We start from the raw sequence: 72,089 nt of genomic DNA on the forward strand, positions 1-72,089 counted from the left end.
CAGGACAGCCATTTGATGTACTCTCCCCTTACCTTGGAGGTACAACCACGTAACATGGATTAATACTAAGGATAATATCATTAATAATCTTAACTGAATGACATATGGCATATTAGGTTTTTGGATGGTCAATTTCTATCGGATAGTGTTAATGTGTTGTATTTTCAATATTTCAATATTTCACTCATAATACTATAACTAATCATATCACAATTATCAATATACCAGTTGGATAAGCATTGTCCTGTTCTTACTGTCCTGTATAAAGATGAACCATAAAAAGTGTTCCTGATTTGGACCCACCTCCTTGTTGAGCAGACAGTGCACGATGAAGAGGAAGGTGCCCTGCTGGGAGTTGAGCAGGATGAAGAGCACCTGGAAGAAGAGGTTGGCCTGGTACAGACCCAGGACCCAAGTGCAGCCCAGGATGACAGACTGGGCCAGGATCTTGAACACAATCAACCTGCAGAGACGTTCAAGAGAGGCTCAGCAAAGCGGAAGGGGCGCCCCCTCTGGACCAACCACGTTGCTGCACCCTCATTGGCTGGAATAGTTCGAGATAATGTAATGACAGACAGACGGACAGACAGAGGGAACTGAGTCTGATTGAACCTGGTGTCCTTGGACTGCGACACGTCACTCTTCATGCTGGCCAGGGTGGGCCTCAGGCACACCAGGGTGGCACAGAACAGCCCCAAGTTCATCTTCAACGACACAAAGGCACATTTTAGAGGAGCCCACATGTTAGCCTACAGCATTATCTTTAGGGGATCCTGATATGGGCACAGAGAAGCAGAGGACCTCTCATGCTGGCTCAGCGCCCCACCAAAAACACTTTAGAATGTTGGCCAACGTCTATTAACATGTTGGCCAAACCTTCACCTGACAACTACTTAGAAAAAATAAAGTAAAATCATGCTTTGCTGGGTACAGCAGTACAGAATACCAAGTCACTGGTTGCTAATGCCACGCGTCGATTAATGTCCCATCTCACAGTGTGACAAAAAATACAAATACAAATGAAGCCAATGTACTCACACCAAGGAGAGCGACCACAGGCCCAGTCAGAGCCCAGTTGAAGCTGCGTTCTGTGGATAGCCAGCACCTACACAGTTATAAGAACAAAGTGTGTGTTTGTCATATATGTACATATAGATACACATGGTCATATGTCTGTGGGTCACTGGAAGTGCTACTCACGCCTGTGAGTCTGTAGCACCATATCCATCAGAGAACACCGCTGCAGACACACCCAGAATCACAAACGGTGCACCATAGCCAATCAGGTACAGCACTGGAGTGGGGAGGCCGTCCCTCTGGATGACCTGGACCTTGGAAAGCCTCCGGACCAGCAGGAAGAGCTGCAGGGCCTCCAGGAGCATCCAGGAGAAACTGGCCAGAATCAGGAAGTGGAGCACGCCGGCCATGACTTTACAAGCCACCTACAGAAACGATGAGGTTCAAGGTATTTAACCGACCCTCCTCTATGCTCTACATCCTCAGTACAACCTCATATGGCCTACCTTCCTATGACCTCATATTCAAGGGCGTTCATTCCCATTACTTTTCCTTATATGGCTGACCGTCTACAGCCTTGTAATTGGTTACAGAAGTTACAAACTCTAGATTTCAATGTCAACAGATAAAGAGGTCGACCATGTCTCGACCCTGTCTTGCTTTTGTGGCTATGAAACTTTAGGTCAAGCCCATTGTAAAATATGAAGCTAATAAGGCAATACCTCAAAAGATAAGGTTGCCCTCCTTCCCATTCAACACTAAGAATGCCTTCCCTCTTATTCAACACTAAGAATGCTCTCAGGGTATCATGAGGAGAGCATAAATCCTCCCAGGTGGTGGATCTGTTCCCCTACTGTGTGAACAAACACCTTATTGCCAATGTATCGGTCCATCCAGAGCATCAGGAAGTGGGAGGAGGCGAGGCTGATGCAGAGGTGCAGACGGGCCGTGTTGTTGATCTTGGCGTTCCAGCTGCACAGGAGGAAGGTCACGATGGCCAGTGCAAAGAAGAAGAGGCCGATGGTCACACACACTCTGTTCAGCCACTCCAGGAAGGGGTCCTCTGGAGGAGGCTGGAGACAAACAAGAGAAGAAAACGTGAAGCTAGTGAAAATATCGGGAATGTCATATCTGCTGAACGTTTGGTCTGGAGGGATCTAAGGGCGAAAGTGGGATTGGTTTGGATTGTTTTCATTCACTCTTTTTACCAAAGTATTTCTGACAGAAATCTCTCTCTCTTGCCGGTGTGGCAGGGCTGGGAGGGGTTGTTGGCAGAAGTGGTGATGTGGTTCATCTGTGCAGGTGTGGCCTACAGGCTGGGCTTTGACCAACTTTCTCTCTGACTTCAGAGATTGAGATCTCTACTGTAAAACCGATTTTTTATTAGCGACCTGTATTGTAGTGGTATGTGTCACAACGTTGGAGCAGTTTCTGCATCAAACAAGGCAGGCATGGACCCCTGTCTTTCCTGCTCCTTTGGCTCTCTTGTAGAAAAGACACATCTGTCAGCTAGAGGAGGAAAATACGGCGTCCACAGAGAACACAGACGACACATCAAGCAGTCGAACCGCCTCAGGGTGGGCTGCTTGGTAGGTACCTCTCCGATCTGCAGGATGAGAGCGAAGGTGGAGAGGTGGGAACAGCTGCAAATGGTGTAGTTCTCATTGGAGTACGCCACCCAACAGCCATTTACCGACCAGCGGCTGGCCTCCCCCTCCTCGCCCGTGGAGGCATCCAACTTCACGGCCGTCTGGTCTTTCCCCTCCCAGTACACACAGGTCACCAGGCCAGCCTCCGATTTCTGAGGATGCAAAAAAACAAAAAAGCAAACAGTAAAGAACTGATATCGCTTCAGGGATGATGGATGGAGATATAATATTTTGGTGGATATATAGATGGAAGGGTGTATCACTTAGGTGTGGATACATGGATGTAGGTACAGATGGATGGCTGGATGGTGGATGAGTTGACGACCATGGCGCATTCTGTCAGATGGTTCACCTTCTTGTGCTGGATGGTGAAGTTGACGGGTTGGGAGAAGTTAGAGTGCTTGGTTTTGGGTAGGAAGGCAGTGATGATGTCAGAGTACATCTCAGTCTGGTTCTCGGTCTTTAAGAAGCGGGGAATGAGAAGCCTCTCCATGTCGCGGAGGGTGAGGACTGCAGCTGCTGCCGATCCTGCAAGAAAAGGAAAAAACATTTTTCTTGGTTCAGATTTACTTCATTATAAAGTTGCTAAGATTGAATATTTATGCGTTTTGGCCGTAGTATACTGCAACACGGCCATTGAATTCCCTCCATGAATGTGCCAAATATAAACATTTTGCTAGTAAGGTCTGAATCTCCATTAAACGTTATGAGCAGGGTTATTTTTGTACACATCTATACTTTTTTTGCTTTTTTTAATAGACTTAAACATACAGAGTATCCATAAATATTAACACAAAGTCATGATTCAAGTATTTTGATGTTCTTCACACTTTGTACGTTCACGACTACCAATCAAAGAACAATATTTGGAAACTATTGTGGAAATTGCATTGAATGAAGGATACAATTTCGCACGTTGAGCACACAGTTGTGTGACTCGTTTATTTCGTTAGAGAAAACAGGAATCCAAAACGTGCTGCAAGTGAACATATCCCGCATCGGGCTCCGCGTCATGAGATGCTCGTAATCCTTAAAGGGACAGCGATCCCTGAAACACTGAGACAGTAAACGACATACCTAACACAGTGTAAAGAACAACACATAACAAAATACTGTAGGTGAATTATGTAACACTCACTACACTATGACAATTTAATTATTATTTTTCCCTACATTTTATTTCCCCACTACAATGCATTTTGATCAAATTTCATGGTCCTCAAATATACCAGAAGTTTGCCCCACCAAACAACCCAAGATGGCCACCAGGTAAATAAGGTTGATGGTCACATTCAGTTCTTCCACCCAGCCAGCTGAGGGGGTCGATATTCCTCACCATTGTTGTCCTGAGCCAGAGCCTCGAGGTTGAGCTCCATGCGGATTCCTTTGACCGAAAGGACATTACTCTCTCCATTACTGCTTCCAAGACTGAAGGTCTGTATACTCAAATCTAGAGAGAAATTTACAGAGACAAAAGGATATGAACGAATTGATTGTGATCCAGCAAGCCTTACCATAGTTCCTATAGCCTCATTGCTAGTACCTAGATCCAACAACCTAGGGACTAGGGACTAGTTCTAATGCCTTGGTGGCATGTTTCCTACCTACTACTGCAGTCTGGAGCGTCTTGTTGGTTCCGTTCTGGCTGGGTTCTACGAGGGAAGAAACCAGACCCTCAGAGATGTCCAGGATCACACTGCCTGTATCTGCATCACCATCACTGCTCACCGCCTTGGGCGACTTAGAGTTAGCACCTGACACTTCCTGGGGCAGAAGGAAAGCGTTGCTATAGTTGGGTGACAATTCTTGAAGGGAATTAACAGATTTAACAGAGATAATATTTTAACGTACCATTGATGCAGAAAAGCCATTTTTGACCGTCTGAGAAAAAAAGCAAAGAAACAAACTGCCGATGTCATTAGACTGTTTATAGTGTATAAACCTGTTTTATTATTTGAAACCCCAATCAGGTCATCTGTTTGAGAACTAAGTAGTCTCTGAAGACTGATGAGTAGCCCCAGCCAGTGTCTGCCAAATTCTACGTAAATTTCCTAGAAAAGGTGTTCATGAAAATATATCGTCCTGGAAACATAACCGAGGCATGTGATTTGAATTCAAAGATTAACTCTGCATCGTGCTTGGTTGAAATACCTTGGATCTGGTTCTAGGTTTCTGAATCCCCTCACCCAAAACGTGGCTCCCTTAAGAACAGACATGTAGGCTGGATTATCTAAAGAAAAAGACGCCACTCATCTGTCTTGAGAGACTGTGAACTAACTAACTGTTGTTCCATACACTAACCGCTTCTGACAGAATGACGCCTGCATTATCCTTCAGCTGTTGGGCGATATTTCCAAGAAAAGCTCTTTCCTTTGTTTGTCCCTGAAACAGCGACACAAATCCCTGCTCAAACTTTTTCCGTTTCCTTTTCATACAGTTTTAAGAATAGCTAATTTTTCAATCTTCGTACTAATGCGTCCCCCAAACTATTTATTTCATTTCTGTTAACGATTTTATTCTTGTAAAAAAAACAGTACTTGCCTCTCGAGGTTCAATCGCATCAAGAATGTCCTGAAGACCTATTCAGTTATTGTTGAAGACAAAATCGTATTAATAATTACTATCAATAATAATAATATTGAACATCCATCCATGATGTGGTCTAAGCCCATTAATGATCTTACTACAGATGGAACAGGATTTTTGTTTTGTCATGATTTAATCAGCTTTGTGTCTTTCTAAATTGTATGTTCTTCGAAACATATTTGGTATGTTTATGCAAATGTTATGACTTACACTCGATGTAAGATAACTACCACTCTCTTGAGGTTGTTTTCATACCTGAATAAGTGCATTCCTAACTACAATATGTTCAATAAGTCGGTCTGCTCACTTTGGCAGAACGTGACACCGGGTTCCCAAATGATCCCCGTTGAGGGGTAGTAGCCATCAGGACAGGAGCAGTCGAAGGTCCCTGGTGTGTTGGTACACACGGCTTTAGTTCCACAACGATCCACCGTCTCACTGCATTCATCAATGTCTGTGGAGAAGACAGACCCTGACCTGCTTTTGAATCAGGGCATTACAAGCACAACATTGTTGGACACAGAATGACCAACCACACACCATTGCATGGATTTTCAGAGCTGGCGATCATATCTGAGAGGTCGAGGCGGTAACCGTGGTTGCAGGTGCAGAAATGGGCCCCCATTGTGTTGTTACAGATGGCCTCAGGGCCGCAGATGGTGACGTCTTCCACACACTCATCAGCATCTGTTCAGAGACATATAACATATTTACATGACCACATTCATCCTATGCTTTGGTATATTGTTGGCATATATTCAGTGATTTGTTAAGTTGATCACTCAGGTTGGGTGCAATCACTATTCGGCAACATAATCGACAGCTTTATTCTTCCTTTCTACATTATTCTCTACTATGGAACCCTACTCCTTACACAATTGTTCATATTGAGACTCCATTCCACTTTTAAAATGTTGATATTAGCTTTGAATAGCGCGCTACAATTGTTTTTATATTAACACAAAGTCATGATTCAAGTCATGACAGCAAAGCTGTCCACCCATTGGTACACACGGTATTAGTTCCACAAAGATCCACCATTCTCTTATTCTCTGATAATTCAACTACTTCATACTTCGCAACTTGGTCAATTCTTTGCCTTTAAGCTTTATTAAAACATCATTTCAACCATACTTTGCACTACAGCACTCACCAATTTTTCTGCAAGAAATGCATTTTCTAGTTTACAAGCTAGAGAGCGATCTTGATTGTTCTTGATTGATCGGCTCTAGAGCTGTAGAAACATGACGGCTCCGTGTAAGATGACCGCTCTCTATGTAGATATAGAGGGCTCATTCTAAGGTCTTCAGAACACAACCATTCTCTTTGTTCCTGCGAATATACACTTCTTATACATAAAATGCCAGTCGATTATTCACATTGCAGCTTTTTTAAGATCTGAGTGATTTTGATCTGAACAATGAGCATGATTTATAATATTCCACCTTTGGCTCCATTAGTTCCTGAATTGTCTCTTACCTGCCCTGGCCTGTGTGTGTGTGTGTGTGTGTGTGTGTGTGTGTGTGTGCGTGTGTGTGTGTGTCTGTGTGTGTGTGTGTGTGTGTGTGTGTGTGTGTGTGTGTGTGTGTGTGTGTGTATGTGTGTATTCCCTTCATCATATTGTCTATTGACCCATTGTGGTCTAATGAATACAGTAACAGCGTCTAACTCTCTGTTTACCTGACTACCCGAGTGCCTCAACAGCATCTTTCCAACACTGCGCTTGTGTGTTTAGCTCCAGGCCGCAGCTGGTCTTGTGTGTACCTAGTGTTTGTGAAGGTCTGTTTTTCTTGTGTTTTAAATTTACATTATGTAAATCTGTGAGTTGAGTGCTGTGTGTCTGAGTGTGTCTGAGTTGCAAGGTTGAATCTTCATTTTCTTGGTGGATACACATAGAGGGCTGAGTGTGGAAACCCAAGACCAGAGTTCGGGCTGCATGTGATGCCCTGGGCTGTGCGGGCGGACTGCAGTGAGCATCTGCATCCAGCCATTTTTGTTATTGTTGCAAATTTGGATTGGCTTCTCAATTTGGAGAACAAAATCTTTTGTTTGAAGGTCTTATTGCAATTTGAGAGCACTTTATGAGCCACAACAACTAGAAGCGCATGCTAAACAAATTAGATTCCTTAATGTAAATAATACGGAATCATTAAATGATCAACTTCCAATTATATTTTATTAGATTATTTGTGAGGGTAACCTGATTGGTCAACTACGCCAAAGTCAAATGAGCATGAATGTACAGCTACCCATGCTCAAATAAAAAATGTCTCATCCCTATGAATATGACTCTGGGGCAGGGAGAGGCTGCACACCTGTGGTCCAACAAGAAATTAGTGTGCATAGGAAATTTCTTTTCCGATGGAGCTGACCCGAAAGTGCTTGGAGGAAAGGTGGTTCGAATTCTAAAAATGCTTAGGAAAGGAGCCTCGATTCTTCCTTTAACCCTCCTTTAGCATTCATTTTAAACAGTGCTGTCTTTTCCTATGCTCGAAAGTAAGCACCTTTCATCTCTTTTTGAACCAATGCATTTTCCTCAAAGGTTAAGGAAAGGAGGCATAAAGGTTAGGAGATTTGACTGTTCGTAGAGGCCCCAGCTCTCTCCACACACACTAAGAGGGATTTCCTGCATGGTTTACAATGAAGCGGCTTTATTACAATTAGGGCATTTAGCAGCCACTTTTATCGAAAGCGACTTACGATAACGATCATTAATACACAGATTGACACACCAACGGCAGAGTCAACCATGCAAGGTGACAGCCAGCTCGTCAGGAGCAGTAAGGGTTGAGTGTCTTGCTCAGGGACACATCAACACTCAGCTAGGAGGAGCTGGGGATTGAACTAGCAACCTTTCGGTTACAAGGCAACTGCCCTCCCTCCTGAGCTAAGCCGACCCCAGACCCTCTTTATCAACCCTACCCTGTCAACTTGTCCGGAGGAGCCCAGTGAATGTCACCCGGTGGCGTGTAGCATGCACATTGCTACAGCGACTATATCTATATGATATTTATTTTTTTGTTGCTCACTATATGGTATAATAATAAATCTCAAGTGATGCATGCTCTGCACCAGCATCTGGTTCCTCACCCATCAGCGTTCTGCTGATGACAGTAAAGCTCCCATTCTCACCTCTCATTGGCTCATGTTTTTCGGACGCTAAAGGTCGCTACTTGTGGGGAGCGAGTCCACGTCTCAGTGTGCTGTTCCCCTGAACATAGGCACTGGTCATTCAGCAGATGGCGTGACTAGATACCTTCACAGGTGTTGTCCTCATCAGGGGCCGTGGACGGGTCGGTGGCTATGTATCCCGGCTCACACTGGCAGATATGTTTTCCAGGAACATTGGTGCAGTTAGAACGAGGGCCGCAGACGGTGGAGTTGAAACACTCGTTAATATCTAATCAAGGGGCAATTAGTGGAAGGAAGAAACACATCTTAACCAACAGAATTCAACTCCAAAAAAAATCACTCCAGAAATACAAACGTATTACAATGTTGTGCGTCACAGATAACATGACGGCTGTGTTGATATCACAGGGATATTGTCCCGCTGGGGGTTGGAGCTGGGGTTGGAGTGTTTTCTACAGACCTTGACATTGTGGAGCTGCAGCAGGCCCAAGCTGATACCCCACATGGCAATCACACTCAAAACTTGCTGGGATGTTCTTACAATCACCCTCACCGCAGGGGTATTCGAGACACTCGTTAATGTCTGCAAAGAGACAAGGAGACATTTTTAGGGAGTGAATATCATAAAAGCAGAGTTTCTAATTTAGTAAGATTAAAGAGCAATTCTGGCTAATTATTTTTATGTCTATTTTTGTCTTTGTCTTAAAGCAACCAGAACTAGGAAACTGCAAAATAAAACGAATAGCCCTAAAGACAATTATTTTGAGTTACTTGGACTATCTTTATTAAATTACGTTATTATATGTATTCATTAGATGTATGTATACTGTTACTCTCTACATAAGAATTACATTAACTCTTGAATATCTTGTGTCTTTAATGAAATACCCTTTAAGAATAAGCCTATAATGACCGTAAATCGTTGTATCATTCAGGTCGCTTTCGATGTGATCTAGGCCTACATGCGGGGTCTGATATGAGCTTGGTTCCAATCTTAAGGTAAGCTCAACAATTGACACCCACTATGATCTTTATTGTAAAGGGCCACTGAAGTCCTTCTTGCCTGATGAACCCTACCCCCGCCACCGTGTTAGAGAATAATTTTCAATTCTATTCATGCTATTATTATAATAACAGAATATCATAAAGCCGTAGGACAAGAAGGAGGATCTCACACTACCTTCACAGGAGGGGGTGGTTCCTAGTTTCTCTGCTGAATTAGTGTCATTGAATCCTGGCAGACAGGTACAGTTGTACGTTCCATTGAGGTTGGTGCATATGGAGTCCAGGCCGCAGATATCAGAAGTTTTGACACACTCATCGATGTCTGCGGACATTCAACAGGCATCGGTTACGCAACTACACACTATAAAGAATTATCATCATCAACATCATCATAATTAATAATATTAATAACTACTGTTATTAATATTAAGTGCAGATCTAAACCTACAATGAATAAGTAAACTAAGATAAGATAAGCTAAACAAGCTAAAGTAAAACAATCTTAATTAAGTTAGCTTAAACACAATAAACTAAACTGAAGAGAGACCAATGGAGCTCACCAACGCAGCCATAGGAACCATCAACAGGAAGGTGCTTTGGGGGGATTTCATACCCAGAGACACAAACACAGCCTCCCACAGGGGTACTGGTACATTCAGCAAGGGGACCGCAGGAGTCTGGACCACACTTAGAGTGATCTGAATGGTGACAGTGCGCACACACAAACACACACACACACACACACACACACACACACACACACACACACACACACACACACACACACACACACACACACACACACACAGTTGTTAAAAATGTTATTAAAAATTATTTTGACATTGTATATAGTGAAGGGAGAAAATGAAAAATAGAAAATTATATTCTCACAGGTAGCGAATCCGGTTTGCCATGTTCCAGCAGCAAGCGGTCTGAAGACATGGAAGCCTCCCGGACAGATCACCCATTCAATAGAAATGACGTCCCATCGGCATGACTGAGGCGTGTATGCGCCTGCTGATCCCATTGTTGGTGTCAGGGATTCATTGACTGGATAATTTACCACCATATCCCTTGGGTATTTGAAGCCACCCACAAAATGTTGACAATTGTCACTGGCTCTATCTCCACCAATCCCTGTGAATCTCCACCACTTGTTGTGTAACAGTCTGTCATTTTTGGGGTAGCCGGGCCAGTCAGTTCTTTCAAAGGCGCGGTTGCGCCATGGATCCGTCAGGTTGGTGTAGCCGTTGCAGGATCCTGGATGTAATGATGTGATGGTGTCAACAATATGGAACACATTCATGATATTCACATTGAAATGAATCAATGAAACAGCCTTACCATCAAGGTATCCACCATGTGAGAGGATGAAAAGCAAACCTGAGCAGAAATAAAACAAATATTGAGGTGGAATATTCAGCTGTTTTTTCATTTTTAATTGGTCAAATAACCAAGCACTGAAAGATTACTAATCGATGTAGTATATGCATGCAACTGTGTTTGGGTTTGTGTGTGCGTGTGTACATATACTGTTTCTGATGAATTCATGCATGCATGTATATATGGATAGATGCATGTATGAATTCATCAAAACATGCATGCAAGTCTTTGACAACGATAAACCTCAGGAACAACCGACATTTTTAATAACTATAATAACAACTCAGGTTGAATCCCTTAACAATTGGAAGATCAACTGAACATCAGACAAATAATCTGTGTATGGCTGACACCTTAGATAGCTTCATAAATAATCAGGCTAACATCTTACAATACAATTATTGTTTTTAATTCTTCAGAGTGTGGTTGAAAAGTGAATTTAAAGTCACAAGAAAGACTCACTGAGATGTAACAGCAGGGCCCAGTAGAACATCCTGGCTGGTCCTCCTCCTCTGAATGAACCCCAAGCCCTCCTGTTCGACATATGTCTGAGGGACTTAGATTAACCAATAACCAAATATGTTTTACGAGCCAAAGGTTTGAGCCTAATGCAAAAGAATAGGGAAATAAACAAATATCAGAAGATGTAGACTCACAGATCACAGCAGATGGCCGGGAAGGAGGCCTCAGAGGCACCTCGCCATAACCACGCATGGAGTTTTCATAAGACAATAAGGATACTTGTTCTTCAATGTTTGGGCATGAGGGGAATTGACCACACTAACTGTGGCTGCTCAAAGGAAGCTGAAAGGTTTGTGAAGCCCAACATCAGTCGATCTCTATGCATCCCTGTTACGGCACCATGTTGCAACTTATAATGTAATAAAGACTCATAATGTAATAACGGCTCATAACGGCTCATAATGTAATAATTTCAATGTAATAAAAGTTCATAATGTAATAATCGGCTCATAATGTAATAAAATCACGGATGCATAACGTAATAACGGCTTTGCGCATAATTTAATACTGTAATAACTTATTACATTTAGAACCTTATTGATACCGCTCATAATGTTATAACAGTTCATAATGTAATAATAGCACATATAGTGAGAAAAGTGTTGCATTATCATAATTCTTACTTCTGCCATCCCTGCAGGAGTGGAAGGAAATGCTTTCACCTGTGTCTGTCTCTCAGCAAGATCACATATTTCTGCAAACATGCTGGAGCATTAGTCAACTTAGATGCCATATACTGAACCTCGCTCCCAAGCAGTGGCAGGCCTCATAAAAAGGAAGGGAAGCCTTATTCTTTAACGCATCATCCTCCATAGGTAAAATCAGTGGTATAAAGGCAACAACTGCAAACACTGACAACTAATGCACTTTTGGGCAGAGGTTTGTTTTTGAGTTTGACTATGATTTGTACATAGGTTTGGTACAGTAACCAACTCAAAAGCTGTCAGGAGAAGAGGTTGGATTAGGGAAGAAGGAGGGGGACTGTAGTTCATGTAGTTTAATGTTCTTTGCTACAATAACTAATAACTCCTGCAATGAAAACACATTTACAATTGTACTTTTCAAAAAAGTAAGTGAACACTCTTTCCTTCCATACAACCTTACAACCTTCCAATAAAAATGTAGCCGTTTTTTTTTTGTTGTTCTTTAATGCCAATTTAATAAAGGCTTTTAAACATTATTTTTTCTACTACTTACGTGAACTACATGATACAAGCAGCATAACATGTTAATTCAAATTAGTCTCACAATATATACCAGCTATATACAGTATGGGAGTCTAGAACAGACATAGGGATGTCATAGAAAACATGAACCAGCTCAAAGGCTCTTTAAATGTAAACACAGCCTGTCAGGACACAAAAGTAAAAATATAAGTCCAAATAAATTTAACTAAACCATATGCCTATAAACATGATCATAAATTATAGTGGCCAACAAAAATAAAGTCAAGGGGGCTCCATTTGTCAGTGGTCAGTGACTGTGCCAGTGATCACTCAAATCACTTTATTTCTTCCAATGAATGTCTTTAATATGGAACCATCCAAAGGATATAAGTCGAATCACGATCCATGCTGTAATCCACCTGGCATTTTGGCTGAAGAGCTGCCTGATATTGGATGCAAGGCCACTATTACGTCCAGCTGCTTTATATAACCTACAAATACTAATGCTGCAGTCTTTATCCGTCACAATATTTAAACATTTCACCAAAGAATCACGTATAAAAATTCTTGGTAGGAATGGCAGGGTTAGCTCTCTGAACAAGTTGGAAACTCTGTTGAAGGTGCCCAGCATTGTCATATCCATCAACAGGCAATACTGGATAATGGTTAACAGTACAATCAAAGGCAAATTAGGGCTAGCAATGAAGTCAGGGTCAGCAGGGAAGATATGTTTTGGCACTGTAGGACATGCAGAAGGAACAGTATCAGGGTCAGTGTAACGGACAGTGTGGAGGTCACTATGTAGGACATCATTGGGATCACCATAAGGAACATCACATGAGTCACCATGTAGGACATCATTGAAATGTCCAGGAGGATCATCACATGAGTCACCATGTAGGACATCATTGAAATTTTCAGGAGGGTCATCACATGAGTCACCATGTAGGACATCACTGAAATCTCCAGGAGGGTAATTGTTGGGGTCAGAGTGATGGTCAGAGTCAGGGACAGCATCAGAGCCAGTATTATAAAGAAGCACCCTCTGCTTCTCTGCTCTCTGAATTCTTCGAATGAATGGTCTGACTGGTCCATCAAGACTAACATAATGGTCCCCACAACCTTCAGCAAAATGGCCTAGAATCAGCAATGGCAGACTTTCATCATAGTGACCATGTGGGGATACTATTGCTGTTGCATCAACTCCAAGCATTGACACAATCAGTAAACTGTACATTGAATATGGTTGATGTTCTTTGTAGAGTCAAATGATCACCATATGTACCACTGTGCTGCATGCTTTGCACATAGTCATGCCATTACCTTTCCACAAAATTAGAAAGATGTATTCCATTCATGGCATGTGGGTGAAGCATTAGGTCTGATACAATTTCTTGCCTTAAAGATGTTGCAGACCGAAAAATTCCAACTGAGGCAAGTTGGTCAACCATGGCAGCAAACTGGCAGCTGCCATCTGAATTAGGGTCCAAACGAGTCCTGAAACCTAGTGATCCAAAGGATTCTAACCTCATTCCAAGGGTGATGGGCTGTAACAACTGTATGCGTTGATGTTTTCTGGCCTTGTGCTCAGAATGCTGCTTCTCCCGCTCCCTTGTGATACTTTTTTTATGTTGATGTCCTGGGTTGCCTAGCATTCGGAACTTGACTTTGTATTTTGACAGATCTGCATTTTTTTTGACAACTATACCTGGTATCACACACGTATTGTTTTGAAAATCTGGGACCTGTGCTGACCCTCACCAACACTTTGTCCTGTAAGTTGTAAACTGATGGCGGTGGATTTCCCCTTGATTTAGTCACGTTTCATGCAATGCTCCGTAGCCTTTAATGCCCTCCTTCGTATCTTCCTGCGGTTTTGCTCAAACTTACTCATATTCTGTTCTAAGTCTTCAGGAACTGCATCAGAAACTGAGCCGGGGCTAGCATCACCTGTATTGCTGGATAAGTGAAGAGTCCTGATGTTATTCTTCCGCCCATAATACACTTCAAATGGAGACATCCAGTTGAGAACATCTTTTTTGTCCAGATTCATAACTCTTGCATAATTTGGCATACGTGCTGCCCAGTTAACACCTCCTCGTTTGAAATTTACAAAGTCATACATGATTTTTCGACGTAGCACCTGGTGTGTTCTCTCAACTTTACCTTGGCTCTGGGGGTGGTATGGAGAGCTCTGAATGACTTTGACCTGATGTGATTCCATCAGCTTCTGGACTGCACCTTTGAATTCTTTGCCCTGATCATGCTGCAAAATGTTGGGTGGGCCATGTTCATTGTAGATTTCAATGAGATGTTAAGCAATCTCTTTACTCTCTTTGCTCTTCAGAGGGCGTAGCCATATGTATCTGCTACACACATCAAGGATGGTTAGAATGTACCTATATCTAACGTTTCTATGCTTGACAGCCCATCTCCCCATGTCGAGAAGGACGATTTGATGATGCTCTTGAACTGTTTTAGCCCTGATCGGCTTGGGAATGGCCTTGTTTTGAAAAGTAGCTCTGCAAAGTTGATAGCGCCTGGACCTGTCCAATACCTTTTGCACATTTTGTGTACTGATGCCGGAACTCTTATCCTTTAGGTATACCTTAAGTTTTCTGGCACCACAACCCTTGGTCTCTTCAAGCCCTGTCTTCACAATGCCTTTAAAGCTTGTCTTTTTTGCCACCAATTTCCCATCGTATATCAACGTCTTGCCGTCTTCCAATCGTCCAATCGTCCGTCGCCCAAACAAGTGCTTATTCCTCCAGAGACGAACAAGGGCAGCGCGTTGGACCCTTGTCCTTTCTTTAACAGGAATGCAAAACTCTCCTCTCAGTGCATCATCCATTTCTCGACTTCCATGGCCTTGAATGTCAGTAACCAAAAGGGCCAGTGTGAATAGGACCAAGATTGTCATGCCCAGTTTCATTGTTACTTTTCTGTGAATAAAACAAAATTCACTGAATCAGTAGACATTGAGGTGGGGTATGCAGAAACTCTTTATATTCAGCATCACTAGATTAATGTAAATATTTATTTTTAACAAATCATTTATGTACATACATTGGATGTTGTGTACCGCTACAAATAATTTGATAACAAAACGTCTTCTCAACCGCCAGTCCACATCATACTTTAATGGTCCAAGTGGGACTTGAATCGGTGACCTTTAAGTCCCCTAGCCAAGTCCCTACGGACTTAGCAAAAAGCCGCCCCAGCTAAAACATACAACACTATTCTAACAAACATCTTAATACACAAGAAATAGCTGCTAGCTAAAACACAAGAAATAGCTGAGTGCTAGCTAAAACTCAACAAATAGCTGCTAGATAAAACACAAGAAATAGCTGCTAGCTTAAACATACACATTATCCTACAAACATCTTAATACACATAACTTTAACAGATAAGGTGTATGGCTTGGTTTAACAAAGATATTAATTGAACTTTAAAGGTCACAAATAGGGCTGCTTACCTGCAAAAGTCACAGTAGAAGTGAGCACGGCGTTCTCAGAATCACAACTAGTGGCTTAACTGTTAGTTCACATCAATAAAATGTGAGAGTGCAATTACTATTAAATAATACTTGGTTTCACAAATTTAGTTTACTAATGCACTGAAGCCCATGCCTTTTGCGTTTACTTGCAGCTTTGTTTGAGAGGTTAAATTATCATAATGCAACACTTTTCTCACTATATGTGCTATTATTACATTCTGAACTGTTATAACATTATGAGCAGTATCAATAAGGTTCTTAATGTAGTAAGTTATTACAGTATTACATTATGCGCAAAGCCCTTATTACGTTATGCGTCCGTGATTTTATTACATTATGAGCCGATTATTAAATTATGAACTTTCATTACGTTGAAATTATTACGTTATGAGCCGTTATGAGCCGTTATTACATTATGAGTCTTTATTACATTATAAGTTGCAACACACCATCACATGGCCGGAGATGGTACCAAATAACATATACACACGTGGACAAGATTGTTGGTACCCCTCTGTTAATGAAAGAAAAAACCACAATGGTCACTGAAATAACTTGAAACTGACAAAAGTAATAATAAATAAAAATTTACTGAAAATTAAGCAATGAAAATCAGACATTGCTTTTGAATTGTGTTTCAGCAGAATCATTTTAAAAAACAAACTAATGAAACAGGCCTGGACAAAAATGATGGTACCCCTAGAAAAGATTGAAAATTATTTGACCATAGGGAAATGTTAAACTAAGGTGTGTCCTCTAATTAGCATCACAGGTGTTTTCAAACTTGTAATCAGTCAGTCTGCCTATTTAAAGGGTGATAAGTAGTCACGGTGCTGTTTGGTGACATGGTGTGTACCACACTGAACATGGACCACAGGAAGCGAAGGAGAGAGTTGTCTCAGGAGATTAGAAAGAAAATTATAGACAAGCATGTAAAAGGTAAAGGCTATAAGACCATCTCCAAGCAGCTTGATGTTCCTGTGACTACAGTTGCACATATTATTCAAAAGTTTAAGGTCCATGGGACTGTAGCCAACCTCCCTGGACGTGGCCGCAGGAGGAAAATTGATGACAAAATGAAGAGACGGATAATAAGAACGGTAACCAAAGAGCCCAGAACAACCTCCAAAGAAATTAAAGGTGAACTCCAAGGTCAAGGTACATCAGTGTCAGATTGCACCATCCGTCGTTGTTTGAGCCAAAGTGGACTTCATGGGAGACGACCAAGGAGGACACCACTGTTGAAAGCAAATCATAAAAAAGCGAGACTGGAATTTGACAAAATGCATATTGACAAGCCACAAAGCTTCTGGGAGAATGTCCTATGGACAGATGAGACAAAACTGGAGCTTTTTGGCAAGGCACATCAGCTTTATGTTCACAGATGCAAAATTGAAGCATACCAAGAAAAGACCACTGTCCCTACTGTGAAACATGGAGGAGGCTCAGTTATGTTCTGGGGCTGCTTTGCTGCATCTGGCACAGGGTGTCTTGAATCTGTGCAGGGTACAATGAAATCTCAAGACTATCAAGGAATTCTGGAGAGAAATGTGCTGCCTAGTGTCAGAAAGCTTGGTCTCAGTCGCAGGTCATGGGTCCTCCAACAAGATAATGACCCAAAACACACAGCTAAAAACACCCAAGAATTGCTAAGAGCAAGACTATTCTTCTTCAATACTATTGGACTATTCTGAAGTGGCCTTCTATGAGCCCTGATCTAAATCCTATTGAACATCTGTGGAAGGAGCTGAAACATGCCATCTGGAGAAGGCACCCTTCAAACCTGAGACAACTGGAGCAGTTTGCTAATGAAGAGTGGGCCAAAATACCTGTTGACAGGTGCAAAAGTCTCATTGACAGTTACAAAAATCGTTTGATTGCAGTGATTGCCTCAAAAGGTTGTGCAACAAAATAGTAAGTTAAGGGTACCATCATTTTTGTCCAGGCCTGTTTAATTAGTTTGTTTTTTAAAATGATTCTGTTGAACCACAATTCAAAAGCAATGTCTGATTTTCATTGGTTAATTTTCAGTAAATTTTTATTAATTATTACTTTTGTCAGTTTCAAGTTATTTCAGTGACCAATGTGGGTTTTTCTTTCATTAACAGAGGGGTACCAACAATTTTGTCCACGTGTGTAGGCTGAAGACAATGGGCTGCGTTGGAAACAATGGATTTATTTAAACATTGCATTAGACACATGGCGGGATTATTATTAAATCAACGAAAGGATATAGAACACAACAGAAAGGAAACCCTAACTAAACCTAACTCTGGGGTAACAAACTATCTTCCTCCCGACCAGAAATAAAAGGTAGGTGAGTCTGCCGGGTGCTCTAACTACGCTTATCTAACCTGAACTAAGAACGTGAAAACGACCATCGCCAACCACCAATGCATAAATGATAGTAAAAGCAAGAATGTTCCCACATGGGAAATTAGTGCTTAACAGCAACTTGCAGTAAATATCAATTAACTCTATACATAAGGCGATAAGTGCTGGCGTGGCACAGCGTGTAACAGCCTGGTGTTGCGACACGGAAGCGGGATGCATGCGGGACAGTCCCCAAGAGATCAGGACAGGCGTGCTTTCTCCCCGATACCACGCCCACAATCAGTCCGCGGCGGGAACAAACAGCCTGTGGAGCAGAGACCAGCGCAGCTGCGCAAATACAATATCTGCCCCTATAATGACGTAACAATCCCCAAGTGACCTAAATCCTACACCTTCCTCAACACCTGTCAACCTGTAGGCATCCCTATGTGACCTAATGCTAAACCTTCCTCAACACCAGTCCAACTAATAAATCAAATTTCATCAACGACAAATAAATCTGGAACTTCAAATAGGCCTTTATTTTAGTCATTTATTATTGTGTATAAAATCAATTCTCTGACCTACAGAAGGCCAATGTAACGATTTAATAAATGGTGTAATATGTTCAAAATTGTTACTCTTTGTTAGAACTCTAGCAGCAGCATTCTGAACAAGCTGAAGTTTCCTTAGAGGGTTTTTTTGGGAGACCGGTAAGGAGACCATTGCAGTAATCCATCTTACTAGTGATAAAGGCATGTACAAGAGTTAAACAAATAGCTGAAATGATCAAGTTTGAATATATTTCAGATAAAGTATAGAATAGCTGAGCTGTTCTGCTAGTGTTTGTATGTGTGTGCTTGCGTGTGGGTGGTAGGAACTTGGAAAAGTATGTTATTGCCCTTATTCCTTCACATCTAGTTGAAGAAAATGAACTTTGTGATGAGGCTTATACCGTTGGACTCCTTTGAGTCACAGCTTTCATATGGCATATCGTCAACCTGGTCTCACAGGAATCTGTGAAATGACCACGGACGCTTAACTCAAAATCTGTGGAATCCTCACGGAAACACACAGATTTCCGTGATATGGCCAAGGATATTGCTCCAATGCAAGTTAATGACCGTGGCACGCACACAGATCCCTGTCTCAACGACCAAGTTGACCATGGGCGCTTAACTCAAAATCTGTGGCGGCCTCACAGAATCACTTAAATTGTCTGTGATATGCCAACGGAACTTGCTCCAATGCAAGTTAATGACACTCATATTCGGTGGCACACACAGAGATCCCCGAGTCAACCTGGTCTCACAGCGATCCGTGAAATGACCATATATACATATATATATATATATATATATATATATATATATATATATATATATATATATATATATATATATATATATTTATATTTATATATGAATGAAATTCATATTGATGGTATGGTACTATATCCCTATTCTCGCCCATGCATCCATCTTGAATTTAATAGACTATTTTTGTTGCTTCGAGGAGGTCTGGTGGTCTCCGTGCATAATAAAAAAAAAAAAATATATATATATATATATATATATATACATATATATACATATACATGCATACATATTTATATTTATTTATTTATTTATTATATGGAGACCACCAGACCTCCTCGAAGCAACGAAAGTGGTCGATTAAATTCAAGATGGGTGGGCGAGAATGGGGATATAGTGCCATACCATCAATATGAATTTCATTCATAGAATTTCCAAGAGGATGGTCAATGGTCAGATAAAGATCTCGTTATAACAATAATTTATATTGATGTAACGAGAAAGGATGTAATGATAATGCCAAGAAAATAAAGGCCACATATATAGTATAGTAATTTAAATATAATTAACTTTTAAAGCGTATAACGAGACAACGAGACGATCTAGTTGTGGGCCAGCAGAGGCTGCATTTTAACGATAATAGCTACTTGGTCTTCTTATAATATTATGACCAAATAATTGTATATTCATTTATGCATAATATATATTTTAATATTAATTAATTCAATATTAAACCAATGCATTTCAATCTGGAGATAATTTTCGACTTCAGAAGGGGGGGGTGGGCTGCACAGGATTTGTCAAAACAACAATCCGATTTATCCAATTTTTTCAGCAGACACCCTCAAAAACTGAAACTAACCATGTTCCTTAAACCCAGTCTCACACCAGATTGTAGTAAAGCTGCCCACAGTGGAAAACGCATTACAATGGCTCTAAACATGTCACACGCCTACGTTTTTTTTGCCTATTCTTTTCAATGGGCCTGCGTCCAGGTCACGTGACTGTCATGGTTGCTAGGGTGGTTGCCATCGACCGCCCCCCATATCTTTCAATTTTCCATAGTTTAGACTTGTAATTAATAAGTTACTTTTGTAATCAACGTGACTCATTTTTTTTTAATCACTGTCTGGTGGCTAGTTACGTCACTCTGTGAGATGTGCACGGACAGATTTGGTAGTGACACAGCCTATAACATATTTGTGAAAGCAAAACATCAAGCTCATTGATTTAACGAGGCAGGGTTATTTGAAATGATTCATTAAGATATTATGTGTGAGAGGTCATTCCTCCCCCTGAGTGTGTATTGACTATTTCTGGTGATTGAAATGCCCATTGCAAGCTTCCTATTTATGTCCAGCGTACACCCCTACTGTCCACAAGCAACCTATATGGATATGGAGAATTGTTGCCAGGTCCCAGTGGTGGTGGTGTGATATCTATGAAAGAGGGCATTCAAATATACTACAGTGATCAATTAGGAGGCCGAAGCCCTAAAGAAGGTGATGCAATAGGTAACTTCTGAGTTAAGGATAATAACAAGTAAGCTATAGACCTGGGGTCTCTTTTATATCAACGGGGGTCTTAAAGGACCCATACGATCATCAATTTAGGGATTCCAGCCCTACAAGAAATTACTCAGCAAGTGCTCCATCTCGTTGCACCTCACCCAGCCGCTCGCTTGCAAGATTTTGGTCTGAAGTTCTTCCAAGACCTACACCCTAGCCATCCAACATGCATATCTCAGAATAAGGCCTCTCTTTAATAGTGACAAAAAGTTCTGAGAGAAATTCACATTAAATTTTGTTATCTCATAAGGGGTGTGGTGCCGGCTCCTTTAGACCTTTTGACCCCAGACTTCAAAAACGTATCTACACACCTTAAAGGCATAAATTTACACCTCCATCCCACCAAAAATGGAGACCAGAAACAAACCTGTCTTATGCACATTTACCTTACTCTTTGAGGTCACACCCCTTTTCCCGCCTTTTCAAGATAGCTAGAGATGCCAAAATGTATACGCACATTTCCCAGGGTCCCGAGAACGACATATCTGAGAGTTGGAGTTCTATCTCTTTTTTTTAAAAAAAGCTTTACAAAATGGACGTGGTGGAAAGACAGTTTTTGAGATAGGAATGTCCTACCACCCTGAAACTTGACTACCTTATTCTAGGGCCTAACTGGGACCCCCACACCGGATGTTGGACCTCTCTGACCCCGAGGGCAGGGAGGGGGGGGTCTGAGGTTTTGTGTTAGGGTTAGGGTTAGGGTTAGGGCTGGCTTTTTTCCAGAGACCCACAATTTTCACAGAGTAATCCCAAGCTACACCCTGGTTGAAGGTCTAATGGACAAGAGTCTACCTCTACTAATTGCTCCAATCAACTAATTTAGAATAATTTCTAGCAACGGCTTGTTGCCAATGCGTTTCAATGGAGCATTTGATGATGCTGTGTGAGCCTTTCCTGTAGGGCTTGAGCCCCCCAGTTGATAATCGTATGCGTCCTTTGAGACCCTCTTTGATATAAAAGGCATCCCAGGTCTATAGCTTACTTGTTATTGTCCTCACCTCAGTCACCTATTGCATCACTTCCTTTAGGGCTTCGGCCTCCTAATTGATCATTGTAGTATATTTGAATTCCCTCTTTCATATATATGACACCACCACCACTGGGACGTGGCAAAAAATCTCCATATCCACATGGGAAGGGGGGGGTGCTTGTGGACATCAGGGGTACACTAGACATAAATAGAAAGCACACTCAGGAGGAGGAATGACCTCTCACAAATGATAACTTAATTGATTGTTTCAAATAACCCTGCCTCGTTAAATCAATGAGCTTGGTGTTTTGCTTTCAGTAATAATAGGTTATAGGCCTAGGCTTTGTCACTACAAAATCTGTCCATGCACATCTCTCAGAGTGAAGTAACTAGACACCAGACAGCGATTAAAAGAAAAAACTAGTCAAGTTCAATACAAAAGTAACGTATTAATTACAAGTCTAAACTGTGTTAAATGGAAATATATTCCAAGTTGTCCTTCTTTAGCCTAGCCAGCGGACCCTAGTTTACGACAAAAACAACACAATTGACGGCAGCTCAGCTTCCGCCCTTAACGTCGTTAACGTGTTTTGGAGCAGAGATGTTTGAACTCATGAAGTCATTTGCAACGTGAACGGTGCATACATTGTGTACATTAATGTTCCTCATCAAAGCGTCCCACTCCTATCACAGGAATCTAGAATCAATATGTTCGTGGGATGTTCAGAATATTGTGCATATAACATGAACAGGTATTACAGTTTTTCTCGATTGTATACACACCAAAAAGAAAACATGAAGCTCATATATCAACTACAAGACTCCAGACTGCTAAACTCTAAGCACAATTCCACTGTTTTTACATTTTTGCAAAACTCAAAGCACAAAACGGATCATTTAGCACACTTAATTCACCTGGAAACACTGGCCTTCAAAACGCAACAACTAATTACCATTAAGTCTAACTCACTTCTCACCTGTTCAAACTCAACTGGCAAAACACTTCAATCATGTGTCAGAGCATAAAAGAGGCCTCAGGTGAGCTCTACTGTGTTGTAGTTTCACCTCATTTATATTCTTCTTTTTTTTTGATGGCCTACGAAAAGCTTTTCATGCAGGCAGTTCAGCTGAACATTTTACTGTATTACAGTAACAAATAAACATTTTCTTTGTTACATTGTTTTACTTGTGCACTGATTTCTTCATTACATCCCCCGAAAGACAGTCTAAACATTTTGTTACTGTAGTGTTTTTCATTTGACTTATCAGTGCATTTACTGTACTGTAATTTGCCAAAATAGGTAACATTGGTGTATTGTCAGAACAATGTTGCAGTATCAACTATAGGAGTACAATATAACTCTGGGAAGATGGGGTTGTGAGTTAAGCCCATTGGAGCTCATTGGATAGACAAATATGCCTTGTATCCTATTCTGATACGATTGTGTCAATGCAATATTTATATGATATACAGTATTGTATTACAATATGGCAACAGTCTTTATACTATATGTACCACCTAATTGCAACTTTAAAAAAGAAAGCTATTTCTAAACAATTTTATACATTGGAATATGTAACATGGCCTCATGAAGCCAAGAAATATGTAAATAGTATTTTGATGGAAGTGTTTTGAATTGATCACACCAGTGTTTAATTGATGCTCTCTAAGAGATATTCATTTGTTTCATTTGTTAACTGTTTGGTGGAAAAAAACAGTTTTGAGAAGATTTGTGACATTTTGACAAAATGATTAACTCTTCTAAGGTTTGTGTTAAGAGTTTTGAGGAATTGAGCTATAGTTTCAGAAAACGTGTTTAAACGGTTGAGAAAAACTGTAAATGCAGGATATATGCGTGGATGTTACAGAAAATGAAATAATGTCCATAGGTCATAAAGAAGTGCATATGGATAGATACGATAACTTCGGGACGGGGGAGGGGGAGGGGGGGGGTTGAAGGGGGCGGTCGATGGCAACCACCATATAGGATTGTTGTTGTCCCTTCTGAAGTTGAAAATAACCTCCCGATTGAAATGCATTGGTTTAATATTGAATTAATTAAATATTAAATATATATTATACTTATATAAATAAATATACAATTATTTAGTTATAATATTATAAGTAGACCATGTAGCTATTATCGTTATAAAAAGATCTGTATCCGACCATTGACAATCCACTTCCACCACTCCAATCAACGAGGGTTGTAACACCAACTAACACAGTGTACTTTTTCTATGGGGAATGTGGTTCAGGTATAACCAGACAATATTTAAATATTTATAATATAGCCTATACGTAGGCCTACAGCATATCATACATTTGACATGTATATAGCAGTTGTCTTGTAACAGAAAGGTTGCTAGTTCGATCCCCAGCTCCTCCTAGCTGAGTGTTGATGTGTCCCTGAGCAAGACACTTAACCCTAACTGCTCCTGACGAGCTGGCTGTCGCCTTGCATGATGTCAATGTGTGTGTTAACCGATGTAAGTCGCTTTGGAAAAAAGCGTCTGCTAATTGCCCTAATTGTAATTGTAATATACAGTTACACTATTATATGTATAAGGTTATAGGCCGAATTCGGTTAAAATGCAGCCTCTGCTGGACCACAACTAGATCGTCTCGTTGTCTCGTTATACGCTTTATAAGTTAATGATATTTAATCATTATAACCATGTAGCCTTTGTTTTCTCTGCGTTATACATAAATTATTGTTATAAAGAGATCTGTATCCGACCATTGACCATCCTCTCGGAAATTCTTTGAATGAAATTCATATTGACGGTATGGCACTCTATCCCTATTCTCGCCCACCGATCCTGAATTTAATATCTGGTGGTCTCCGTACATAATAAATAAATATAAATATGTATGTATATATATATGTATATATATATATATATATACATACCTATTTATTTATACATGTATATTTATTATATATATATATAAATACACATACATATTTATAGATATTTATTTTGTTATGTTTATATATATTCATTTATTCATTATATACGGAGACCAACAGACCTCTTCAAAGCAACGAAAATGTTCTATTAAATTCAAGATGGGTATAGTGCCATACCGTCAATATGAATTTCATTCATATATATATATATATATATATATATATATATATATATATATATATATATATATATATATTTATATATATATGGTGGATATATCATGGATTACTGTGAGACCAGGTTGACTTACGGATCTGTGTGTGTGCAACTGAATATGATTGTCATTAACTTGCAATAGAGCAAACTCCGTTGGCATATCACAGACAATTTAAGTGATTCCGTGAGGTCACCACGGATTTTGAGTTAAGCGCCCGTGGTCGACTCGGTCGTTGAAACAGGGATCTGTGTATGTGCCACGGAATATGAGTGTCACTAACTTGCATTGGAGCAAAGTCTGTGGCCATAATCACGTAAATTGGCGTGTTTCCGTGGGGATTCCATGGATTTTGAGTTAAGCGTCCGTCGTCATTTCACGGATTCCTGTGAGACCAGGTTGCATATTGTTTGTGTCGATAGCATGACGTGAAAAAGATTGTTTAATCATTGTTGTTAGGGTTAGCCATATAAACGGGGGTCCCAACAGACAAATGTTCTCCCATTGACCTCCATTATAAAAAATATATATTTTAAAAGAAGGACATCTTAAAAAGTTTTAAATATTTAAACAATCTGAATAGAAGTGTGCGATTCCACTAATCGGAACATTATAAATTGTGGAAAGAGTAGGGTCCCAAAGTTTGTAGAGAATAATAAGGAAAGAATAAAACTGAAGAAGAACAATAGTTGAGTGCTGCATGCAGCACTCACCTAATAAACACAGGGAGGCCCTAAGCCAAAAAAGTAACATGGCCTTAAAAATTTAGAGGAATACTCACTACATGCACAACTCAATTTAATTGTTGTAACTACAATGGCAATCAGTGTTGTGCATCTGTGTGCTCTCTATGTATGACCAGTGTAGTAGCTTTTCACAAACCATTTCATTTTGGAGAAAATAACACATTAAATATGGGTATGGGATACTGCTAACCCTCTTATTCATTAGGCCTACATGTCTCTGAAATGGTTCTCTGACCTTCTGAGTGGTTTGAAGGTGAAGTCTCTCAGCTAGCGTCTCAGTTTAGCGGTGCAGACTGTCTTCTTCATTGGACCAGCGGTCTAGACCTGTTCCTAACATCTCGTCCTAACACCTGTTCCTAACAATTCAAGTAAGCTTTGGTTCTCATTCAGGGAATGTTTTGTCATGCGAAAAATAGTGTAAAATAAGGAACAATATCTTTGGTTACACTGCAGAGGGAGCCAAACATGATATTGTGTCACCATTATGGTGAACTGCAGAGAGGAATCGTCAAGGCCCTCAGAGGGCCTTAGACGTTCTAGATTCATTATTTGACAATCAACATCTGAACAAAAAAGTTTCTGAGGAGATCAACCCTTCAAAGCGGCCGATTCAATTTGGGTCTTAATGTGAAGGGTTAAATGAAAGAAGCCTCTTTCTCAGAAGTCAGCTATCAGAATTCTGTTTACTTTTTGGTTGCAATTTCAAATGACAGCAAAATTGACCTCTTTATCTTCCCTCTTAAAAGGTTGGCTTTGTTTCTTCGCTGACTGTATGAAAAGTTCTGCCCGCTGTGAGGGACATGAATCCAATAAACTAGCTAGCTAGCTTATGGGGTGTGATTTGGTTTACTTCACAATTGCAGGGTAACATAACCGCGAGTGAGGAGGTCATTGTTTCTGATTTATTATCTACACCTATTTCTAGGTTAACTTTTTTTTAGTTATTAATAGGAAGACCCACACCAAAGCTAAAATTGGTGAAGAAAACCAAAGCCTTTGAAAGGCATTTGAACTCCACCAATAGATGCAATACTCGTGGATGACGTGGTCAACCAAGGAGCAAAAGCTTTACTGTTGGGATTGTTTGATTTGTTAGTTTTGCACCCTGGTTCATTCTCATATTCTACTGAAGTGCGTGTGATGATGTGATTATTTGTCAGGAGAACTTGAATTTTGCCAAAGAGATAGGTGTTTTTAGTCTTGGTGTTTACTCTCCCTCTCTCTGTGCTGTTTGCTCGTGGCATAGCCCCGGCTGGAAGAGCGTATTCATGTTGGTTCAGAGCTGGAATTGTTACAGATAACTTTTGCTGTACTATAGGGAGAGAAGACACAGTAAGCAAAGCCGGTGGTTTGCTTTTTTTGCAACGGGAAAGAGGAGTCAGAGAGCCACGGTTTAAGAGTCACGGTTCGCTACTGGTGTTTTCTAAAGTATTATAATGTAAGGTGAATAAGTCTCTTTGCTAACAAACGAGATACTAAAGGGTGTCATTACAAATTACTTTTCATGTGAGTTTATTTTCAGTCACCTGGACATTTTCCGTCAGAAATGACCCAGAAGAAATGATGTGTTGAGTGACTTTTCAAATAGAAGAGGACATCCTGAGGATATTGATCGGTTTGTCTCAAGGTTGAAAGAGTTTAATGCCCTTTATAGTTTTTTCCGTGATTTAACCTTCTTTCGAGCGAGGCAAGAAACCACACATTGAAATACCTCTGGCTTTATGATGTTTGGTTGTGACAAGTTTTTACAAGACAAATGTTATGCCGGTGCAAAAATAACACATGCTTTCATTTCCATTGAATATATTTACATCACATTAGTTTGACAAAAATCCTGAAGGACTTGAAAACATGCAATCACTACAAAACAAGGCCTTCTCTTAATCCCAAATAGCAAACAGCTAGTTCTAAATGGCAGGCTCCAAAGCTTTTCTCTGCAGAGTTTAAAGTGCATCCTTTAAACTGATTTTCTAATATAACCTGAGTAGACTACATATGGAAACCTAATGATACAATTATCTGATTCCAGTGGTTGCAAAATAGTGTTTAGGAAAAAAAATGTACATTACTTGCAATACATCATTTTTTAGCATTTCTTGTCAGAAAAAGTGGTCAGGCTTGTGCACATGTCAGAGTAATATCAAGGCAGTTCCACAAAGAAAAAGGGACAATGGCAATTTATAAGGGCATATGTGTTCAATTAGTGTTCTGAGTAGGCATGGAAGGGTCTTTTAAAAAGTTAAACCGACTCCCCAAAAATAAAATGTTCCAAAAAATATATTTTTGGTAAATGTTAGAAAATGGAAGATTCTGGTCTTTTAAAGGCGATGCATACAGCTGATATATGGGTTAATCCAACATGTCTGTATAAGCCTCTGGGCCGGGGGGAATAGGGCAGGGCTGATCTCAGCCCACCAAAATGTTGGTCTTGTCCACTAAATCAAAAGTTTACAAAACATTTTCCTTCTGTTCGGCCAATGGGTAAATAGGATAGATAAGAATTGTTACTGACTTCTGATTGGGTGAGCAGTGTACAACCCATCTCCAAAGTCCTGCCCACTGCCCACCCCTTCTGCTCATTCTGTTTCAGTACAGACACCTGGAGCTCTGCAGCAGACCCGTCCGCAGTCTCTCAGAGAATGCCCAGGGGGAGGAGGGGAGCTGGTGACGGCGGAGCTTCAATTTGAAGAGGTGGTGATTTCTGACCTTTTCCAAATTTAATCTCAGCCCCCCTGATTTTTTTTTTTTATAATTGATTTTCATTTTTCATTTTTTTCTATCCCATGTCTTGTAACAGACAGGGGATAAACAAGTACAGGTTTAAAGGTCTTTATAACAGTTTTACAACCAGTATTCAAAGGTCTTGATGATACACTCTCCGGTGTAGTAGGTGGCGCATGCACCTTTAACGTGGCTTTAACCTTTAAATGACTAAAATAAAGGCTGTGCAGTTTCAGATTTCTTTGTCATTGATGAAATAATAATAATGAAGTAAAAGCAATAGATGGAAACTAGTTAAAATATGAACATTTCCCCAAACATCATTAAAGTTATTACAGTGCAGCCCTTTTCCTTTTTTTTTCTTTAATGCCTTGTCCATTAGTCCTCATTTGTTAGCCCAAACTAATGTTATTTGGTGAAACCATGTAGTTTAACTATCTTGAAGTTACTTTTATTCAAAGCAACTAACTGTGATTCTCCTTGTGATACACCTTATGAGAAGGTGTAATTAGGTGACTTAGGTAGGCCTACAGATGCTGAGGAAGATGTAGGATTTGGGGAATTAAAGGATGAGGACTGGTAGACAAGTGTTTGTCTTATTGTCTTATGCAAACTCAATGTGTGGTTATGGCGAGATGCCTCCTCCTTCCCGGCCACCTGCTGGGAACTGTGATTCTACGTCTTCTGACGTAGAATCAATTTGTTTATTTGCATATTATTTTGCATTTGGCTAAAACCCTCCTATAAAACACATTTTGGTTATTGGTTAATCTAAGTCCCTCAGATATTTATCGAACAGGAAGGCTTGGGGTTCATTCAGAGGAGGAGGACCAGCCAGGATGTTCTACTGGGCCCTGCTGCTACATCTCAGTAAGTCTTTCTTACGACTTTTAAATTCACTTTTCAACCACACTCAATAAAAAACAATAATTGTATTGTAAGATGTTAGCCTGATATTTATGAAGCTATCTAAGGTGTCAGCCATAGACATATTAGTTGTCTGATGTTCAGTTTATCTTCCAATTGTTAATAGTTATTCAACCTGAGCAGTTATTGTAGTTATTAATAATGTCGGTTGTTCCTGAGGTATATCGTTGTCAAGATTGAATGCTTGTTTTGATGAATTCAAACATGCATCCATTCATATATACATGCTGCAAGAATGCATCAGGTATAGGCAATATACATATGTACACAAACACCCAAACACAAGTAGACAATTCTAATTGTTATTAGACAACTCAAAAATGACAAGGCATCAGCTGATCATTCCAGCTCCATATTTGTTTTATTTCTACTCAGGTTTGCTTGTCATCCTCTCACATGCTGAATACCTCAATGGTAAGGCTAATTTATTGATTCATTTGAATGTGACTATCATTAATGTGATTCATGTTGTTGACGCCATCACATCAATACATCCAGGATCCTGCAACGGCTACACCAACCTGACGGATCCATGGCGCAACCGCGCCTTTAAAAGACCTGACATTCGTGGCAACCCAAGCGATGACAGACTGTTGGTCAACAAGTGGTGGAGATTCACAGGGATTGGTGGAGATAGAGCCAGCGAAATTTGTGAACATAATGTGGGTAGCTTCGCATACCCATGGAATGTGAAGGTGACTTATCCAGTCAATGAATCCCTGACTCCAACAATGGGATCAGCAGGCAGATACCACAATGGATGCCACAATAGCAAAATTTCCGTTGAGTGGGTGATCTGTCCAGGAGGCTTCCACGTCTTCAGACCACTTGGTGCTGGGCCAGTGCGTACTGGCTTCGCTACCTGTGAGAATAGAATTGTCTACTTTTACATTCTCCCCTTCACCATGTACAGTGTCAAAATAATTGTTCCTACGATTTTTAACGACTATGATGTGTGTGTGTGTGTGTGTGTGTGTGTGTGTGTGTGTGTGTGTGTGTGTGTGTGTGTGTGTGTGTGTGTGTGTGTGTGTGTGTGCGTGCGTGCGTGCGTGCGAGCGTTTGTGTGTGTGCACTGTCACCATTCAGATCATTCTGAGTGTGGTCCAGACTCCTGCGGCCCCCTTGCTGAATGTACCAGTACCCCTGTGGGAGGCTGTGTTTGTGTCTCTGGGTATGAAATCCCCCCTAAGCACATTCCTGTTAATGGTTCCTTTGGCTGTGTTGGTGAGCTCCATTGGTCTCTCTTCAGTTTAGTTTATTGTGTTTTAGCTAAGCTTGATTAAGCTTGTTATACTTTAGCTTGGTTAGCTTAGCTTACCTTATCTTAGTTTACTTATTCACTGCAGGATGAGATCAGCACGTTATAATATCACATTATTAATAATGATGACAAAGATGATGATGATTCTTATTTAGTGTGTAGTTCTGTAAATGATGCCTGTTGATTGTCCGCAGACATCGATGAGTGTGTGAGAACTGCTGATATCTGCGGTCCGGATACCATATGCACCAACGTCAATGGAACGTACAACTGTACCTGTCTGCCAGGATTCAACGACACTAATCCAGCAGAGAAACTAGGAACGACTCCCTCCTGTGAAGGTAGTGTGAGATCCTCCTCCTCGTCCTACGGCTTTATGATATCAGATATTATAATAGCATGAATAGAATTGAATAATATTCTCTAACACACTGGCGGGGGGAGGGTTCATCAGGCGAGACAGACTTTTACAACAAAGATCATTGAAAGCGACCTGAATGATACAACGATTTTCATTATGGTCATTATATGCCTATTCTTAAAGGGTATTTCATTAAAAACACAAGATATCCAAGAGTTATTGTAATTCTTACGTAGCGAGTAAAAGTATATCCAGTAATTTAATCAAGATAGTACGAGTATAACTCAGAATAATTGACAGGCCACGACAAAGTAATGTAGGCCTAATGTCTTTCGGGCTATTCGTATTATTTTGCAGTTTCCTAGTGCTGGTTGCTTTTCAACAAATACAAAAACAGCCATGAAATAAGAATAGGCCAGTATTGCGCTTTAACATAACTAAATTAGAAACACTGCTTATATAATGTTCACTCCCTAAAAATGTCTGTCCTTGACTCTCTTCACAGACATTGACGAGTGTCTCGAATACCCCTGCGGTGAGGGTGATTGTAAGAACATCCCAGCAAGTTTTGAGTGTGATTGCCATGTGGGGTATCAGCTTGGGCCTGCTGCAGCTCCACCATGCCAAGGTCTGTAGAAAACACTCCAACCCCAGCTCCAACCCCCAGCGGGACAATATCCCTGTGATATCAACACGGCCATCATGTTATCTGTGACGTTCAACATTGTAATACGTTTGTATTTCTGAACTGATTTTGGTTAGAGTTGAGTTCTGTTGGTTAATATGTGTTTCTTCCTTCCACTAATTGCCCCTTGATTAGATATTGACGAGTGTTTCAATTCCACCGTCTGTGGCCCTCGTTCCGACTGCACCAATGTTCCTGGAAAACATATCTGCCAGTGTGAGCCGGGATACATAGCCACCGACCCGTCCACGGCCCCTGATGAGGACAACACCTGTGAAGGTATCTAGTCACGCCATCTGCTGAATGACCAGTGCCTATGTTCAGGGGAACGGCAGACTGAGAGACGTGGAGTCGCTCCCCAGGGCGTCACACCATACTCTGGTCTTGGTCAAACTCTGGACACTCTGTGTATCCACCAAAAAAAAGAAGATTCAACCTTGCAACTCAGACACACTTAGACACACAGTGCTAAACTCACAGATTTACTTAATGTAAATTTAAGACACAAGAAAAACTTAAACGCACAACATTTACAAACACTAGGAACACACAGACGGGGGGGAGCTTTGGCCTGGAGCTAAACACACAAGATGCTGTTGAAGCACTCGGGAAGTCAGGATAACAGAGAGCTAGAGAACCACCGGGGTCAATAGACAATATGATGAAGGGAATAAACACACTCACACACACTAAAACACACACACACACACACACACACACACACACACACACACACACACAGACCAGGGCAGGTAACAGACTTTGCAGGAGCTAATGTAGCCAAAGGTGGAATATTATACATTATGCTGTTGATCACTCAGATATGGATTCGGTTAAATCAGCAATGTGAATAATTGACTGGCCTTTTACACATAAAAAGTGTATATTCCCAGGTTGTGTTGTGAAGACCTTAGAATGAGCCCTCTATATCTGCATAGAGAGCATAGATCTGCATCTTCCATCACTTATACACATAATCACTTGCTTGTTCTAAGTCCCCCACCGTAGAATTGTCCTATTTTGTCTGATTTATAATTCTGTGGATCGTGTTACCAAATACAGTGGGTGTACCCAAACCAGTCAATGATGGATACATTTTACAGAGTCAGCAAATATACAAAAGCAAAGGATGAATGTGGTCATTCAAATATGTTTTATGTCTCTGAACAGATGTTGATGAGTGTGTGGAAGACGTCCCCATCTGCGGCCCTGAGGCCATCTGTAACAACACAATCGGGGCCCATTTCTGCACCTGTAACCATGGTTACCGCCTCGACCTTTCAGATATGATCGCCAGCTCTGAAAATCCATGCAATGGTGTGTGGTTGGTCTTTCCTTGTCCAATAATATTGTGCTTGTACTGGCCTGACTCAGAAGCAGGTCGGGTTCGACCAACCTCCTGTCTTCTCCACAGACATCGATGAATGCAGTGAGATGGTGGATCTTTGTGGAACTAAAACCGTGTGTACCAACGCACCAGGGACCTTCGACTGCTCCTGTCCTGATGGCTACTACCCCTCAACGGGGGTCATTTGGGAACCCGGTGTCACGTTCTGCCAAAGTGAGCAGATCGACTTATTGAACATATTGTAGTTAGGAATGCACTTCTTCAGGCATAAAAATAACATTGAATTACATCATATTTTCACAAACATGAAGGTCTGTCATGATTAATCATAATAACATTTACATAAACATACCAAAGATGATACCAAGAACATACAATGTAGACAGACATGAAGCTGATTAAATCATCACAAAACAAAGATCCTATACATAATTCATGGGCTTAGGCCACTTTAAAGATGTTTAATATCAATATTATTGTTGGTAATTATTAATAAGATATTGTCTTCAATAATAATTGAATAGGTCTTCAGGACATTATTGATGCGATTGAACCTCCAGAGGCAAGTACTGTTATTTATAAGAAAAAAATTGTTAACTGAACTGAAATGAATAGTTTGGGAGATGCATTCAGAACGAAGATTGAAAAAATAGCTATTCTTAAAAATGTATGAAATGGAAATGGAAAAAGTTTGAGCGTGGATTTGTGTCGCTGTTTCAGGGACAAACAAAGGAAAGAGCTTTTCTTGGAAACATCGCCCAACAGCTGAAGGATAATGCAGGCGTCATTCTGTCAGAAGCGGTCAGTGTATGGATCAACAAATAGTTAATTCACAGTCTCTCAAGACAAACGAGTGGCGGCCGTCTTTTCCTTTAGACACTCCAGCCTACATGTCTGTTCTTTAGGGAGCCACGTCTTGGGTGACGGGATTCAGAAACCCAGAGCAGGATCCAAGGTATTTCAACCAATCATGATGCAGAGTTAATCTTTGATTTCAAATCAAATGCCTCGGTTCTGTTTCCAGGGCAATACATTTTCATGAACACCGTGTCTAGGAAATTTACTTATAATTTTTCAGACACTGGCTGGGGCGTTGTGGAAAAAATCTGCAAGCTGCTAATCTGTCTTCAGAGACTACTTAGTTCTCAAACAGATAACCTGATTGGGGTTTCAAACATAAAACAGGGTTACACAAAATAAACAATCTAATAACATTGGCAGTTTGTCTTTGGTTTTTTTTCAGACAGTGAAAAACAGCTTTTCTGCATCAATGGTACATTAAACTATTATGTCTGTTGAATCCGTTAATACCCTTCAAGAAGTTGTCACCCAACTATAGCAACGCTTTCCTTCTGCCGCAGGAAGTGTCAGGTGCTAACTCTGAGTCGCCCAAGGCGGTGACCAGTGATGGTGATGCAGATACAGGCAGTGTGATCCTGCACATCTCTGAGGGTCTGGTTTCTTCCCTTGTAGAACCCAACCAGAACGGAACCAACAAGACGCTCCAGACTGCAGTAGTAGGTAGGAAACATGCCACCAAGACATTAGAGCAAGTACCTAGTCTCTAGGTTGTTGGAACTAGGTACTAGGAATGAGGCAATAGGAACCATGGTAAGGCTTGCTGGATCACAATCAACTTGTTTATTGCCTTTTGTCTCTGTAACTTTCCCTCTAGATTTGAACATACAGACCTTCAGTCTTGGAAGCAGTAATGGAGAGAGTAATGTCCTTTCGGTCAAAGGAATCAGCATGGAGGTCAACCTTGAGGCTCTGGCTCAGGACAACAATGGTGAGGAATAGTGACCCCCTCAGCTGGCTGGGTGGAAGAACTGAATGTGACCATCAACCTTATTTACCTGGCGGTCATCTTGGGTTGTTTGGTGGGGCAAACTTCTGGTATATTTGAGGACAATGAAATTTGATCGAAATGCATTGTAAAAAAATGGAAAATAGTTTCCAAATATTGTTCTTTGATTAGCAGTTGTGAACGTGCGAAGTGTGATGAACATCAAATCACTTGTATCATGACTGTGTTCATATTTATGGATACTGTGGTTTCTTTTAGTCTGTTTAAAGAAAAAAATAAAAGTACAGATGTGAAAATAACCCTGCTCTGAACATTTTTTGGAGATTCAGATGAAACTTTGGACTTGGCCAAATGTTCTGGACTTTTTGGAACATAATGAAACCGTTTGTTTTGTTATCATTAATGATCTTGTGATAAAATATAGGGTGATATAACCATAGACTGTAAACACTATGTATGTAGACTCTGTGAAGTCAACCAAGGGTTTACACACGACCGTTGTGAAGCCGTAGATTAGCTAGATATTTTTGCAACCAGCAGTAAAATATTTATATTTGGCACATTTATGGAGGGAATTCAATGGCCGTGTTGCAGTATACTACGGCCAAAACGAATAAAGATTATATCTTAGCAACTTTATAATGAAGTAAACCTGAACCCCAAAAAAATATTTGTCGCTTTTTTGCAGGATCGGCAGCAGCTGCAGTCCTCACCCTCCGCGACATGGAGAGGCTTCTCATTCCCGGCTTCTTCAAGACCGAGAACCAGACAGAGATGAACTCGGACATCATCACCGCCTTCCTACCGAAAACCAAGCACTCCAACTTCTCCCAACAAATCAACTTCACCATCCAGCACAAGAAGGTGAACCGTCTGACAGAATGCGCCATCGTCATCAACTCATCCACCCATCGATCTGTACCTACATCCATGTATCAACACCTCCATCCATCCACCCTCCCATCTATCTATCCACCAAAATATTATACCTCCATCCATCATCATCCATGAAGCGATATCAGTTCTTTACCGTTTCCTTTTTGTTTTTTTGCATCCTCAGAAATCGGAGGCTGGCTTGGTGACCTGTGTGTACTGGGAGGAGAAAGACCAGACGGCCGTGAAGTTGGATGCCTCCACGGGCGAGGAGGGGGAGGCCAGCCGCTGGTCGGTTAATGGCTGTTGGGTTGCGTACTCCGATGAGAACTACACCATTTGCAGCTGTTCCCACCTCTCCACCTTCGCTCTCATCCTGCAGATCGGAGACGTACGTACCAAGCAGCCCACCCTTAGGCGGGTTGACTGCTCGATGTGTCGTCTGTGTTCTCTGTGGATGACGTATTTTCCTCCTTTAGCTTACAGATGTGTCTTTTCTACAAGAGAGCCACAGGAGCAGGAACGACAGGGTTCCATCCCTGCCTTGTTTGATGCAGAAACTGCTCATACGTTGTGACACATACCGATACAATACAAGTGCCTAATACAACAATCAGTTTTACAGTAGGGATCTCAATCTCTGAAGATTGAAAGTTGGTCAAAGTCAAGCCTGTAGGCCACCCCTGCACAGATTAACCACATCACCACTTCTGCCAACAACCCTCCCAGCCCTGCCACACTGGCAAGAGACAGATTTCTGTCAGATATACTTTGGTAAAAAGAGTGAATTAAAACCATCTAAACCAATCTCACTTTGGCCCTTAGATTCCTCCAGACCAAACGTTCTGCAGACAGCGTTGTCCGTGTTGTTTTAGGGCCAAATTACAAGCAGTGACGATTTTATCGACGGATCGACAATATCCCGATATTTTCACAAGCTTCACGTTTTCTTGCCTTGTTCCTCTCCAGCCTCCTCCAGAGGACCCCTTCCTGGAGTGGCTGAACAGAGTGTGTGTGACCATCGGCCTCTTCTTCTTTGCACTGGCTATCGTGACCTTCCTCCTGTGCAGCTGGAACGCCAAGATCAACAACACGGCCCGTCTGCACCTCTGCATCAGCCTCGCCTCCTCCCACTTCCTGATGCTCTGGATGGACCGATACGTTGAGGATAAGGTGCTTGTTCACACAGAAGGGGAACAGGTCCACCTCCTGGGAGGATATATGCTCTCCTCATGATACCCTGAGGGCATTCTTAGTGTTGAATCGGAGGGAAGGCATTCTTATATTTTGAGGTATGGCCTTATTAGCGTTATATTTTACAAGGGGCCTGACAAAATGGTATATTGACAACAGAAACAGAAAAATACATTTTGACATTGAAATCTATGCTTTGTAACGTCAAGTTGCAGAAAACTATACTTTGTAACTTGTAATGGTTAGGCCATACAAGGAAAGGTAATAGGAAGGTAGGCATAAGGATAAGAGGTCATAGGAAGGTAGGCCATATGAGGATGCAGGGAGGATGTAGAGTATAGAGGAGTGTCGGTTAAATACCTTGAACCTGGTCATCTCTGTAGGTGGCTTGTAAAGTCATGGCCGGCGTGCTCCACTTCCTGATTCTGGCCAGTTTCTCCTGGATGCTCCTGGAGGCCCTGCAGCTCTTCCTGCTGGTCCGGAGACTTTCCAAGGTCCAGGTCATCCAGAGGGACGGCCTCCCCACACCAGTGCTGTACCTGATTGGCTATGGCGCACCGTTTGTGATTCTGGGCGTGTCTGCCGCGGTGTTCTCCGATGGATATGGCGCCACAGACTCACAGGTGTGAGTAGCATTGCCAGTGACCCACAAACTTATGACCATGTGTATCTATAGTTACGTATATGACATACACAAACTTTTTTCTTATAACTGTGAAGGTGCTGGCTGTCTACAGAACGCAGTTTCAACTGGGCTCTGACAGGGCCTGTGGTCGCTCTCCTTGGTGTGAGTACATTGACAATATTTGTATTTGTATTTTTGTTACACTGTGAGATGGGACACAATTCAACACGTAACATTAGCAACAAGTAATAATAATATTAAATATAACCGCAAGCGGTGATTAACGGGGTCCGAGCAAAATGAAAAGTCAAGAACACACTAATGGAAGATATATAATATGATATAATTATGAGGGAAAGATGTTGATGTTCCCCTTAATGCCATACTGTGCCTCGGCTTTCAGGTGATTGGGCTGCAGAGCAATGGCCGAATGTCATGTTCAACTTGTTCATAATTGTCTAATGGGGATTCAAACTCTCAAACCAAGGATCACCAGTACAAGACATTTTCCCATTGAGCCACTGACAAACCTGAAATGTAGCCTCATTCACATGGTTAAAATGTCTATTGATAAGCACTCAACATCCAGAAAACTCCAAGCAAACATTTTTCAAATGAATTAAGGGCTTTCTTAAAGGGGAACTATGCAAATTTTTTTGGCTTAATTTACCTTAACATAACAGGTTAAGAGTCATTGTGATAGTTCTATAACACTTTATGGGTCGATTGGTTGCTGGTTCGACTCCCCCTAGCGAATCTTGGCGGAAAAAGGGAATACGCAACTTTCTGCCGGCGACCCGCCGCCCACTCTCGCGGGAGTCTTGGGTCTAGCGAAGCACCGAATTGCTTTACGGCACTACAGACCCACAAACACGCAACCGGCTCGATATAAACACAAGTAGCGAAGGGATTGTTACATTCATCATGGATCAGCCGACTAAAAAGTGACAGAGAAACCCAATGTCGGAGACAGAAAAGGGAGACTGACCGACAGAGAGGCCAGACACGAGTAAATGTTGGGCGAGCTTCTCAGGAATAGAGTGAACTGAAAGAAAAAGAAGACTGCAAATCTGATGCCGACTTGACATGGCCGTGTTGCTCTTGAAATTGTAAGTACCCTTGGGTGAACTTTGTCATCTTTGTATTGTGGCTTCTTGATGTTGATAGTGTCTGTAAAAATGTGTTTGCTCGACCGTTTTGCTGTGAGCCCTGTATGTTTCTAGCTTGTTTGCTTGCTGGGGTGTTAGCGTACTCTCTACCAAACACGTTTGTTTTCATGGTTGTTTTGCTGTTCGTCTGTTTCGTCCCCCAGATACAGGCTAAATCCCTGAATCCAGGTTCTTGTTTATTTAGATCACTAGACCACTATTCGAATGTCTCAGATTTTTCTAAGAGTGTATATCCTACATCATGTGATATGTCCGGCTGGCCATATAATGAAGTACCCTGCACGAGAGCTGCTAGTTAGCACATATTCGTCGGTAACAGAACTGTTAAGATACATGAACCTCCATTATAGCTTTAGCCATGTTATACCTTTGGTGTAGTTCCCCGCTTGTAAACATGTTTGTAAAAGGATTGCTTTGTATTTTTTCTTAGTTACAAGCGTTGGCAAACAGCATTGTTATGAGGCTTGATGACCCAAGACGGCTCGGCCTGCCTGCCCCGGTACAGCCACCACCCACATCCGAACTTGTGCAAGTGTCACGAAGATATCCAGAAAACCCTCAAGAAGATGTTACACAATAGCCGTAAGGCAAAAAACAAACCATGAAGAACTGTCACTTGCATTTCTTTCAATATCCAAAATAAATATTTTTCTAACCGAAGTTTATTATTCAACAACTGAAAGAACGGTGTTGCAAACATCTGTTATTTAAAAAAAATGGAATTTATTTATTTACAATGTTTATTTGCAGGCATTTACACATAAACGTAAATGTGTCCCTAATCTTCCAGACACAGCGTCTGCCTATGGCAACTCTCCTGCGGGGACTAGCGACAGCGTACCGTCTCGATCTCTGAATCCATTTCCCTGTAATTCCGTACACAAGTGACGTACTTGAGCAGATACATAAATGTACGATTTCTGCGCAAATTGTTCATGCTATCGTTATGTATTATGTTGGCCAACACTCTTACACTGATCGTTCTGTTCAACAACCAAAGGTAAAACAATTCTAATCTAGGATATAACATTTCCCTGTCAACTTTATAAAAGGATGGGTTTATTGTAACACATACACCCTTTCAAAATGTATAAAATGTCTACTCTTTATGAACACCTACCTCAGATATGGCTCCACGCATTCGCCGGCTTCTTTGGAAACAAATGCACATGGCTAGCGTAGAAGTGGATGGGGAAGGGTCGTCAACGAGTTGTTACGACAGTGTTGTAAAATATCTCCTCCGAAGCTGTAGGGGGAGCTCAATGCTAGCGGAAACCAAGAAAACAGCGAAGAAGTAGCCAAAGTTGCATAGTTCCCCTTTAAAAGCAAATACCTGAAAAATCTTTGAAATCGTGGGGAAATTAAACATTTGTTGACACTAACAAAATAAATATTATTATGACAGAGTTCATTATGAAGGAAAAATGGTTGACGAAGAAGTTCCCCTTAATGCCACACTGTGTCAGATTCTTGGAAACTAATGAGCCGGAATGTTGATTGCCTAATGAATTTCAGGTGCTGTTCAATGTAGTGTTTCTTAAATGAGTGGCAATGAAAGAATGTCATGTTCAGCTTGTTCATAATACTCTAATTTGGATTCCAACACTCAACCTAAGTATCACCAGTACAAGGCATTATCCCATTGAGCCACTGTCATTCCTGAACTGAATTCACATCATGAAAATGTCTATTGATAAGCACACAACATCAAGAAAACTCCAAGCACACATTTCACAAGATAATTCTTGGCTTTCTTAAAAGAGTACAGATCTGAAAATTTGCACTGTTAATGGTATCAACCTAATGATAGCCGTATGGTAGTTATACAATAACAAAATGGTCACATAGGCAAAATGGGTTGAGACTGGACGTTTGGCTTTTCTGTGAAATTGTGGGAAAAGTAAACATTTTTAGAGCAGAAGACCAGGGAGAAAAAGATGCATCTGATTTTAGAGATTAAAATGATGAAAGAATTTTGAGTCCTGGTCAATCTCGTAAGGAGAAATAAGGCTAGTTCATATTTCTTTTAAATACTGCCACCTTTGGGTGCAGTACCACAATTTGGGTTTATTAGTAATGGGGGGTATTGGTATCCACCTAATATTAGTCGTATGTTTTTTTATACAATAACAAAATGGTCATATAAGAAAAATGGGCTAACAGCTCCAACTTTATTGGCCAATATTTCTCAAATGGAACTAAGTAAAACAAATTCTGTTCGATGATTTTTGTGAGGCTTGGCCTAAGGATTTTATGTGGCGCTTTTGGTGAATTTGTGATTATTTTTGTAGCCTGTGAATCTTTGTATCATGTTTGGCTTTAATATGAAATTGTGGGAAAAGTATACATTCTATAAATGCGTCTGATTCTAGAGATTAATATTCTGAAAGAATTTTGAGTCCAGGTCAATCTGGTGAGGAGAAATAAGCCTAATTCATGATTTTTTGGGGTTTATTATATAAATTTGGGTTTATGGGTAGAGGGGGTTATTGGTAACCATACCTGAGCATTTCAAGAGTTTTCGACTCACGGTATAGGCTGCAGTATGACTTTTACAGAATTTGAGAAAAAAAAAATTACAGAAACAATAGGGGCCAAGCAGCTTCGCTGCTCAGACCCCTAATAATAATAACTTTATTTATACAGCACATTTAAAAACAATAGTTTACAAAGTGCTTTGACATAAGAGAATTAGGAAGAATAAAAATAATAAATATAGCTGCGAGCAGCAATGTGGGTGTCAAGCAGAATAGGACTCAATAAACTATTTCTGCTGGAGAGACGTAATCGGCTGGGTGGCTACATGATGACCATCTCAGTAATTAGTAATAACGACAGCTGGTGGAATGAACTACAGCATTATGCAAGTACGCGTCAATGTTTACAAAATGGAAAAATGACCCTACCTAGTGGTAAGGGCATTATCGTCTGCCTGACAGAACAAATAACACGAATACATAGGAGTATTCGGAACAATATCCCTAACAGAGAAAAAATGTTAACAAGCATCCGTTCTTGAGAAGCATCTAATCCAGCAAGAATTGCAGTTTATATTGTAAGTGGGCGGAATGGTAAATAAAGTCATTGTTGTTTGACGTTCCCCTGAGGTCAAAGGTCACCCAATAGTTTGGGTGTCCCCAGAATGATGTCTATGTAGCAAGTTTGGCTATAATATGTTAAAGAGTTGCTGAGAACAGGCTTACTTCCTGTTTGGCGGCTTTGCCGTCAAGTTTGATTGGCTGTCATGGCCAAATGGTTTTGAATTAGAAAAAGCTGTTATATACTCATGTGAAGAGAGAGGAGTTAAAACACATCTTCATTAATTATAGCGCCCCCTAGAGGTCAAAGGTCACCTAATTTAATGAGTGCCCCCATAATAATGTCATGGGTCTATGTACCAAGTGTGGTTATTATATGTCAAAGGGCTGCTGAGATATTGGCTCACTTCCTGTTTGGCGACTTCAGGGTCGAATTTGATTGGCTGTAGCAGCCAAACGGTTTTGAATTTGAAAAATCTTTGATGTTTTTTATCAAGCATGGCCTGAAGATCATGTGTGCCAAGGTTCAAGATGATAGGACGAAAATTGTGATAGGAGATGCATTTTGAAGGTTTTTGACATAAACCAAGATGGCGGAAAGTCCATCATGGCGCAAAAGGACGATATAGGATGCGTTGAACTTGGCTTGGCCCAAGGATTCCAATGATACCTTGTTTGTGAATATTGGATGAATGGGTCAAAAGTTATAAACATGAATGCATGTCCAACTTTGACCTGTTGGTGGCGCTAGAGCTCATGGGTTCATGAGCGACCCCAAATTTGCTCCATGGGATCCTGTAACTGCCCTGAATCAGTGTGCCAAATTTCACAACTTTTCACCAAGGCGTTCTATGGGCTGCCATAGACTCCCATGGCAGCATCATAATAATAAGAAAACGTACAAAAACAATAGGTTGTCTCGCAGCTTTGCTGCTTGACACCTAAAAAGAATAAAAAAAGGACGTCACGTAAAAGCAAGTCTATAAAAAAGTGTTTTAAGAAGTGTTTTAAAAGAGTTTACTGATTCAGCAACCCTTATCTCCAAGACTTGGTATTCTGTAAAGCAGTAGCCAACAAAGCATGTTTTCAGTTTATTTTCCTAGGTCGTTGTCAGGTTTGGCCAACATGTTGAATAGAAGTTAGCCAACGTTCTAAAGTGTGTGTTTGGTGGGGCTGTGTGCCAGCATGAGAGGTCCAATGCTTGTCTGTGACCATTCCAGGATCTCCTAGAGATAATGATGTAGGCTAACATGTGGGCTCCTCTAAAATGTGCCTTTGTGTCTTTGAAGATGAACTTGGTGCTGTTCTGTGCCACCCTGGTGTGCCTGAGGCCCACCCTGGCCAGCATGAAGAGTGACGTGTCGCAGTCCAAGGACACCAGGTTCAACCAGACTCTGTTCTCTCCGTCTGTTTTTCTGTCTGACATTACGTAAAATGGAACTATTCCAGCCAATGAGGGTGCAGTAACGTGGTTGGTCCAGAGGGGGTGCCCTGTCCCTGATCCGCTTTGCTGAGCCTCTCTTGAACGTCTCTGCAGGTTGATTGTGTTCAAGATCCTGGCCCAGTCTGTCATCCTGGGCTGCACTTGGGTCCTGGGTCTGTACCAGGCCAACCTCTTCTTCCAGGTGCTCTTCATCCTGCTCAACTCCCAGCAGGGCACCTTCCTCTTCATCGTGCACTGTCTGCTCAACAAGGAGGTGGGTCCAAATCAGGAACACTTGTTATGGTTCATCTTTATACAGGACAGTAAGAACAGGACAATGTTTATCCAACTGGTACATTGATAATGGTGATATGATTAGCAGTTATAGTTTCACTATCGAATATAAAGTTACCGTCCAAAAATAGCCTACAGTATGTCATTAATATATGATTATTGATGATATTATCATTAGTATTAATCCATGTTATGTTGTTGTACCTCCAAGGTGAGGGGAGAGTACATCAAATGGCTGTCCTGCTCATTCGGAAAATCTGGAAACGCTGGAACAGCGGTGAGGGGCATAGACACAAAATTAAATACATATTTGAAAATTACAAAACTTGAATTCTACATATTCACAAGCCTTGAAACCCACATATAGAAAGCTGTAGGGTCTGCCAATAGAGTACTAAAGTGTGACGTCACGTTTCCATAGTAACTGATTTTCGGTTCTACACAAACCAAATTAACAAGGCGAAATCCCATGCCACACGAACGTTTTATAGAAAAGGAACGATTTTTTTTGCAAATTGATTTGCGAATTTTGTTTACCAATGATGTAAGTAATATTGAGATTGGGCCAATTTACCGTTACATTATAAACTTTATCTTCATGCTCGGTGAACTTTTCCTTTTAATACCCCAGGGCAATACATGAACGCCTCGACATGTTTCGATTGGTAATGAATTTCACCCCTTCAAATTGATTTATTTTCATTTTGAAAGAAACAACACATGGAAGCAATGGAAAACGCCATCTCTCGTTTGGTTGTTTAGAACTGAAAATCCGGTTGCCAGGACAACGTGATGTTTTCACTTTAGTACTCTATGAGTAATGAAAATGGCCCAACTCGAGGGGCGGCACCAAGCGTGCATTTGAAAATATCACTGCACGCAATTGGATAACACTACGACCAATCAGAAGAATACAAGGGGTGACGTATCCAGAGCCCCATAGGCTAACCTACCAGTGGAGCTAATCGATAGATTAGACTCTTGCCATATACGGTCGGTGAAACAGCGAAAGTGTCATCCTTGCAAAGGAAAGCTTTGAGGAAAAGCCAAGTCTAATTCTTTAATTGTAGCAGCCAAAGCCGTTTCAAACCACTGGTGTTCATCCATAGCCATTTTGCAATGTTTTCTGCCTGATTCCGGACTGTTTCCCTTGCAGCGCTGTCATCATATGTTTAGCTCGCTTCTGGCTTGCCAAATCGGATACAACGCTGTGATTGTTAAATGTTCGGATCCAAGGGAATTGGGGAATGAGAATGTTACTCGTTCCCAGAGTGACTCGCTGATCAAATTTAAATTGTGCTCTCACAAGAACTCTGTACTTCCAGGATTCATATTCACACAAACAAATCAGAATTTTACTTAATGCACCAGATTGAAGGATCTGTTTGTCGAGATAAATATACTTTGTGCCATTTCCATGGCACAAAGCACAAAGTTGATTCTGTGTCTAACCATACTACTACATACCCAAATGATATGTTTGTAGTAATAGTAGTACAAATGTTAATGTCTGCAAAAAGCTACTGATAAGCCATCAAACAAAGTAGAGATAACATCATCTCTGGGAACAAAGATCCCGGACGAGCCCCGCTGTGTCACAGTACCCTGAGCAGAGGCAACCAGCCGAGCAGCAGTTCATTGGAGAACAGGGTTTTTTAAAAAAGTAAACTGCCAGAACAGTAATTTTATTGTATTACTATTGCATTGTGATTACAACTACAAACATTATATTTCCCCGTTTCAGAAAGACTTTCATTCCGGTTCAGACAACATGGACGCCACTGAGGAGCAAGAAAAGAAGTGATGGTGAAAAGGGGAGAATAAAAAAAGGGAAGCAATGGATGTAAAAAATTATAACTTAGATTAATGTATTAATAACACATGTAAACACTAAGAATAACTGTTCCGTGTATCATGTGTAGGTCCCTTTTTCGTGGCAAGGGCTTTCTTTGTTTTGTTATACCCAACCTTTTTGGTTAGTAAATAAGTGAAAGTGAAAAAAGTGTAAAATCTCCTTACTTCTGAGTTGGATATTGTGATGTACAAATACTATACCTAAGACGTTACAACAACATAACAATTAAGGGATAAGGATAACCCACTTGGATTGAAGAAGATTATTCAAATCAAGGTGTAGTTCCCAAGTTCTTTGTCCCAAATCGACTACAGAGCCAAGATGCATTGTTTGATCCTTCATTCTCTCGCAAAATATCCAGACAACAAACCCCATCCCCCATCCATGGATCACTCTGTTACCCTGTTGTTAATTCATCACAAACAACAGTACAACAAAACACATGACAAGTGGTGGACGGTCCTATCTAAGTGTACAAAAAGGTGCAACCCCTGTTCTTCCTATTGGGTTACCATTAGTGATGGATTTAATGATTATTTTCCTTGATTCAATTCGCGTCGGTGAGTTCGCCAAAAAGAATAGTTCCTATTCATTTGTTTGTTTGTTCGTTCAGTCGAGTTGCCGGTAGCGGTGAAGTCAGTCAGACCCGGCTCCTCCTTCGTTCTCATTCTCAAACGATCGTGGAAGTCGGTCATCAATCAACACAACATTAGCCTACAACTTTAACCAAACATAGCAGGATAGTAGTTGATTATTGGATGCAGGGGCGTAGGAATGAGTTTAACATTGGGGGGGACACATATCGGAAACCTGACAGATCCGGTATAATTTTTAGGTGGGACAAATACGCCTGTCTCCGATATTGGAGGGGACACGTCCCCTCCGTCCCCCCCGGTTCCTACGCCCTTGATTGGATGTTTAACTTATCAGCAAGATAATAGACTTGATTTAGCAATGATGGTGGGGGTCCCGGGTGGAGAACGAACCATGAAAGAACGAGACAGATTCAAATATTTGATTATTCTGGCATGACACAGAAAATACAAAGACAGCATGCATTTACCATTTCACTGATATTGAATAGTATTATTGTACGCTCACTCAGTAAGCCTCTTCACCACTCACAGTCAGTGAACAAACAGCGAGTAAGCGATTCAGCGACTAGTGGGTCTGAGAGGAGTCGAGTCTGAGAACGAACGAGACGAACTAGAGACAAGTATCAGTTCGGTTCGTTCTTGTTAAAGATTTGTTCATTCGAACTGATTCGGTCGCAAACGACCCATCACTAGAGGGGGGCTGTCAACAAGAGGATGGTGAAACTAACTGTTACAGGAATTAGAACATTATTTTATATTCCTCCCTTTGAGACTTAAAACTCTCACCAACCGTCATTTAAAATATACTTCCAAGAAGACACCAGGCCTATCAGAATAGAAATGTTACCAAAAAACAAATACTTCAAAAATACCAAACAGTTAAATTAAAAACAACTACCCTAACCCTAACCTAACTAAAAATATAGAAATGCTGCCAAAATACAAACTCTTAAAATGTAAACAACACAAAAATATGACAAACACTGTGACTATGAAGGTAGTTTTAAAAATTGTACCCATCATATCTGTGAAAGAGCCAATGTAATGTTAAATTGCAGATTTCTTAATACCATCAAGCCCTGGGTTATAATGAGTACAATGAGTAATCAAGATCAAATTTCAAGTAAAAATGTGATATCACATATTTTGAGTAATCATTTGATAAAACGGATTCCACCTTGTTCCATGTGCAATAAGAAGTACTTAACCTTATGTAAGATGCATCCAGACGCGTTTTAACTGCAGGAACTCACCCAAGGAACTAGGAACCTTTGGACGTACTCAGTGTGTTCTAATCACAGGAACCAGGGTCTAAATTAAGTTCCGGGGACATTTATTTAACCCCAAAGGTCCCTGTTCACGAGGTAGTGTTTACCAAAGTTTCAGGAGCTATGGGGGTGGGGCTTGCAGCGTGGAACATCTCTGATTGGTTGAGTACTACTTACTTTTTTCCATTTATTTCAGCCATTTCAACTTCTGCATCTGCAATCCGACCAATCTTTGTTCACTTCAAATCTTACTTGCACAGGCGTGAACCACGCCTTTTGGTTTACTGGTTTCTGTTGCTGATGACTGAGTATATGGCTACAGCGGGACATGTCTGCATGATGCTGCAAGGATGAAGATGTGAGGAGCTCCTACTCTTTGTGACCATCCTGGTTGTCACGCGATGTAGGTTGGGATCCCAGGCTGAAATTGGAGAGTGGGGTGTAGAGAAGATGGCAAGAACCTTGATGTGTTGCCTTTGGACTGGTTGCTCTCTCTCTCGGTGGCGGCTGGTGGTGTAGACCAGTAAACCATCTGTATAGACCCATGCCATTCTTCCTTCTTGGTGTAGGCAACATCTGGATTGTGCCCGATCACCATCTTCAGGAATTGTTTTGGCTGTGTATCCTGTGATCAGCTTTGATGTTGGCTGACCAGAGGCTGAGGACCAGAGGTTGAGGGCCAGAAGCTGAGGACTGGAGGCTGAGGACCAGAGGCTGAGGACCAGAGGCTGGAGACCGGAGGCTTGGGACTGGAGGCTGGGGACCAGAGGCTGAGGACAAGAGGACCAGAGACTGAGGACCGGAGGCTGGGGACCAGAGGCTGAGGACCGGAGGCTGGAGACCGGAGGCTTGGGACTGGAGGCTGGGGACCAGAGGCTGAGGACAAGAGGACCAGAGACTGAGGACCGGAGGCTGGGGACCAGAGGCTGAGGACCAGAGGCTGGAGACCGGAGGCTTGGGACCGAAGGCTGGGGACCAGAGGCTGACGACCAGGGGCTGACGACCAGAGATATGTGATATGTTGTTTCACCTTCTTCTGACAAATGTACAGAAAATTGTATTCGCTATTGCTATAGACAATAGCTAGTCGCTATTATAAAAAATTGTCGCTAAGTGTAAATATAATGGACTCTCTCTCTCTCTCTCTCTCTCTCTCTCTCTCTCTCTCTCTCTCTCTCTCTCTCTCTCTCTCTCTCTCTCTCTCTCTCTCTCTCTCTCTATCTCACAGAAGGAACTTCCAGAGGATTAACTCGCCCCCCCAGAGGACCAGAGCTAAACCGGACCCAGTCCAATGACCGGCATGAGGCCACGAAGACCCATCAGGAAAGTGTGTCTGTTACTGTCAGTGGTTCTGGGGTGAGTGGATTGACTCTCTGTCTTACTGTTTTGTGACTCCTGGGACATCTCACTAAGTAATCTGCTGCTGCTGCTTCTGCTGCTTTTCCAGGAGACACAGCCCAATAACACCTAAACAGAGGTTTGCATTAGTGACTCATTAAAGGGGTACTTCACCGATTCAGAACCGGCGTTCTACCACTATAATATCGCTATTGTAAAATATAAAAAAATGTTTTTTATCCCTTAGTCTAACCCAGTCTTCCCTTGGCCCAGCTTTCCTGATCTAATTTTCTCCCGAGATGACGTCAAATGAAGCGTTTGACGTCATCTCAGGAAACTTTGCTTGCCTGCTAGAAGGGCCGAGGACTACAAACCACTGGTTCCGCAAATTTGTGAGCCCACCAATAATGAATGAGGGGGGGCGGGAGCTTGCGTACGAGATGTCAACACAATTTCCGCCATGTTTCTTCACTGCTTTGCTAGAGAACAAATTTGCAATGTGAAACAGCCAAAGTGGATTTTGAAAATCTATTGTTTTTGATTCCGGCATTTAGGGCTATTTGTACGAGCCAGAATACAGCCAGGAAGAATTGACACAACTAGAGGAGGCTGCTGCGGCTGCTGCTGAACAAGCCATGCCTGTTGCCGGAGACGAGGAGCCGGTTTGCTCTGTTCGCCTGTAGACCCTAACAGAGTCCCTGTGTTGCATCGAACTTCAGCGATGCCAGTTTCTTCTAGAAAAAATGGCTGAATTTGGCGAGGACGGGGCCGTGGATAACCTCTCACCCATGTTTTACGCCTCATCTGAACAGTTTGGTATTGGATACATATTTCCGGACCCAGAACTGTGAACTGGAAACGCCAGCCAAAGCCCGCCGGGAGAAACAGACGCCTCAGCAGAGAGTAAGTGATTGTTTTTTTTACTAACACATTGGCTACAATAGTTTTGAGTCCCGGGGAACGTGACAATGTAGTTTTATCTGAAATTAGCCAATCTTATTGGCAGAGCATAGGCTACCTTACGGTAGCTTGAAGTCTGTGTATTGCTGTATAGGCTACTCAAGGCATAATTTATCTTGCTTTGCTAATGTTCTCTTTATTTCTTAGACAGTATCGGCTTCCTGTGTTGTCCAGGCCATCAGAGCTAATGACCCAGCACAAGATGGGCAGTACTGTGGCTACCAGGAGACAGTAGATGCCCAAGATGAGCTGTGACTATTTTGACTCTAGCAAACGCACCCTACACGTTTTATTTTTGTAAATAGTTCATATTTTTTCATGAATAAAACTTCAAATTCATGTTGGTTGTTGTGATTTGTTTACTAACTCAAGTGCTGTTATACTAAAGTAGGCCTACTGTATAAGATAAACACTTATTTCAACTTGGGAGAAAAGGTTGAGTACAAATACTTGATATGCTGAGCTACTGTAATTAGCAAATGTTTTTATGCTGTACAGTAATATACAAATGATGCGTTTGAAAAAAAGAGCAGAAGTCTAAACTTGTCAAAGTATCACAGGGATATGTTTACACAAATTTTGCTCGCGCTACCACTCACGCTAGTATAATGGGTCCTTCCCATAGGCATCCTATACATAGACGCAGCATTGGCAGCTGGGACGCGAGAAATGCGGCCACCATCTTGAAGTGTGGATGGGGAGCCAGGGTGCAGCATAAAGTCTGAGGGGAAATTGGAACAGAAGATGTATTTCTGCTTGGGGAACACAGTTTGGTGTCGACAACCACCATTCAGACTTGTTATCATTGGTTGTGTCTGTGTTTCATAAGATAAGGCTGCACCACATTGCCAAACTCGCCTCTCTTAAACTTCAGATAGGAAGCACTGCAAAGAAAGAAGCTATGCAAAACAGTCCTCTTTCAGGGTTTTAATCCCACACAGATATTGATATTTTTTACATTCACATTGCCTTGCATACACTACATTGTTCAGTCTGCATTTACCCTGACTGCTTTTTATTGTATTTTGAATTTCACTCCTAACTCATGATAATCAGGCCTAATGTGATAGATTTATTTTCCATGATAATTATTTTGCATTTTATTCTCTTATTTTTGAAACACTGTAAATGGTCAGTCTGCATTTACCCTGGCTGCTTTTTATTGTATTTTGAATTTCACTCGTTCTGGTCTGATCATTTTCCTGTATCAATTCCCACCTGCAAACTCCTGTCCATTCCACCCATCCATCCACAAATAAACATCCATCAGCAGATTTGTATCATGCATTCTCATTTTAGGCAAAGTATACGGCAATACTTTTTTAACAGTATAATTGTAACCATGATATAAATGGAGTCATTCAAGTAACAACATTCAAATACTAACATTGTTGGGTAAGACAGAATTTGGTTTTATTCTCAATCCAGTGAAACAGATTGGTGGTTTTAGCTGATATATAAACTTTCAGGAAATATAAAAAATAAAAAAAATAAATAAATATAAACCAATCACTGTAAACATAATAATTTAAGGAAAGAATGTTGTTAATAAAAGTAAATACAAAATATCAATACAAAGTGTCAAGACAGAATAAACTCTGCTGCTGCAGCAACAGTCAGAGATACAGTCTATAAGGTAAGATATATAGATATCTTATGTATTCATACATTGTTTATGTAGGATATATATGTACATATAGCCTAATTATATATTGTTTCTTCAACTTAAAAATAGCTGACCGTTTTTTTTTCCCTTCTCGGGGATTATGTTCCCAGTTTTGATCTCGGGCGTCTGGTCACTTATAGCATATAAGAATATTATATTACTGTTAAGCCAACTATGAATAATAAAACACGCCAAACCATGTGGCCTTTATCATAGCTACACGTATGACAAAAAAAACGCGTGAAAATCAGTGGTATACAGTGAAGTATGATTTATTAAATGCGCTGAGAGTTCATTGCTCCTGCCAAACGGATTGCACTGAGGGGAGCGGATCACCATTCCAAGATGGCGGCCCTGCGTCTGTCTATGGTCCTTTCCCCTCTAAACGGAAACAGGCGGGCGGTGCAGCGAGCGCAATGCACTGTGGGAGTTTGAGTATTTCTTACTTTTGAACCAGAGAGACACTTTCTGCCTTTTCTCAGGCTAGGATGAACCGATTTCAATTTTTTTACACATTTATAATACATAGAATTATTTGCTTCATATAACATTCATATCTCCACTGGTGAATTATCCCATTAAACTCTTTAAATAATGATAATGTATTCATATGTAAAATAGGAACATTTTAAACAGGACATTATCCATTAAAAGGTATGAAAAAACCAATGCATGAAACCAAATATATTCTTTGATCACATGTGTGTAAGACCCACTGGACAGCTCTGTGAGGAGCTCTGTGAGGAGCTCAATATTCACGTGAAGGTGCTTCATTACTCATGAGCCACGAGTGACCCCAGTGTCCGTCTTACGATGATGACCCCTCTGATGAAGGGCCCTCACATGGAGGGGAAGAAGGAGAAGGAAAGCCCCCTTCACTGGGAGCTGTTTTATCATTCAGATCATTACTTATTATTGGTCAAAAGAAAAACGAAATACGGGGAAATATGTGGGCTGCGGTGTTGGAAATAAGCGTCAGAAGAGGGACAGGTCAGTAAGGCTCTGTCAGAAGAGGGGCTTATTTGTGCAGCAGTTCAGGTGTGTTTGTATGTGCTTATTGACCAGAGGTACCATGTCTATCTTCCGTAAGATTAAAAAATGTCTGTATGGCATGATGTATTTGCCATACAGACAAATCATTGTTGAATTCAGTCAAGTAGTGCATTGTTAATTTCTTCTCTCTTCCCCCTCCCCTTCAAATCCATAGGGCAACACTCTACTATGTCTTTCTACCAAAGAGGTAAACACACGTTTTATTTTCACTCTTATTCACCTTGTTTGTGTTCATGATTCGACCAGTGACAGCATGTTCATTATGGCCGCCTGTTTGCATCATGTCAGTTGTTTGCCACTATGATTAACAGTGGTGGTTCCTGAGGTTTGACTTGACTGCCTTGCGACTCAGGATCGGACTCATGTTGTTTATTACTAGATCTTTCTTGGTGCATCACACTCTGTTGATTGGATTAAATGAGACGGAAAGCCTATTTCACTGTGGAGAAACCTTGTTTTGGGGATGGCAGCTGGCTCAGGAGGTAGAGCGGGTTGACTGGTAACCGGAAGGTTGCTCACCCTAACTGCTCCTGACGAGCTGGCTGTCACCCTGTGTGGCTGTCACCGCCGTCGGTGTGTGAATGGTTGAATGAATGGGTGAATGTTAGGCAGTATTGTAAAGCGCTTTGAGTGGCCACTGGTTAGAAAAGCGCTCTATAAATGCATTCCATTTTCCATTGTGTTGGAGCAGTTCTTCAATTATCTGTTGTTGTTGACAGGACGGTTCCCGAGCCGACCATGGCCTAAACCTGGGAGTATCTGGACGTCATGAGATGGCCAGGGAGGCAGCACCCCCTGCTGGCCCCAGACCAGTGAGTGAAACTTGCCTTACCAGTGGGTGATGTGCAGTGGGAGGGGCTAAAGTTTTGGCCGCACTACACGGTTTTGAAATGATAGAGCAGCGCTCACAAACAACTGTAAACGTCTAACAGTGGAAAACATTTTTGGGCTTCAGCTGCCTCCATGAGCATGTGGTCTCCCTTAATGTTTTAACAAATATAATGTGAAATGCTCCCGCTCCTCCTTGTATTGCGAATTCACACTTTTCATTGTCTGCCGATTAGCACACAAACCACCCAATCAGGAACTAGCCCCGATATCTGCACAGACCTTCCCCCTATTTCATCAAACTATTCGATCCAGCATGTTATAATAGGAATGTGGAACAGGACCACCGGGGTCGTACAGAGACAGGCGTTTCTTTCACATGAAACGTCTGATGAACAAGAATTCCCTAGGCCCAGTCTAACTAACCAAACCCAATCTAACCCACTTGAGCTGTGTCTGAAAACTGGAGCTTGTTTGACCTGATCTGACAAAGGGAGCAGGGGATGGCAGAATATAACTGGGTCTGAAAAGAGGGACTCGCTAGAACCCTGTCTAACTGACAGAACCCAATTTAGCCGACTAGAATTGTGTCTGAAAAACAGGAACATTTTAGAACTTAGAAATCCCATTTGTAACCCTTTCAAAGTTACTAGAACTGCTCCAAGCCTAGAACAGCGTCCAACCAACTCCTGCCAAGGAGAACCCAGTGTTTCCTCCATAGACTCAGGCCCAGGCTGACCTCAAGGGCCTGATGTCATATGGAGCCCTGCTCCCAATCCCCACTTCCTGACCCGGGTCCTTGGCCCCCCTCACCCCTCACACCACCACCCTGACCCCTGACCCCTGACCCCGGTCCTGTCTTCCAGGTACATATGGATCAACAAGCCCACCAAGGTCCTGTCCCTGGAGTACCTGTGGCAGGACTTCAAACTAAGGAAACCCGAACTCCGGATCATACGGTTCTCGGGCGTAAAGAAGAACTACTCAGAGATCCGGCCCAACGTGTGAGGCCCCCCAGCGCCGACCAGGGACGGGGCAGGGATCGTTCTGTCGTTGTTAGGGTTATTTATGTAAGTATAATGTTAATGTTATAATGTTGTTTAGGTATGTTTTAAATCAGAGGTGGCTGTCCCAATCTGATGCATTTTAAGTCAATCATGGAAACATGAGGGGAAGTTAACGCTGCATTATGACACTCAAATGCTGTGATGATGCCGTTGTGTCAACATCATGGATGGTCCAAAAAACTGACGTTTTTTTTTTTAAATGATACAGCTTACAATTTCGGAACTCACTTCTGAACACCCAAAGAGGTGAATTTAAAACCAATCATTCCAAATGACCTTTTTTGAAAAGTGTATTTCAATGTCATGAATTCAAAGGAATATGGTAATAAGGATAAAATGTATGTCTGATGTTGAATAATGACAGAGGTTTATATTGAGTAAACGCGGTTTTATTAAACAAGTGGCTATCGTCATTGTTTTTCATTGTAAATTCATCTTTATTCCACCTGCCCCACCTCCCCACTATCCCCTCACATCTAAAATCTTCCAAATCTTCGTCTTCATGTCTAAATGTCTGGCCATGACTACCTCAGTGGCTGCAATGGGCCTGTCAGGCACTTTGTATCCTGTACCCCCAACTCCCTTCTTTTAAAAAAACATTAGAGTACACGTCCCACGATCTAGCAGGTACAAGTAGGTCATGAAGACCAGCCGTCCTGGGGTCTATTGCGTCTCCAGCGCCGCGGAGCTCTCCACCCCCGCCGCCATCACGGCAAAGAAGAGGTTGGGGAAGAACGAGCGGGCGCAGATGGCAGCCTTGGGGAGGGACGGGGCGATGACCACCTCCTTCCTCTTGTCGTTCACCGTCCTCACAATCTCCCGGACTGCCGCCCCGGGCGTGACCCCCAGCGGGGTCGGGCCGTACAGGACTGTAGGAGGTCAAAGCTCACTGAGTAGGGCTCCCCTGATGAACCCTGATGTCACTGCGGTACCATGACAGTAATGTGGGCAGCTGCTCAATCAGGGCTATTTCAGTTGGCAATAACGTGGACGTGTAATACATTCTTCTTTTTAATATTTAATGAAAGAGTAAAATAAACAGGCTTGAAATGAGATGCCCTCAAATGGACCGTTTGTAGTCACATGACCAGAAGGGCTTGGAGCTGATTGGCTGCTAGTACTCACATGACCGGAAGGGCTTGGAGCTGATTGGCTGCTGGTACTCACATGACCAGAAGGGCTTGGAGCTGATTGGCTGCCAGTACTCACGTGACATGAAGGGCTTTGAGCTGATTGGCTGCTGGTACTCACATGACAAGAAGGGTTTGGAGCTGATTGGCTGCTAGTACTCACATGACCAGTAGGGCTTGGCGCTGATTGGCTGCTGGGTGCTGGCGCTGCAGATGAAGGTATGGCTCAGCGTGCTGACGGAGATGCCGTACTCCTGGACCTCCGGCCGCAGACAGTCGAAGAAGGCCTGCACTGCGTGCTTCGAGGCTGCGTCTGGAACACGGATTATACTGGATTAGAGAAGAAGAGATGAGATTATACTGGATTAGAGAAGGGTAGACCAGATTATACTGGATAGACCAGATTATTATAGATTGGAAAGATTCGACCAGATTATACTGGATTAGAGAAGAGTAGAGCAGATTCAACTGGATTAGAGAAGAGTAGACCAGATTATACTAGATTAGAGAAGATTAGATCTACTCTCCAGCAGTCTAACACTAGACCGTATTATTCTGGATTAGAGATGATAAGATCAGCATCACAGTTTTCCTCCTACCCACTAACGAGTAGATTCATTAAAAAACATTGGATTATATGAGATTATTTTATAATGGATTAAAGGTTTTGATTAATTGTGTTTTATCAGATCTGATGATGTTGGATCAAGATAACATCTGTCCCACAACATTCACCATAGGCCTAGATACGATTAGTGTGGTACATCCGTTTCCATTCTGAGAGCGGCCGTTCGGAGGCCCGGTCGGAGTGTCACTCACAGGTGGTCCGGAACGGGACGGCCAGCCGCCCCTGGATGCTGTTGACCAGCAGCAGGTGGCCCGTCCTCCTGGAGATCATGGAGGGAAGGACACCTGTGGACCCATGAGAGGAGAACCAGAGGCAACCAATAAAGAACAATGAGAACCAGAGGAGACCCAATGGAGAACAATAAGAACCAGAGGAGACCCAATAGAGCACAATGAGAACCAGAGGAGACCCAATAGAGCACAATGAGAACCAGAGGAGACCCAATAGAACACAATGAGAACAAGAGGAGACCCAATAGAACACAATGAGAACCAGAGGAGACCCAATACATCACAATGAGAACCAGAGGAGACCCAATAGAGCACAATGAGAACCAGAGGAGATCAATAGGAAACCAGGGGAACAAAGGTATGAAGTTCAAGCACAATACAGCAACTAAAACAAAGACGAGTGTTCGAAGCACTAGCCTCAACTCACTTCTGGTAATTTGTGTGAAGAAATCCTCATTATAGATAATTTAACACATCAAAATCGCTATGTCAGCTTTATATCATCCTGGCTTACATTTAGCTAATGGTATGACTTTAACACAGGACGATTACACTGTGGACCCTAAGTCTTCTTTAAAGACTGAATGCCTGAGTGAACTACTGAACAACACCAGATTCAGTTTACAGAGAACAGCATGTCAGTGCATTGTGATACGATGGATCCCAGAGAGAGTCCAAACCATTTAATTATCTGTTTACACAGCACTGCTCTGTACTCCAGCCTCTAGTTCGTCTCCGAACATCGGCTCACTAAACGTTGTGTACTGTGCATCTGTCATTAAGATCTGAGACTTTAAAGAAGAAAGAAATATAAATCTCTATAGATTCGTTCTCACATAGAAATCCATTAAAAACAATTGATGAAAATGTTAAATTAAAGTTAAAACAAATCTGGATTTTGAAGAAATCTGGATTTTGAATAATAAACATAAAACAACTGCCCCCTAACTCTCTGCTCCTCCCTCCCGTTGTTTCTCTCTCTCTGTTGATGTCGTTCACAGACCAGTTTGGTGATAAACACTGACGTTAATTTGAATTCAAATAGCCCTGCCACAGCCGTCAGCAACCAGTGAGCTAGTGAACACCTATTGTTCACAACATATCCTAAAAATAATGATAATATGTTTATATGCTTCTTTCATAATCCTTTCTTACAACTAGTTGATCTTATATAATAAAACTATAAGAACATAGAGTCCATTGATTTGTGAGGCTGACCTTTGGCCAGGGTGACGGGGCCGAAGTAGTTGTTAAGATAATATATATTTAATATTACTATAAGAACATAAAGTCCATGGGTGTGTGCGGCTGACCTTTGGCCAGGGTCACGGGGCCGAAGTAGTTGTAGTCCATCAGCAGGCGCTCGGTCTCCAGGGAGACGGCGGCGGCCGGGGCCCGAACCTTCAGGCTGGAGTTGAGGATCAGGAGGTCCAGGCTGCCGTAGCACTCCATCACCTCCGTCACCACCTCCGGCATGCTGCCCATGTCCCCGAAGTCCAGCAGCACCAGCTTGGGCAGGAAGGTCTGTAGTGGAGGGTGGGGGGGAGGGGTCAATCAATCAATTAACCAATTAATCCATCATCGTCAATCAATCCATCAATCAATCGATGAGCCCATCAATTAATCATTAATCAATCAATCACCCCATCAATAAATCAATGAACCCATCAATCAATCATTATCAATCAATCCATCCATCTTACTAACAAGGCTCGTTAGTGGATCCCGTTACCGTAGTGGGGTCTGAGGAGGCGGAGAGCTCATCGGCCACGCCCTCCAGCTGCTCCCAGCTCCTCCCACAGAGGATCAGCCGCGCTCCTCCTCGGTGGAACACACTGGCACATTCTGCAGAGCAGGAGGTGCAGAGGGGAGAGGTGAGGAGCAGGAGGAGCAGAGGGAAGAGGTGAGGAGCAGGAGGTGCAGAGGGGAGAGGTGAGGAGCAGGAGGTGCAGAGGGAAGAGGTGAGGAGCAGGAGGAGCACAGGGGAGAGGTGAGGAGCAGGAGGTGCAGAGGGGAGAGGCGAGGAGCAGGAAGAGGAGCAGAGCAGGGAGGGGGGCAGAGCGGGGAGGTGAGGAGCAGGAGGAGCAGAGTGGGGGAGAGGTGAGGAGCAGGAGGAGGAGCAGGAGCCCCCAGGCCACCTCTGGATGCCTGCTCCACCGTGTGGCTGTCGGGGCGTCCTCACCTCTCCCCAGGCTGGACAGAGCGTCTGAGATCACCACCACCTTGTTCCTCACAGAGGTCTGGGAGAACAGGTGGACCGCCAGCCCATAGAGGTAGACCAGCCCCGCCAGCACCACCAGCACACAGGGGACCACCAGGACCACCGAGGTCAGCAACGGGTCCATCTCTGCTGGTTGTCCTGGAGACAAGGTCGGGTTGAGTCAGCCTGGTGAGGTAATCTCACCTGGATTGGTCAGATGATGTTGAATGGATCTCAAGGACGATGATAAAAGCTTAATTAGGTCAAGACTGTAGGAAAGGTTGTGGAAGTATTGATGTGAAGATAGTATAATTATAATACAATAAGCGGAAATCTGAATGTAGAATGTTTTTCTTCAGAATGAGAAGGGAGTCTACGAGTTGACGTCTGGTGTCTCTGGAAGGTAATCAAGGCGATGTCTGGATCAGGTGATGGTCTATGAATATGGACGTTTCACACCCCACTTTAAACCCTTTTAGAAATATAGATTGATTCTGACAATTATGAAACTAAAGCAAAGGAGAGGATATGTTAAACAAGCAAAAACTGAAACGGGCACGTTTTACCCTTGAGAGAACGTTCTACTTCTAAGTAATTTTAAACAGTTAAAATAGCTAAGTTGTAAACATAGCTGCAGTAGAAGAATGTGCAGAGCCTACTTCAAGAGCCTGGGTTAACAGGCGTATTGGATATGTTGAGCTGACATTTAGGTTATCTTAACCTGAGGCAAAGCTGCTACATAGCAGGTTTTTCCTCATGCTGCTCATGTGGAATTTCAACTCCAGGTTTCCACGGACATAGTTGTGACCTCCCACAAGCAGCCACTAGAGGGGGCCGGGCGGCGCCATGCATCGCGGTAACATGACATCTCTCCCCCAACTAGAGACTGAAGACAATCTCCCATGTTTCTAGGATAAAAATGGATGGAAAAAACTATGATTTGATAATTTTGTTATACTGTCAAAGTCATCTCATTTTTTATCAACGATAAGAATAGTAGAATGGAAATGACCCAATTCACTTGGGTTAAAAGTGTGTGAAAGCTCTTTATAATGCAATCCTCAAAATACATTGGACATGTTGGTGAAAGGATGAGGCATAAACTTGACTTCACTGGCTATATGAGGTGCACTCGACACAGAGTTAAGGATCTGGCGATATTAAGTATAATGCCACGGTGTGTGGAGCAGCTCGTGAAAGATCGCTTATTATGACGCTCCTTCACGATGACTTAACTAAAATGACTCGAACATCGTGATGTCACATTGCAACCCGCCATTATGGAAGTACAGGAGCATCGCAGTGTTAGTGGCACTAATGGGCTTTTGGTCATTGTGCAGTCATTCATCTTGAACATATTTGTCATCATGGGTGAAATTGTTATATTTGACACTGCTCAGCATTTCTCATCCCATAGTTTATGGTATATTAACATTAATTTAGGGTTTTACACAAATATAAAAGTCTCTTGAGGCATCGCAAAATGGCAGACTATCACCAACGAAAAGTCCCATGATGCATTCTGATGGACAAGCCCAATTCGACGAGTTGACCTCATTGCAGTTTGAGGAAATGTTGTAAATGCTGTAATTGAGAAATAAAATTTAATGGCTGCATTTTCTCTCTCCCTAAATTGCAGAGAAAATTGCTCCAGGTGTGAGGGCAGTTAATGGGGGCGTCAATGCTCCATGTGCAGCTCAAACTATTGCCCTCTATGTTATGCCCACACGCAGAAACACATACACCCATCATCACACATCTCCCAGGGCAGCTCCCAGGCTCTGGAACTCCTTCCCACAACATATCCGCGATTCCCTGTTCCTCACCATCTTCCAGTCCCAACTCAAGACCCGTCTCTTCTCCTCTGCCTACTCATAGACTACCCCCCCAACCACCCCCCATCAACGTAGCAGTTCTTTTTGTTTATTTATTAGTTGTTTGTTTCCTATTTAAAGCGCTTTGAGTGCGAGAAAAGCGCTACACAAATGCAATGAATTATTATTAGTATTATTTAATAACATCACACATCAACACACAGTTTCAGGCCTGTCCAAATAGAGGCTCTTTGTTAAATATCTTTGGACGCACCGTGCTCCCAGGAAAGGACATCTAAATATATCGCTGCCTCGGCCACAGTAGAGAAGGCTTATCTTCTGTTAAAGCTAAATGTCACATTCATTGACCATTTTCTTCAAACATCTTCCAACAGCTGGACAGACACCAACACAGCATGGAACAAAGTGAATACATCCGTAGTTTAAGGAACCTGTAGGCCTTGTATCAACCAATCAGTCGACATCATAGCGCTTCACCCTGAAATAACCATTAGAAACCTAAAATAACCAATGAACAAATGAATAGATGAATGGTTTTAGGTATAAATATATATCTATGTACCCCCTCAAACAGAGTAATCCACATGACAGTGCATAGTGTTGTGGTGCAGTTAGCCATCAACTTACTGCGTGTTGGTAGTAGGAAGGCGGTAGTAGATCTACTACTACACACACGGTTTACTGAACCCTCTGAAACCATCGACTCCAGCAGGGATCCAAAGCTGATCTAGGGTCTGCTCTGGGGTCTGCTCTGATCACGGGTCTGCTCTGGGGTCTGCTCTGATCTGGGGTCTGCTCTGATCTGGGGTCTGTTCTGAGGCCTGCTGCCACGCGACATATGCAGGCCGTAAATAGAAGGACAGCTGAGCCTGTCATCTTCCAGCATGTTATGTATAGCATGACAGGGGAGGTGTGAGTGTGTGTGTGTGTGTGTGTGTGTGTGTGTGTGTGTGTGTGTGTGTGTGTGTGTGTGTGTGTGTGTGTGTGTGTGCGTGTGTGTGTGTGTGTGTGTGTGTGTGTGTGTGTGTGTGTGTGTGTGTGTGTGTGTGTGTGCTTGGGAGAAGGGTGCCCCCTTCTCCCCAGGGTGCCCCCTCCTCCCCCAGGGTGCCCCGTCCTTCCAAGGTCCCCCCCCCCCCCCCCCCCCTCTCCGTTCTTGCATTTGTTTAACTTAAATGTAAGAACTAATTTAAATGTTAAACTTAACGTTTTGATCAACTGTTTTTAATGGATTTCTACGTAAGCAAGAATCTATAGAGATTTATATTTCAACACTTAAGACACTGTGTGACTTCAGACAGCAGAGAGCAGTAGAACGTCGCTCGTCCTCCCGTGGGTCTGGACCGGAGAGGAGGGGGACGGAGGCGGGAGCAGGGGTAGGGAAAGGGGCAGAGGCGGACGGCGGGGGGCGGAGTGGGACGGCGGGGAATGGATTGGGACGTCCCATACGGAGGATTTTCAAATGGGAAAGTCGGGGATTTGACAGATGTTCATGAGCATAAGCCGCTCCGTTCATAGCTGAGCTGAGAGGGTTTTGGAGAGGGCGGATTTATCGAGAGTGAAAATGTCTGTGGATAAAGCGGCGAATCCTTGTAATAAGTTTCAAGCGAATATTTTTAATAAAAGCAAATGTCAGAACTGCTTCAAACCTCGGGAGCTGCATCTCATGACCGACGATGAGAGGGAACAGGTAGGATCGTTACGTGTGTTGTCTGTAGATTATTTATAATTGTACACGTGTGTTTATACTCAATTAGGACATCGATAGCCATCTAATTCAGTCGGAGGAGTTCATTAGTAGTTGTCGTTCACGAAACGTTGCAATTGCAGATAGAAAAATAATCACAGGTTATATTTCTATTCTGCTGTAAAACAGCATTCTATAACTGATGGTTCATAGCTAGTGACTCGAGAAGACGGCTATACCGAGCCGAGTGGAGGTGTGTAGTGTGGAGATGTGTGTGTGATAGAGGTGTGTTGTGATGGAGGTGTGTTGTGTGGAGATGTGTGTGTGTGTGTGATGGAGGTGTGTTGTGGTGGAGGTGTGTTGTGTTGTGGTGGAGGTGTGTTGTGATGGAGGTGTGTTGTGTGGAGATGTTTGTGTGTGTGATGGAGGTGTGTTGTGGTGGAGGTGTGTTGTGTTGTGGTTGAGGTGTGTTGTGATAGAGGTATGTTGTGATGGAGGTTTGTTGTGTTGTGGTGGAGGTGTGTTGTGTGGAGATGTGTGAGTGATGGAGGTGTGTTGTGGTGGAGGTGTGTTGTGTTGTGGTGGAGGTGTGTTGTGATGGAGCTGTGTTGTGATGGAGGTGTGTTGTGTTGTGGTGGAGGTGTGTTGTGATGGAGGTATGTTGTGATGGAGGTGTGTTGTGTTGTGGTGGAGGTGTGTTGGGGTGGAGGTGTGTTGTGATGGAGGTGTGTTGTTTTGTGATGGAGGTCAAGTCCTCCGCAAACCATTCCTCCTCAAACCAATCCCCCTCTAACCAGCACCCCTCAAACCAGCATCCCTCAAACCTGATTATGGGGTAACATGACGTCCTCCCGGTGTGTTGATGAGGATTCTCTCGGTCCCCAGGCCAAGCCCATCTACGGAGGCTGGCTCTGTCTGGCCCCAGAAGGGACGGACTTCGACAACCCGGCCCAGAGATCTCGGGTAGGAACAACGAAACGGCTCCAAGTCAACTAAAGCACGTTTTATATAAGCTTGATAAAACAGCAGAGGAACCACATCTCCGTTGGTTTGGATTGAGTTGTATTATTGTACTGAGTACGGAGCGTTGTGTCTCGTTGGCAGAAATGGCAGAGAAGATTCTTCATCCTCTATGAAAATGGAAACCTCTCATTTGCCCTGGATGAACTGGTAAGTAGTTAAATCTTTTACAGTTAACTACTAAAGCATGGGTGTTTGGGGCCAGATGTTTGGGTCGAATAGCAGTGGTCCTCTCTCCTGTAATACTCTCTCTCTCTCTCTCTCTCTCTCTATCTCTCTCCGGCATACACACCCCACCCCCACGTCCTTCTGATCTGTTCAAACCTCATCTCTCTCTCTCTCTCTCTCTTTCGCTCTCTCTCCCCCCTCACTCTCCCTCCCTCTGACTCTATCTCTCTCTGTATCCCTCCCCTCCCTCCCTCCCCCTCCCCAGGTGAGCACCCTCCCCCAGGGCACGGTGGACATGACCTCGTGCACGGCGGTGGTGGACGCCGAGCCGCTGACGGGCCAGAGGAATGCTCTACGCCTGGCCACGCCCCAGCAGGACCTCTTCATCAGGGGGGAGAGCCGCGAGATGATCAGCGGGTATGTCGGGGGGCTGGGTGTGTGTTTGTGTGTGTGTCTGCCCACTCTGCTGCCCTGGGTTCAGAAACCTCGTTAGCCAATCAGAGGTGGCGCCTGCAATGGCGTGTGTTTAACCGAGAGGCGTCCAATGCAGACCTTCTACAACACTTACATTCAGGGCGTTTATCAGACGCTTTATCCAGAGCGACTTATAATAAGTACATTAGTCAGAAGAAAGAGAAGCGACAATATGTCTCTGTGGGTACAGTAAGGATGTTCATAGCACCAAGTGGCAAGCACTAACCATCACTAGGTTAACCCATTCCCAATATACAACAGAGATAGATAGGACAAGATGCTTCACAATGCTAAGTACTGTTTTAAAGTGCCGGGACGTACAACATTAAAGAATTGAGAACATTAAGTGCCAGTGCTGTGGTGCTGTGCTTTGGTTCCCCTTTATTTCCTCCTACCCTTGAGCAAGGACCTGCTGTTAACCCTGGACATGGTTCCCTGGCCCAGTACAGAAGTGTTCCATCCCTACCAGAGAAACCTTTAAACATAAAGATATTGCTAGTGGTGCGTTAAGCGCTGACTTCATGGCCGTGGTTGAGAGAGGAGGTCCTCTGCAGACGGACTTGTTTTCTACTCGGTGCGGATTCGCTCCAGTCTGAGAGATGGGACAAGCAGTGGGGTCTCCATGGAAACGGGGGAATAAGCTAGAGATGACTCATGCCCGCCTTGCTTTTCTGATAAATCTCACACATTGTTCGCTCTGACATCGTCTGCGGTGGTTTCGGAAAGTTACAAAACCTTGGAGGTGCAAGTGAGGCCCTAAAGGTAGCCATTTGTTTGTGTTCTCTTCAGTTATTCTGTCGCTGCGACCTCAGCAAACCTCTTTATCAATGAAGAATGCCGACCGCTTAGCAGTCAGAGAGTTGTTCCTCCATCGTGGGGTTGCCAGTATGAGCCCCTGCTGCGTCAGAGAGCCGTTGCACTGCGTGTTTAGGTGTCCAACAGAGATTGTGTTCTCCTCCTCTGGGCCAGGTGGTGCGAGCAGATCGCTGGGATTCAACGCAACAACCAGCACCGCGGCTCCAGGAAACACAGCGTGGGCCGCGACCCCGCCCAGGTACTGTCCTGAACTACAATCCTTTGGTACAGCGCTCTTCAGGGCGGGTCAGGGAACCCTCCATCTTTGTAGTTTTAGGTTCATGGATTGACTTTTGCATCAATTGTCCAAATCCATTTGTAACCATGGGAGCGGTTCTCACCACAAAGCTTATTCTCAGCGTATAAGGTCTAATATCATACATACATTATCCCCTTACGTGTCATGATCATATAATAAACCCTTTATTTTACAGTTTAAACTGAATATCACTGAGACAGTATCCGTGCTTGTGGGTTTTAAAGGATTTTTATTGTCTCATTTTATTGTTGACTACATTGTTTAATATCAGGAAGCCTGTCCAGTAAAGATGGCCGCCACCGGGTCGTGTCTACTGGAGGGCGATGGAGGCCGGCCCGCAGAGCCTGAGGCCGGCCTGAGGAGAGCTGCCCAGCTGGGAGGGGGGCGGAGCTGGACAGGCTCAGACACGGGTCCCTTTGGCCCCAGCCAACCCTCCTCAGGTGGAACAGAGAGGCAAAACAGACACACACATACACACAAATACAAACACATGCACACACACACACACACACACACACACACACACACACACACACACACACGCACACACACACACACACACTCACATACACACACACGCACACGTGCACAGGCATACACACACACACACACAGTCGTACATACACACACACACTCATACACTGATACAGCCTTTCATACACAAACAGATGAACACAATTATACATCTAAACAAATAAAATACATCAGAGCCCTTAAATGAGCACACAATCTATTCCTCCACCTCTCATCTCTCTCTCTCTCTCTCTCTCTCTCTCTCTCTCTCTCTCTCTCTCTCTCTCTCTTTCTCTCTCTCTCTCTCTCTCTTTCTCTATCTCTCTCTCTATCTCTCGCTCCCGCTCCTCTCTCTCTCTGGCCTCCAGCAGATGTTCACCCTGACAGTTTGAGATGACATCATCACTAACAGATACCAGTGATATCATCTCAGACTGTTTTCCTCTCCCAGAGTCGTAAACCTCTTGTTGCAGACGTCAGAGGGGTTCATGCAGCTCGCTGTAGTCAGTGGCTCCGACACTAAACACGTCCAAATTGCCAGAAGGTGGATTCAATTAGACTACATCCCGTGACATGAGTGGAACTGCATTACATTACTTCACCACGGTATTTTTAGACCATGGCTTCTAAAACAACACAACCAACACAAGGTCAAGGTTTCTTTGAGTTCTGTCCCTTAAAATGTGTTCCTGTAGATTACGTTTGACTCACCAAGGATAGCTACGCTTCAATTCAACGTCAAACCTGGAACAGCACTTCTGGAACAGAACTTTGAGAACATAATCTCCAGAAATGGATCTCGATGTTATTATGTAGGAAAAATTTGTTTGCTTCATTACTTGATGTTGATGTTTTATTTCTCTCATTCATGGACGTCTGGAACTGAAGGCAACAAGCTGCAGTGCCCCGCCGCCACCAGCAGGGGGCGATCTTCATCGGCCGGTACCGAGGTCAAACCCGAGACGCGCTGGAGGGGCGCGGCCAGCGCCTCACCGAAACGCGACCGGCCGGCCAACGACAGAAGGTCAGATGTTGGAGGTCGTCTGGAGGATTCGGTGGCTCGACTAGCGGGCTGCTAACTCAGTCGGCACTACGACCTGTAGACTAGCAGCCCCGGGTCATTACAACCTGCGGCCCGATGCTGGTTCACAAACTTCAGTCAATTGTTGATCACCAGGGGGTGAAGAGTTGTCCCTCCAAGTAGAGGTCCTGAGCAGAGAGGTTCTGAGCTGAGAGGTCCTGAGCAGAACCACGGCTGCCAGAGCGTTCAGTTTTGGAGTCAACAGCTACGACCGCAGAACTAAAGCACCTCTTCCTGGAGATTACCCTGCTTGCTCTGCAATTGCCTTTTTTGGAAACAAGCAAAACACTGGTCGACCCCCCCCCCCCACCTCATAAATAAGGCCAGAAATTCCTCATGGATAGTGTAATTACATATCTTTTTCATGACCACAACTGACTTTGTGTGTTTTTTCTTACTATTCTTTGGAAGAAAGGAGTCTCCTCAAACTTCAAATTTTGTGTATTTAATGTTGTGTCCCTCTCTTACTGAGCTACGTATGTCAGATACATCTCAGTGTATCGGATATAGGCCGTATATAGAGAGGCTGTCAGGACGAAGCTTCCAGATACATTCAAAGTCCAGTTTTCCGTGTTGTCGTTAACGGGAAACAGCAGCCTCACTAAGGGGACAGGATCACAGCTCTGCTTAAGTCCTGGGCCTCTGGGTGATATGAGGGTTAACTTGGAGCAGGGTTTGAGGTGACCTGTTAGAAGGTTGGTGGTGGCCTGTCTGAGGTGTGCGAGTCATTAAGTGTTCTTAGGTAGAAACTCTTTGTGTCCCCCTGTGGAGTGATTACATCACCGGACAGGAAACGGCTCAGGAAGCTCCTTGTATGGGCATCGGAGCCGTTGCGTGCTCAAACCAAACTGTTGTTCTGCGGTTTCAGCAGACCGGACCAGACGCAGAAGGCGAACCAGGAGACAGCGTATCCCACGGCAACGGACACGAAGCTGGAAGGGGACCAATCAGAGTCCAGGATGGGTAGAGGCGAAGCTCGTGTTAACAAACGTGAGGTAATCAATTCAGTTCAGTTCAGTTCAATTCAACAAAATTAAATTAAATTCAGTTCAGTTCAAAACAATTAAATTAAATGCAGTTCAGTTCAATTCAGTTCAATTGAAAACAATTGAATTAAATTCAGTTCAGTTCAATTCAAAACAATTAATTTAAATTCAGTTCAGTTCAGCACAATTCGATTCAATTCAGTTCCACACAATTCAATTCAATTAAATCCAGGTCATTTCAGTACAACACAATTCAATACAATCAAGTTCAGTTCAGTTAAATACAATGAAATTAAGTTCAGTTAAACTCCCCTCACTTAACTTTACTCTACTTAAAGTCATGATTATAACCTGGTATTTCTGCTATCCTCACATACCCAAAAGCTATCTCAAACAATCCGATATTGAATGGATTTGTTGTGTGCCACCACAGAGCGAGGGGACCCTCTGACCTTTAGGGGACTAGCCCAGTAGGAGGTTTTTTCTGTCCCTTCTGAGACGCTGTGTTATCAGTGCAGCTGGGCTCCTGATGAGGTTATCTCACACATCCACATGGTGTAAATCTATCAGGATAGCGATTGGTCCATTAGGTCCTTAAACTGCAGTCCAGATTAATAATAAATAAAACTACATTTTAGAAATAAAATTATACTTGAATTTTGGTAGAAAATTTCAGTGAAGAAAATATATTTTGTGCCCAAACAAATCATCTGTGTTCAGTTAAAGCACAAAGCAAGAAAGTTAGGATTTGTTTTCTAGCAACTGAACATGTGTATTCCTAGAGTTAGTGAAGACACCTGATGACTGAAGACCACAACAGAACCAACATGAACCCACAAACAGACCTGGGCAGGCTGTCTCTGAGGTCTTTCAAACGTGTGGCCGCGCTGATATTCATGTGTACAAGTGCCCCCACCCCTGAACATGGCTCACGGAGCAAAAGCAGGTGTTCCTCAGAGAGTTGAACCAGGTGTTCCTCAGGTTACATACAGACACAAACAAACACACAAACAAACAAACACACACACACACAAACACAAGTGCACATGTATGTCTCCACAGATTGTATGTGTGTGTTTGTGTGTGTTTGTGTCTGTGTGTGATGTGTGCTTGTGTGTGTGTTGACAGGACAGCCCTGTGGTTGAGTCACGTTAGGCGCTGTTTGTCCCGGGTTTGATTCCAGACGGTGCAGTCTCAGCCTGTCCTTTTTTTTAAGGGAGGTGGTGGAACGTTTCCATTAGAGGTCTTCGTCATGCGATCACCTGCCCTGTCAGGAAAGGAGCTCCTGGCTGTTAGGGCATGAGCTTCTTGCTGTCAGCCCCGGGGGGGAGGGAGGAGGCATGTGTGTGTTCACCCACTCCTGAGAGGTGTGCCATGAGTCACAGCCCTCCTTTGCTCCGTGTTCCTGACAGAACCGGTTCCTCCCCCCAGACCCAGACCAACCAGATCCCCCAGACCGACACCCCCCAGAACCCCCAGTCCCTGACCTAGACCAAGACCCACGGCCCCCAGACCCCCAGACCTCCAGACCCAGACCTCCCAAACCTCCTGGTCCCCCCAGACCCAGACCAGGACCCACCAGACCCAGACCCACTAGACCCCCCAGACCCAGACCCCCCAGACCCAGACCCACCAGACTCAGACCCCCACAAACCAAGACCAGGACCCAGACCAGGACCCAGACCCAGAGGGGCTGCTGAAGTCACCACAGGGGCGTGGGGGTTAGAGCGACCCCCAGGTTTATTAAGTACAGCCTCTGTAGGTGTCAGGACGGCCCACAGACCTCACCTCTCTGGTCTCCCTCTGAGGAAGTGCACATCTGTCATCATAACTGGCAGTCACCGCCCTGTCAGGAACGGCCCCTGGTGATTCAACAGGAGACTGAAGATCTTTACGAGGGTCCGTCTGCCTGCAGAGCATAAACAACACCACAAACACACAGCACAAACAACTAGTGAATGGTGTCAGTAGAGGGGCTTAGTGGACGCCTCCACGCACGTCAGCATGGAAGGGTCCAGCAAAGAGATGGATACCTACAGGGAGACTGTGGCCTTTGGGTATTGAACCATGAACACTAATCACTACTACACTCTCCTGCCTTCAGAGGAGTTCCATATGGTATACTGAAACCAACTTAGGAAAAGTTAAAAAAGTAAGTTTGCTGGGCCTTTCCTTGTTTATATAAATGTTTGAATGAAGGATAGCCAAGGGAGTGAGTCCGGCATCGGCTGGTTATGTCTGATTAGATACACAGCCTTCTCTCCACAGGATTGGCTTTTGCAATTTGGCAACGGCTTCTTTCAGCCAATGGCGTTGGTGTATTTGCCTGGTTTGTTTTGGTGGAGGTCTGGTCTTCGAGGAGTTAATCCAAACCCAGCTCACCCCAACTGGTCTGTCTCTCCCTCCGTTCCCTCCTCTCCACCCAGAGCCACCCAGTGTCTCTGAAGTGATCGGCGCCCGTTTATTATTCCCACACATCCCTGTGTTCTCCACCAGTTTTCAAAGTAAAAGCCTCCAGGCAGACAAAGGACGTTCTGTACCTCTTAAACCCTTCTTTTTTCTGTGGAGAGAGTTATGTAAGAGGGGAGAATGAATCTCTGGAGAGGCTGGAGAGTATGAAAGAAGCGCTCTTGTTCTGCTGACCTGGGTGAAATGTAGCCCTGAAAGACGGCGCTCTCTCGGAGGGCTTCTGTTGGCCAGGGGGTACCTGGTCGCCACGGCGATATGCCTTGTCACCAGGACGATACGGCTGGCACGCGCGGACACACGGGACCGCTGACATCTCCTGTAATAAGAGACGATGCTGCCCAGGATTATTGAGTTCATTCTAAATGCCCGTCGCCAGCTCCGCTCGGAGCTAGCTGAGTCTCCAGAATGTTCCTGTAGGTCTGTGTTGTGACCTCTTAAAGGTTCATTCTCACTGTTTCAAGGGGTGTCAGGGGTTCATCAAGACCAGTTTCAGTGGTTCATTCAGACCAGTGTCAGGGGTTCATTCAGACCAGTTTCAGGGGTTCAGTCAGACCATTTTCAAGGAATTCAGATCAGTTTCAGGGGTTCATTCAGACCAGTTTCAGGGTTCATTGTGAAGGGGCGATCCACCTTGTGTCAAAGGGTGATGTGACCGGCCTGTAGGGGGGGGTTGGATCAGCCTTGAGGGTTCAGCGTTGGGTTCTTGTCTGCTCCAGAAGACCCAGCCCTGTGGAGATGGATCCCATGTCTCCATCACGCAGCGCAGAGCCAAGTCCCTGGACTGCAGGACTTTAGACGCCATTAAGACTGTAAGTTCAGGTTAACCATGGAATAAAACAAAAGAAGACAGCAAAGAAATGCAAAGTCAATGTAAAGGACATATTGTAATAGTAAATGGACCCCTGTTGACAAATATGGAAGCTAATCGCATTGATGCTGACGTTTAGTTCATTAACCTTCCTCAAGGAGATGCCACAACAACACACTATTGTTAATATTATATATATTTAATATTTTAGCAAGCCAGTTATATTTATCTCTCCCTGATCACAATCGGAAAACACTTCGGCATGGCGTCGTTGATATTCCTATCTTGTTCCTCCCTGAAGCCTGATCTACTGAACTTCAAGAAGGGTTGGATGGTGAAGCTGGAGCAGAACCAGGTGAGGTCTTCTCAACCTCGGGCAGACCTTTCTGTCCTCAACGCACCATCACTCACTCAACATGTCCACACAAGAGACTAACTCAGATCAACTTTGTTTTCTTCCTTTAAGTGGAGGAAGTTCTGGTTTGTGTTGTCAGCCGACAGCCTCAGATACTACAGGGACTCCATCGCTGAAGAGGTATTCTGGGTGTGTCTGTGTGTGTGTGTATATATATTTATATACATTAAAATGTTGTATTATTTATTCATTATTAAATTATCCATATATATATATTATACATAATTTTTAATATCTAGATTTTTTTTAATGATTTTATATGTGTGTGTGTGTGTGTGTGTGTATATACTTATATATGTATATAGATTATTTATTCTATGAGGCTATTCAATCTGACATAACACTGTAGTCACTGTGGATAAAAGCATCTGTTGAAAGACAAGGCCAATGTAAATGTGCATCATGTACAGTATCATTATTTTTTATGGACAGGCCTTTGACCTCCAAGGAGAGATTGACCTCGCCAAATGCTACGAGGTGTCCGAGTACCAAGTGCTCAGGAGCTACGGCTTCCAGATTCACGTAAGACGACCCGACCCACCTTCAGTCTGCAAGGACATGGTACTGATCACTGCATCGTATCGCTATACTGTAGTAAGGGTCTGTGTTGGTCCTGAGTTTGAAGTCGAGCTGATCTCTCCTCAGACCCGGAGAGGCATCCACACGCTGTCCGCCATGACGGCTGGGATACGCAAGAACTGGATACAAGCACTGATGAAGAATGTCAGCCATGCCTATGCTCCTAAAGTAGTGAGGTAACACCAACACCACCGCCGTCGTCGCCTTCAGAGCTATCAGCCATCTTCTAGGATCGCTGGGCCCTAAGTGTGTCTGTTGTCCATCGTTAATGGCTTATTCAGCCTTACCTCGTCTCCAGAGGTTCTCCTCTAGCAAAGGAGAAGATAAAGGGAATTTGGGTTGGCAGCTGGTGGGGAGGCAGTAAGGGACCTCCAATGGAAGATGGACTTTTTTGTA

General features: G+C 42.8%; 3 protein-coding genes across 3 annotated transcripts in view; 1 reads left to right on the forward strand and 2 right to left on the reverse strand.

The window, feature by feature from the left end:
• LOC307083220 (adhesion G protein-coupled receptor E3-like) overlaps positions 1-4,042 on the reverse strand; it is a gene marked incomplete at both ends in the record, with an annotated part of 5,371 nt that extends 1,329 nt beyond the window's left edge. The window contains 9 exons of the mRNA XM_079747054.1: positions 1-32; positions 304-463; positions 613-704; positions 1,039-1,105; positions 1,201-1,442; positions 1,887-2,090; positions 2,615-2,818; positions 3,019-3,194; positions 4,003-4,042. The exon at positions 1-32 is cut by the window's left edge and continues 34 nt beyond it. Coding sequence (XP_079603180.1) covers positions 1-32; positions 304-463; positions 613-704; positions 1,039-1,105; positions 1,201-1,442; positions 1,887-2,090; positions 2,615-2,818; positions 3,019-3,194; positions 4,003-4,042 — 1,217 coding nt within the window. The remainder of the gene's footprint in view (positions 33-303; positions 464-612; positions 705-1,038; positions 1,106-1,200; positions 1,443-1,886; positions 2,091-2,614; positions 2,819-3,018; positions 3,195-4,002) is intronic.
• Positions 4,043-31,855: 27,813 nt separating this feature from the next.
• On the forward strand, positions 31,856-54,300 carry LOC307083221 (adhesion G protein-coupled receptor E3-like; the record flags this gene model as incomplete). The annotated part of the gene is made up of 16 exons (XM_079747055.1): positions 31,856-31,954; positions 32,173-32,236; positions 33,128-33,211; positions 33,372-33,518; positions 34,779-34,826; positions 34,981-35,094; positions 35,801-36,030; positions 36,173-36,376; positions 36,955-37,158; positions 37,563-37,804; positions 37,900-37,966; positions 43,301-43,392; positions 43,549-43,708; positions 43,940-44,005; positions 45,473-45,528; positions 54,159-54,300. The coding sequence occupies 16 exons, from the start codon at positions 31,856-31,858 to the stop codon at positions 54,298-54,300; spliced, it is 2,019 nt and encodes a 672-aa protein (XP_079603181.1).
• A 722-nt stretch (positions 54,301-55,022) lies between these two features.
• Positions 55,023-58,692, reverse strand: LOC307082265 (dehydrogenase/reductase SDR family member 7C-B-like; the record flags this gene model as incomplete). Its single annotated transcript, XM_079745782.1, has 6 exons — positions 55,023-55,228; positions 55,653-55,802; positions 56,309-56,401; positions 57,661-57,871; positions 58,080-58,192; positions 58,530-58,692. 6 exons carry the CDS (start codon positions 58,690-58,692, stop codon positions 55,023-55,025), a joined length of 936 nt encoding a protein of 311 aa, XP_079601908.1.
• Between the last annotated feature and the right edge of the window lie 13,397 nt (positions 58,693-72,089).

Source organism: Pollachius pollachius (genome assembly GCF_949987615.1).
Source record: "Pollachius pollachius genome assembly, chromosome: 11".
Taxonomy (NCBI): domain Eukaryota; kingdom Metazoa; phylum Chordata; class Actinopteri; order Gadiformes; family Gadidae; genus Pollachius; species Pollachius pollachius.